Here is a 72,089-nt window from a genome sequence, read left to right on the forward strand (position 1 = left end):
GGCTCCTTTAGCCTTATGATGTGAAGAGGGGGAGGACGTTTAATATACTCAGTGAGGGCTTTGATGTCTAAGCCATACAGTTATACCTAGAGCATCTGAGATGCTCTGGCACACAAATCTGTAGCAAAATTTGTTATTAATTATTATCCCCTGCATGGAAGTGTGCTACGGATCTTATCTTTAAAGAAACTAGAAACCTTCTGGCCAGGGAAGCTGCTCAGAAGTTCTGCCCTCTTTCATAGTTTGGCTTGGCCAATCCCTGGTCAAGCTACTTAGCTATTCTGAGTGTTTTCTCCTTATTACAGAGCAGGAATAACGCTTTGCTTAGTGGAAGTTCACTGGATAGTTTTAGGTCAACTTGATTCAAGCAAGAGTCATCAAGTGGAAGGACCATCATTTGGGAAAATACCTCCATAAGATTGGCAGGTACGCAAGCCTGTAGGGCATTTTCTTAATTAGTGATTGATAGAAGAGGGTCCTGCCCACTGTGGGCGGGCCACCAGATATTTGGTTCTTTAAGAAAGCAGGCTGAGCAAGCCATGGGGAGCAAGCCAGTAAGCAACACCTCTGTGGTGTCTGCTTCGGAGGACTCCTATGGCTGAATTAGGGAAAGGGTGGAAGATGCTGAAGGGGAGGGGGACCCCATAGGAAGACCAGTAGTCTCAACTAACCTGGACCTCAGAGAGTTCCCAGACACTAAGCCACCAACCACACAGCATACATGGGCTGAACAGAGACTCCCAAGCACATATATAGCAGAGGACTGTCTGGTCTGGCCTCAGTGGGAGAAGATGCACCCTTGGGAGACTTGAGTCCCCAGGGAAGGAGGGATGGGATGAGAAACTGGGGGACAGAGAGCAATGGCTGGAATGTAAATAGATAAAATAATAATAAAAGAGGAGATATTGTGAAAGTTGATTGAAATGAATAGTAAAGGATAAATTAAACTCTTCATTTGGATGTTTTGAAGTAGATAGGTGAAAACAGAATTAGTGTGAAGAAGAGAGAGACCATAACAGAACGAGGACAGGACACACACTGTGGGTCCATTACAGACCTGGGAAAGGGCACACAGTGTGCATCACCTTGGGGTAGTGTGAGAACCAGAAGCCATGAGAGGCCTTTGAACGACATCATCAGTGGGAGCGTGAAAAGTGAGGTAGGCCTGAGCCACAGAGCATGGGCATTGAGGTCAGAAGGTGAGGGAGGTCAAACTCCTCAGGAACATCTCCAAGGGGATGCTCAAACGCCCAATCCTAATCAAACTCTCTCGGTGTACATTTCCAGAGGAATTTGATGTTATAAGTTCAAATGAGTTTCCCTGTGAGCTAATGCACTTTGGAAAGTAACTGTGTGGATGGGCAAAAGCTAGTGAAGTCTAAAGCTAAGAGCTGCATCGAAGCTGGGAGGGAGCCAGAGTCATCAGAGCCACCAGAGAGCATACCCCAACAGGATCACATTCTGGTAATTGGACAAGCATGACCTCATGTTTGTCCCATATCCATGACTAGAGCTATTATAACAGTAAACCGGATCCCTGTGCAGTTCTCCATCATTAAAGGCAGCTTTTTGACTGGGGCTGCCCTAGCTTGGAGCGTAGAACTGATGTAGGCGTGGTCACTTTGTGGAGTGTGGAGGTGACCAGGGGACCTGAAGAAAGGAACTGAGCACATGTTGCTTGCTTACTGGGCCACCGATGTGAGCCGGTGAATTTCTAGATCTGCCTGAGGATCAGGAAGGGGCTGTTCTTTGAAGGAAGGAGCTTGAGATGAACCTCTCTTTATCATCTAGACTCCCCACCCTGGCCTCTAAACACTTCCTCAAGGAAAAGCAAAACAAACAAACGAAAAGATACTGGAGTCAGAATCTGGGTATAGACAACCTGGCTTAGATTCCATCCCACATAGGACAACTGAAGAGAGAAATAAGGGTGGAACAGAGAGAAAAGGAATCTATTTGATGTGAAGATGTGCACCGCAATGTACAAGTTCAAGGTCCTGCCTGGAAGGTCCGGAAGGTCCAGGTTTAAACAGAAAGGAAAGAGTCCTGAACAGCTCAACAGTCCTGAAGGAGTGGTCCAGCTCATCATTGCTTAAATGTTTTGCAAGACAACCTGACAAGTTGTCGGAACAGTGTGAAATCTTTGCTGGGAGAAGAGCCCTCTTTGTAGCTGACTCCTGCCCTCTCAGACTTCCCTTCTCCCTGTAAGAGATTCCTGAGGAAAGTGTAATTTCTTGGGCCTGTTATTTCAATAGTCTGACAGCCACAGGGAGGGGCGCACGTGTCTCTTTAGAATATTTTCATTCCTATCAGAAGTACCACAGAATGAGTCAGAAAATGGGAGAGGCGTTTCCCACATCAGTTGCTCTGCGGCCTCTCAATTTGGAGCTGGGGCCTGGATGTAGGAAAGGAGGCTCAGCCCTTCTACTCTCTCCTCTTGGTGCGGATTGTAATGCTCTTAGAGACAGCTCAGACTTGGTGCTCTGTCGTGGACTGCACAGTTCAAGTTCCGAATCTCGGCTTACATCCTGGGTTTTCAGCTAAGCGCTCTGGGCCAAAATGAACTTCAATACTAAGAGCCGATTCTGGTTTCCACGTTGTCTTTCTACCACTTTCATCCAAAGGAGCAGGGCCCTCACACTCCTGACACAGCAGAGCCTTGAGAGTCATTTTGAGCCAGAAAACAATTTATGCTTTGGGATTCTGGGAAAGTACCAATTCAGGTTTTTTTCCGTAAAGGAATTTCCAGTTTCTGTCAGAGAGTGCATTATATCCAAGGGAACAATGGCCTCCAGAAAAAGGGGTTGATGTCCTGCAGCAAGGGCTGGAATCAAACATATGAAGGTCTCAATTAGTATAGATTGGTCTGCTCCTAAAGTATAAAATGTTCAAGGACTTTTGCAAGGCTGGGTAAACTTGGCATGCATATTATGCTAAATCAGTGATGCCACTAAGTATGGCCCTGTGATGGCTACTCGGTATCTAGCTGTTTATGGCTTCTGCAGTCTGCTCTTTCTGTCTCCTACCCCAGCTTAGCATCTCCTCACTGATGGGTTGACTCAGTCAACTCCAACTGCTAGGATGAGAAAGAGCTCTCCTTCCAGCAGGGAACAGGACCTAGGTCCCCTAACCTGATCCACCTTCTGTTTGGCTCAATGGAGCAGTACTTTAACGCTGAAGAGAGTTTGAGTTCCTGACTTCCTGTGGGTCAACGTGTTCTTTATTATCCAGTTTCTTTAGAACTTTCTCAAGATCCACTCCCATCATGCTCATCGCGGGCTGCAGAGACCCTACCTACTCAGGATTTAAAGTTCGTGTTTGAGGTTTTTATGCTTCCATTGTAGCTCCCAGTGTCTGGCTTGTTTTGAGTTTGAGTGTCCCTTTACAGTTTTTCTCCTCTGAAACCCCCATTATGTAGAGTTAATCTTTCTCTAATATCTTTTACTCTTTATACTCAAGTAGCTCTTAAAAGTTAAAATACAGAATTATTATTCAAGAAAACCCCCCATCCCAGGGGGAAGAGTTCTATTTCTAGCCAAAACAAGACAAAATATATATTTGGGGGAAAAATCAACTAATCATTTGTGATTTGCTTAGTGGTCAGTAGGACTATAGCCAGCTGTTATTTGATTATGAAATGGAAAGTTTGAACATTTATCTTAAAGAATTACCATGGACATCATCAGACAACTAAGATTTTAAGCTTCTCAGAGAAGTTCAAGTAGTGATCTAAGACAGAAAGCTTGTAGACACCCAGCCTGAGGCTCCAGCAGCACACAAGGCTCCTTGCAAAGCAAATTCCTTGTCTTTCTGCTCACCCCAGGCTTCGGGAAGTTGGGAGACATTCCTCTCTAGCCAGGACTGTTGCTAACTCAGAGTCCACAAAGACTTTGGGCAGAGCACGCATTGATGAATGTATAAATGGCGACCCAGGGTTTGAGGCTAATCTTGTCCTGAGAAAGCTTCACATTGGCAGGGAGGGGCTGAGGGTAAATGAAGGGTGGAGAGAATCTGAAAACCTCTTACTGAAAATGAACTGAAATGCAATCAGTGCTTCACTTTCCCCTGGGCAGCATCTTGCAGAATGGCATCTGAATTCTTGACTCTCCATGGCAACGTGAGCTGTGGTGTAATGACACAGGAACAGTCCTTCCCTCTTGGATGTCCAGCTCATGTGTCCTAACGGAGATAGGCTCTAAGCAGAACAAAGATGACTCTATGTTCGTGTTTGTATACTTCCAATAGAGGGTCATTCATGTGGAAGCTTTGCGACACCCGACGAACCAAAACATTGGAAACTATAAGAAGCAGCCAGGAGAAGGCACGGAGCAAGGCTCAGGCTGCCCTGTAAAGAAACAATCACCATGAAAAGAAGGATGTGGACTCCTGTGCTAGGTACCAAACATATACTTCAAACCAAGCTGTGTGATTCACTGAAAATCATCGGCATGCCTGCCCTCCTCAACCTGCATGAGCGAACCAGTCTGGGCTCATCTGACCAAAGGCCTGTCACAAAATAAGGCCTACTGGTGTGCCCCTGTGCCCTGTGTCTGATCAGCCCCCTTCTCTAAAAGCAGGAGGACAATATTCCTCTGTGTCCACCCAACACAGGAGGGAGTCAGTGGTGTGTCACCAGCTTTCTACATATCAGTTCCTAGTACATGTTCCACTGTCTCACAGGGAGTGCCACTCCATCATGTCCCCTCCCTTCATCATTGGTGGGTCTTGGACTCCATGTATCACCACCCCACCAAAGCTGGCAGCCATTATGTTAGCTCCACAACCATCAACACTAGCAGGAATCTATTGCCCTGACAGTTATCAGGGTTCCCTTCTTGTTTGACCTTATAAGGCCATTCCCCCCCCACCACCACACACACACATAACCTACAGCCCCTGAGTATGTAAGTAGAGTATCTTCCAACACCTTTGAATCTCTTGCCCCAAAGACTCTGGCCACCTCCTCAGGGACATAGATACTCTTCTGTGAATAAATGAGCCAGTTCCCAAAGCTGTTCCAGGGTGGGTTCTTTGCACACGGAGATCCTGAGCACAATGAGCCCAACTAGGCTACCCTCCCTCCAGCCCAGCCTGATGTGCAACAGGCCTGGCCACCCTAAGGGAGAAGCAGAAATGGACACTGGACAGCAATGGGACACTATAAACCACTCAGCCCCTGGAACCATAGGGTTCTCCTCCTGACTGCCCTGCTCCAGCCATATCTGCTTCAGCCATCACCAGGTTGACTCTTGACTGATCACCCTGCAACTCTTCTTAGTACCAATGGGAGGGGACATCTCCCCAGTGACTCAGCAGAAAGAGCTGTGATTGGTACTTAGGTGAGGCATATAATTGACAGAACTGGAGGCTTTACATTATAATCCATACACAGTGTATTATACCACCCATCAGACTCCCAAAGCACAATGTGCCACTCTCCCAGTTGGTTGAGGAGGCTTTCCTGTGTGTACGCATTGTGCTACAACACTGGACCCCAATAAAGACTTCTTACCAAAAGGTCTTTTGTCTACTTGTGGTATTTTCCAATGCACAGTGGGCTGAGCTGGCTGCACAAAAAAACAGACAAATACTTAGAGTTTCCAGTTCCAGAAACAGCAAGGAGGAGATAACTGAAGAGTTGAGAGTTACTGGGGGCTCAGAACTATCACACTGGGAAGCAGCTGAGAGTCCCAGGAGCCACCCAGGGCAGATACGGCAAAGCAGGTAAGGAGAGAAGTTAAGCAAGGGAAACCTAAGGCATAGAAGATGAGACAGGAGACAAGCCAAAGGTGGGACCGAGAGCTAGGAGGACTGTGAGCTTAGTCCCTGGAAAGGTTAGAGAAAGCTGCCAAGCACCACAGGGACAAAGGTCATGAACTTCAGGGTCGAGAGCTGTCGCTCTGGTCTATGGGTACCTGTGTTCTCAACCTGACCAGTGAGTCTCTGCCTTGAGCACTCAGAGAGGTGAGGCCCCCACTGTCTTAAAACACTAGAGCCTCCAGCTTCTACTTCTCAAAGCTTAGAGCTGTAAGCTTGTGGTGTGAAAGCCCAGCCTATGGGTTGCTGGAACTCAGGGTCAGCAACACGAAGGAAGCTGCCTCTTACCCATTCCAAGATCTCTGTCCAAGTAGAGCAAAGGAACACAGCCAGCTGCTTTCATATTTCTCCTCTCCAAGGGCACAGTAGGGGATGGAGACCACTCCCAGTGTAACAACCTCAGGAAGAAATCATCTTGTAGGAAAGCGCCCAGAACAGGGCATGAGAGCAAGTTGCAGACAAAGTGCATCCTTGGATCCTCACTTCTGTTCTGAAAGCCAGCACTTCTATTCCTGCTCCCACCCCCATATGAATGCCATTATCTGGCGATGTGCTCGTGTGTGCTTGTATAGTATTTACTTTGCTATGTTAGGCTTTAATGTTTGCCTGGAAATAAACAAGACACTCTTGCTTGCTTTTGATGGCAAATATATCACATTCCTTGTGATAACCATAGTTTTAATGACATGCGTAGATGTTTTTATAATTGATCTGAGATGAATTTATTACAGTGGATCTGTTAAACATTGGCAGGCTCACGTATTTCTGGACATGGAGTGACAGATGTTGATATAAAATTGCTTTCTTGCCTGTTACAAACATGAGTTCACAAATATGCACACACATTACAGAGAAAACACCCTCTCGGAACTTACTAGCTGACCCATGTAATTTAACAAGTGGGCCAGTTTTCTGTCTGGCACCTGTCTGAGGATAAAAATGGAATGTCCTGTCATTTTGAAAGACAGATAACATTAGTCAATGAGAAGGAAAGTATTGGTAAAACTTTTCCCCGGAGTACAGAATCCCAAACTCCTGGTGGAAGGGAAATGTATATCTTAGTTATTAAAACTAAAGGGTTAATGAGTGCATCACTTCTTTGGTGCCTAAAAATGTTATCCGAGGTTGACCAAAGGCCTATGGGTTATTTCCAAAATTCTTCTTCCACAGATAATCTGGGTATATGATGTACAGAACTCTTTCACAAACCAAATGTGATTTTCAATGATTTGAAAAGTTGAATAGGCCATTGTAATTCGTATTCTTCCTACAATTTCATGCATAAAAAGTTATGCAAAATTCTACTTGTTCCCCAGAGGATGTGGTAAGCTAGTGGACTGTACCAAAGTAAAATTTTACACACATATAGCATAAATGAGACACATACTCACATTTTCACAAGGATAAAGCACTGGCGAGCCTACATATATTGACAAGAACAAGGTGCAATCACAAATTATTTGTTCTTAATTATTATTCTATCTTCAGGAAGTAATAAAATGCCCTTACTGAAATGAGCTTCATCAACCATTCAGAACACTGAGGCGGGCTTTCATTTTTCAGTCTAGTTTTACACAAGCAAAGTTCATATTATAATTTAATCTTCTACAGCAACTATCTTGAAATAATAATTCCAAAGATAGTTTGCTCTTTACACAGTCCCTAAAAATCACCACTCCCTGCAATGGCAGTCAGTGACTCTACCCTTCTCCAGAGAGCTTTTAGGCAGAAATGGACATAGCTTACCCATATCTGTGTAGCGTCGTCTTTCTTGGCGTAGGTCAAAGACATCCAGGCCATGGACTCAGGGCATGGAGATAGCAGAGCCCTAGGATGGTGAGAGGAGCCTCTATTTTCAGGGCCCTTCTACCATAGGCACAGTGTTACCGTTTCCTTCACTTCAGGTTCTTAAGACGTAGACATTTTCTAAAAGAGGCTCCAAGGTAGTACTGTGCGTGTGTAGCTATTTAGCAGTGGCACAAGCCTGTGACAATGTGCTACCAATGCCCTACAGCAGGGTGCTAAGCACTGTTTAATGGTACGACCATGGTGGGCCACAAGGTGTGACACTGCAACCTCTTCAGGCACCCGTACAGCAGTGAGACACGCAGGCTGAAGCTCTCCATCGAGCATGTGCAAAGACTAACACTCTTGTGGAGTGACGTTCAAATTCATGGGTGTGAGACAAGAACCATTCAGGCAGCAGATCAACCTCTTTGTGTAATTAATCTTTAAAAGCATAAACTTGCATGGCAGAGAAAAATATGGTGTGATAGTTGAGATTGTCAATTTAGAGGGTTCAGAACCACCATGAAAACAGATCTCTTGAGATATACGTGATGGATCTTTCTAGATTAGGTTAATTGAATAGGAAAGACCCATGCTAAATGTGGGGTGCTGTGGCATGAGCTGGGGTTCCAGAAAACAAGAAAGCAAGCTGAGTACTAACATTAACTCCTCTGTTTTCTAACTGCAGGCACCATGTGACTGACTGTTCTCATAGCATTCTCCCCCCCCCCAGAGCTGAGGACCGAACCCAGGGCCTTGTGCTTGCTAGGCAAGCGCTCTACCACTGAGCTAAATCCCCAATCCCTTTCTCATAGCATTCTTTCCCAGCCTAGTAGGCTGCACTCCCTAGTTCAGTAAGCCCAGGGAACTTCTGCTTTATGTTGCTTCACCGTGTGTTTTGCTGCAACAACAAGGCAAATAACTAATATGGATGGTGGAAGGGGACAGGGAGGTCATTAGTCCAGTCTCTTGCTGGGTCTTCTTGTCTTGATGTGGTGAGGCTCAGTAGAGGTCAGAGCATAGGGACAAAGGGCCACTTATAAACTTAATATTGAAGCAACAGAGCATGGAAAGCAGTTCAACCTTACCTTCAGAGTGACCTCTACCTTTAGGTGACCCTACCTTTATGTGACCCCTACATCTAGATGTTTAGGTGACCCCTACTTTGAGAGTGATCCCAGCCTTTGCAACTTGGCCTAGTTATTGTTCCTCAATTGCCCTGGCAAAACCTGATTATAAAGGGAGAACATATTTCGTTCAGTGACATGTGAACAGCAGTGCCTGTAGACATCCACCACAGAAACATGTTAGCACATGTCAGGAGTAGCAATAAACTTACCAAATTCCATATGTCCCGCATCCAACGGCAGACGTGTCTGAGTTTCGGGCAACTCTCTGAGAGGGTCTGAAGAGGCCGCCACTTTACTTGTGCTTCCCAGGTGGAATGCAGAGAAACCCAATGCACGCCAGACCAGGCGCCATCTAATTAGCGGGGACTAGCTCAGACACCAACCTTGGCTCGAGCTTCTGGCATGGCAGCGAACCCAGCGCCACTGCACAGGGTCATGTAACACACACTCTGCTGACTAGGAGAACTCCGAAACCAGAGCCATAAAACAGAACGAGCTCATCGAAAGGAGATGACAAGCCACAGAAGGGATGTTTTACCCTTAGCTGCCACCCCGTCTGCCTTTGCTGAAGCTTAGGAACCAGGGACTCTGTTCGGTCTGCTACAGAGCATCCCTCCACCCTCCAGCCTTGTGTTTGTCTCCAGTGATAAAACGTGCTCTGCCCTTTTGTGTGAAGCATGCTAAAGCGCAAATGTGGGCGCATATAATATATTAGCTATGTATGTAAGGAGATCAAATCATCAGCTGCCTCTGCTTGGCTAGAACGAGAAAGGGCTTGTCATGCAGACAGGTTCAGCATCTTTCTGCCACCAGAGTAAAAGTGCTGGGTGTTGATATGATACTTGCTGAAGCTCACCCTTGCACTAATGGTAGGACACTAATTCTTTTTCACACCTGCCTCATAAAATAAGTCTTCCTGGGGAGCAGAAGCCCTCTGAGAGGAGCTCAAGACTGTCCTCTTAAGAGTTTCCCACTTTAACCAGTGGCTAGCCATCATCAGGGGGCTTGCGCCTGGTCATCATCCAAGCCTCCTGTCTCAAAGTCAAGGTTTAGTCTCAATGATGCCATTCCCGGATTCTCTGTGATGCTGATTCTGTAGTAGGAGTCTTTGAAGAGATCTTCCCCAGTGTCTTGCTCTATGCTTATTTGGGACTTGTAGTGGTCCTGTGGTGACCTTCTACATACAGAGCTACCTGTCATCTAGTGTTGCCACTGAACTTATCCAAGATGCTCGAAGCCTTGTGGAAAACTGTCTTCCCACTCCACCTGTCCTCTCCCAGCATCTCTTTTACCAGTCAATCACCCTGACCTGTCCCTTCGAAGGCGTTTCCTTTCTCCTCCACATGACAGCTAGTGTAAGCCTATGGAATACAATAATGATCATGTTTCCTATTCCTTTAGTCCTCCACAGTCTTCCTGTGACTCGGAGAGTGGAGGCTGTCCTCTGGGCGGCTTCATCTCACTTGCTTTTCTTGTAGCAGCCCCACAATTCTGTAATGCTCTGCTTATGGGGTATAGAAACCCCTACCCCTGAGCTCTCTGGACTTTCTTCTTTCCCTGTATCCTTGTATTGCCCATAGGGAGCTGTGGGAAGAGCCATGTGCTCCCCAAGGCTTTTGACTTTCTTCTTGGCTATGCTGGGGTAGTCTTCCTGCAGAAGGGGCCTGGAACTAGGAGTGCATGTCGGTGCTAGGATGCTATATACCCTAGGCCACTTGCTGTTTCCAGCCATAATCTATGCTAGCAGATATCCTATTCTCTTTCTACCTGAGAAAACACAGAAGAGCACAAAGGCCTCCAATAAGAGTGGAACCACACCTAGAGGGGACTTTGTGTCCCTACATGATGTCAGTGACTAAAAACTCTTTATCCATCCACCTACTGGATGGTGGTGAGTGAGAAGTTGACCCCAGTGGCTTTTGGCTGCTGAAATTTGGGTGTTGCGGTAAATATTAAAAAAAAAAAAGGTTAACCTTTTATCCCTCACTAGCACCAGCAACATAGGGCCATATAGCACTGTGGGATATCTTTATCTCAGCGGCTCCATGTTGCCCCCAAGTACTCTCAGACCCAGGCAGTCTGCAGGCCGTTCCAGTATGGCTCCTTGCCAGGCTGGTCCCTCGAGCTAGTTCTGGCACCAGAGGGCCATATGAATTAACCATAATTTGTCTCTGATTAATATCTCTCCCAGCAGCTCTCTACTAGGCATGAACTCTCTGGTAAAATCAGGGCTCTAGAAGTCCAGCAGCGGCTGGCCTATCACATCTCCCTGCCATGGATTCTGACCACACTCCCAGCAACCGCCTCCTGGTAGTTAAGGTATAAATTCCCAACTAGTCGGTAAAATCATGACTCAATAAACTGTAACTTAACAATCAGATTCATGTGTTAAATTCTCAATCTACAATACATCCACACAATCACAACCAAATGATAAAGATATGAACTGCCCACCTAGATAAGATAAATTGACCTACAGAAATCCATCCCTTAAGAAATGTACATAACTACCTAGGCCTTTTAAGACCACCTGGATCTGGGCCATCCTTCTCGGTCTCCGTCTTGATTCTCCCATTTTCCCTTTTCTCTCACCTTACAAAAACTTTGTCCCCACCTTACTTTTTTACTGTCCAATCATAGCCTTGACCTAACTTGTGCCAGCCCTCACCTGCATATAGACATGAACCTATATATCACCCTTTCTGTCTAATTAAAAAAAAAACTTCTCTCTCAAATGTAAGCTGAGCACAACTGCTATCATTTTGTAATTTATAAAATATATCTAACACCCAGTCCAACATTTTATCAGTTAAACAGAACATTTAGTTATCGATTCCAGCTTAAAAAAGGCTTAAAATCTGTGTTATGTCCCCGCTGGCTTGTATTCTATCTGGTAACTATTTAATTAACTATGTATTCTCTCAATGTTAAATAGCCTGGGTGAGCAATAAGACTATCACTATTTTCAACCCTGTCAGAAATCTGAGAATGACCAATATTATCTGAAAAAACAAAAAAGGAATCCTTACACAGCTTCTAGAACTAAGGCAGGTTGAAGAGATAACTGTCTGTCAGTACAGTCCCCTGTTAGTAACATAAAAGATCTCTAATCTTCAGTTTTTGGCTCAGGAATCTGACAGACCTTAGATGCTGCTGCCCCTGAGCTTAGAGGGGACTGTGTTTGATGGAAACCCAGGAGGAAGCAGGAAAAGGAAGTGTGGGGAAGCAGCTGGTGCTGGTGGCACAGAGGCAGGTCTGCCAGGGAGCAGCAGTGGAGGCCCTGACCTCTTCCAGGCACTGAGCAGGAGTGCTGACAGAGCAAGGTGTGCTCCATACCACAGCACTGAGAGCAGATGACCATTAGATCATCAAGATGGGAGATCTGGGTTCTCACAGCACCCCTGGAAACAGGTTCAGGGTACTCCCTGGATCCCCAGAAACAGGTCTAGGGGTGCCCACTACTTCCGTGGAGATAGATTCAGAACCCCACGACCTATGGTGTTTCCACCTTAAAAGCAGCTATCTATCTGTAGCCTGTTGAGATGTCCAGTCCTCCACACCACCACATCACCTTGTCCCCTAGAAACTTTACAGTACCGCAAGGCAGCCTCTGGCATTCACAATGCATGCATCAGAAGTCAGGAGCGACTGCTTTCCTATTCCCTACCTGGCTTCCATGTGATTTAGTATGTTCCTTGCAACAGGGGAGAGGCCTCCACCAGGGGAGATGGTGATCTCCAGGGCAACACTAGCATGGGTTGCCAAGCAGGTCTGGAAAGAGTAGTAAGTGTTTGGAGTGACATTAGCACATGATGCTAAGAGGCAATGAATGGTCAGCTGAGTTGTGAGGTCAGACACAACCTGGGCCTGGCTGTCTCTGCAATATGTGTAACTTCGACAGCACAGGACACACAGTTTCAAGGCTCCATGGGCGCATCCATTTTGTCCACAGGTAAAGGACTGAAATTGCACAGCAGAAGGGAGTTAGAGTGGAGCCAGCCATCGCCAGCAGCTGGCTGGGGACCAGTCCCGGCAGCTCTCAATCTCCAGTGTCTCAGGGAGAGCTGGAAAGACTCAAAAGGACTGGACTCACTTATAGGTGCCAGGTGTGGGCAGGGTCTCAGTGTCCTTATTCTTAGCTTGGAGAGGTTTCTGCTGGGTGATGTCCCAGTACTATTAAGTCTGCAAACGTGAAAACCTCCAGGCAGCATCCATCTACCCCAGGAACCATATGGAAGGATAAATCTGCAGGAGAGTCTGAGCTATGTACCCAAGGGTTCATTGTCTCCAGAGACCATTTGCATGCTACAAGGAATTTGCTAAGAAAACACATTTATTAGCTGGCATGAGAAAGGATGAGACCTGGGACCCAGAAAATATCCAGCATTCCTCTGACAATGAAACTGACTCTCTGTGAGTGCTCCTGGGAAATAAAGCTTTGCCCATGGAAGTGACCCATAGAGTTGACCCACAGCGCCATAGTTAAGACATTCACAAAATATGGAGAGGAGATAATTCCATGCTCCAGAAACACAATAGGGAGTGAGCAGAGATTAGGACGCAGTACAGAAGGCTGTCCCTGCTCAGCAGGACTGGCCTTTGCTTTAACAGACTTCTAGTAGAAATTAAATTAAAGCATTAGGGTAGAAGTAGAAGGAAGAAGGCAGACAGAACTGGCTGGAAAATCATGAATTCTGGGTGTGGTTTATTGTATGGTGACTGTGCCATTATTCAGGAGACTTAATGTTCATCAGGGTTTGGATTAAATAGGAGGAAGGGATGCTGGTAGCCTTCAGCTCAGTGTGCAGGTCTTCTGTAGTAAGGTAATGGCTATCAGCCTGCATTACGTTGAATGTTTCCTAAGTTTACTCTCAGGGAGTATCTGATGTGAGCACTACCACTTTCGGGATTGGATTGGGCCCACCTGAGTGTGCATGTGTGTGTTTGTACTTATGGATGTCTGCGTGTACATGCATGTATGTGCTGGAAGCCAGTGAGGTGTCTCTGCAAGTGTTCTCCTCCTCATTTTTTGAGACGGTCTCTCAATGAACCTCATGCTCAGTAATTGAGCTAGACAAGGTGGCCATCAAGTTCCAGTGAACATAATGGAACTCCACCCTGGGGCTGGGGTTACAGGTGTGTTAACATGCTCAGAATCACTGGGACACTCGCATCTGAACACAGGTCTTCATGCTCACATGGCAATACTTTACTGACTGAGCCGTCCACACAGGCCCCAGATGTTCTCCTTCTAGGCATCCAGATACCTGAAGAAGGCAGTGAGGGGGTATGGCATCAGTGATTGGGTTGGTGCTATAGCAGCCGATGCCACTCCCACCCATGGGTGATTTATGGGGTCAGCACTACTGACAGAACAAAACTTACCTAGGACTGGAAAGAAGGCCCTGTGAGAAAGAAAAGAATAGAGAGAAAGTCATGCATACACACACACACACACACACACACACACACACACACACACAAACACTGACTGAACACCAGTTTCATAAATTTCACAAGGGCTTATGCATACTTATATACATACACATATACCTACATACATACATACAGACAGACATGTATACACATTTGGTGGATACATCAGAGCCCAACAGCCATATTTTGTTTTTTCTGTCAGCTTCTTTTATGCCTTCTTAGACAGAAGTTCTTTATAAAATTACCTCATAGATAAAATGATACACAAGAGGAGAGTTACAGAGGATGTTGATAGTAAATTCAAAGCAATGTTTCATTCTATAAGCTCATTATAAGTTCAAAGCAACAGTTTCACATGGCCTTGCTTTATCATAGAGCCCTCCTGTGGACTCATCCTTGGACCTGACTGAGAATGAATGTTTCCCTTGATCACACATATGTCCCAAGCCAATTTATCTTGTTAGTGTAATTTATGAAAGCTTACTGTATTTCTTATTATGTAGCCTTTACTTACTATTCTATGAGGAGGGGACATATACTATTCTTGATTCTAACTTTGTTACATCTTTCTGGAAAAATAACTAAAACCATCTCTTTAAACTTTTTTTTCCTAAAATTATTTGAATCAAATCAGGAATTCTATAAAATCATTAATTCATTTGAACAGCATTAATTCATGAGAGTTCATCCTTATGGTGTTCTGCAGGAAATTTTCCCAATAGGGTGGGGTATCACTCAGGAAGTAACCACACCAGGCAATATGCATTGAGGGTCTCCCAGTGTCCACTCACACACCAAGCCACATAAATGAGGAGTATGGCTGTGACAAACATAAGAAAGCACAAAGGTAGCAAGAAGCAATCCTGGGAAGACGTCTCTAGGGCTGTGCCCCACTAGAGCTCACCCCTTACAGCTGAGCAAGATCTTACTTGCCCACTGCAGCTCTTCTTGAATGGCATCTGGCATAGTATGGGCCTTACCAAAGGGTCTTTAGGTTATTGGCACTGTTGTCTTGAAGAGAGAACCCTGAATTTTAGCAAGAACGAGCAATTATACATATATATATAAACAATCTATGGATTGTTTCCTACCTTCCTGATTTGAGGTGTGAACATTTCCTCCTGAACATGTCATCCACCAGGGGCTCTCACCAGAAACCAGAGAGTAAGCATAACTAACCTTGGGCTCTACTTCCAAAATGGAGGACTGAGTATTCCTCCTCCATTGTGACCATGTGCACCAGCCATTTCCTTACTTTTACACCAACCTTACATCTGAATTTGGTTGTTGTTTTGCTCAGTAGCTTACAGAACTTAACAGAGACCCAACCTCCTCCTCACCCACTGCGATCGGCCGTACAGCTGAGGCACTGGGCTGGGGGTGTCGCTCAGTTGGTAGAGGGCTTGCCCAGTATGCACAGAGCCCCGTGTTTAATACCCAGTACTGTGTAGGTGGCATGGTGGCACAGACATAGAATAACAGCACCTGAGAGGTGGAGGCAGGAGCATCAGAAGTTAAAGGTCATTATTAGAACATAGCAGCTCGGTATGACACAGCACATATGAACCTATGACGTGGCACATATGAAATCATTGCTGTTTCAACAGGACATGAAACCATTAAATCTCCTCACTAATAATATACACCATTTTAATGGAGATATATAAAACATAATCTCTGATAAGTCAACCAGAGTCCAGTGGAAGACTACACATTCAAGAATATTTCCACACCGCAAAGGTAGAAAAGAAAGCAATTTGGGTAGGTGTGTAAAAGGTGTGGACCTAGGAAGAGTTGGGGTGGATATGATTGAAACACTTTGTACAAAACTCTCAAAAAAAACCAATAAAATATTTTTAAAACGAGTGACATAAAGCCATCCAGTATTTGGCCTTAAATAAAAACTACTTCTTTATCCAGAGTGGAGAAATGTTTTTAAAGGTTGCAGACATGGTATTAAAAACAAATGGCAAGATGAGATTTCAGGAGATTATAAACTAATTTAAGCTTTTAAAATATAAAGTACAGACCTGGGCCCCAAAGTATAATTTGGCCAGACAAAATTGCTGGGAGTTTGCCTTCTCTTAACTCATTTTGCAACAAAACACTAGCCTCTCTTTCCACTTCCCCTATGCTCCCTTTCCTGGGCTGCTCCTCAGAGAGGGCTGCCACGTTGTCTCTGCCCGGGGCTGACTTAGCCAGGGGAGAATGTGCCTGGCTCTTTCTGTCAGAGGCCTCCAAGCACAGCCTTCATGAGCCCTGGAAAATGATGCCCCATCCTAGTAGAGAACTCAAAAGGTTTGCCGCTTGGAGATTTCATAGCATAACCATTGTCAAAGGTTCCTTTTCCAAATGACTCTTGGCAAGAAAATTTTCCAGGACTTGTCTATTCAAATTCATCAGAAACCAAAAACCTAAGCTAAAATGAGACTTCTAAGTTTTTGATGCCTTCTGCCTCCATCCCGTTAATGTGAAAAGTGTCATGGCTGTCCCTGTCTCTCCTACTCCATCCCCACTACCTTCTGTGAACCCCAAGTCCCCATTCCCCAGAAACAATGGCTCCCATAGCAGTGCTCTCAATCCTCTATGGTTGCTATGGGGCCATGGAGCCATCTAGAAGCTGATAGAGGAGAAGGCCCAGGTGATGGCCCCCAGCTGAATATCGAGGTGTTCTAAACATTTCCACACTGGTTAAAATGTGAAAGAAGCTGATTTTACTTTCTCCTTTGTGATAAAAGCAGTGGACATATTTTGTGCCTTCTTCCCATCACTTGCTGGGGGAGTACCCTAGTTTATCTGCCTGCCTCTCCCTCTCCCTCTTCCCTTCCCCTCCCCCTCCCCATCTTCCTCCCCCTTTTCCTCTCCACTCTTCCCCTCCCTGTCTCCTCTCCCTTCCCATCCTCTCCCCCTCCTCCTCCCTCTCCCTCTTTCCTGCACTGGAAGCATCTTTCCTCATGGACATTTGCTGAAGGTGAACCTTGTCCTCCATTTCCTTCCTTTGCTAGAGGGGCACCATCTTTTTCTTTGTTTTCTTTCTACCCTCACACTTCCCTTCCAGCCTTTTCAACCTTCATTGTGCTGCCATCTGCCATTGCAGATGTCCTAGCCTGGCCTTTGGATTCATCTATATCATGTCACATCAAATGCTTTGATAACTGCTTAGAGCTTTAACCCTCACATGCTCAGGAGCCTGGAAGAATACAGATGAGAGAATGTGGTTTATTCAAATTTAACACAAGAATTATGAGACAAATGGAGACTATAGTTAGTCCAGGTGTTAAAAGTAGCTACTCATGGTATTTAGAACATGTAGAGTGGGGGATATTGGACATCAAGAGAGAAGAGAATTTCCCTAAAAAGATGAGCACATCAGCGGGGATAGAGCTTCCAGGAGAAATGACGGATAGACAATAAACTGCTGCTAAGGAAAGAGAAATGGAGTGCTTTTAACCCTCAGGTTGTTCCTCAGCAGGGCAGGACGTCTTGTCCTTCACAGAGAGTCCCCTGCATCACAGGGGAAAGATGGGTCATCCAGAAGTTTAGCAACTATCTGGACTCAGTGGTTAGTCCTAAAATGAAGACCTAGTCAATGACTGTACTTGGAAACTAAGTCCTCAGAGGTAAGGACACCCGTATGATGACTTAAGAGGTCATAAACTTAGAGGATCTATGTCTCTAAGAAGAGGATGAGGCCACCAAGTGTCATAAAGAGGGAAGAGAATGTGAGAATGCTTCTAGAAGGAGGTAGTCTGGAAGCTGGGAAAGGGAGCCAGTCAGTTGTCCCTGACTTTGGTCCCAGCCTCCAGAGCTGTGAAAAGGAGCCATGTTCCATGTGCACTGCTCAACTCTAGAACTTAGTGTAATGGACATGCTTCCCTTTGGTCATACATCCTGAGCCTGTCCCTCTGACCACACTGTGAGAAAGAAGTAAAAAAGCACCCAAACTCTAGTTCCATAAACTTTAGGGACCCGAGGGTGTGTCTCTCAATAGTCCAGACATGGTCCTCAGTGTTCTAATGCACCCCAGGGCTGGCTTCTGAAAATATGGTCCTCTTGTTTATAAAACCTAGAGGACAGAAGTCCTTGCTGGTTCACTTGTGAGAATGGGATGAGGTGACAGAGGGAAGAGAATCTGCTGGGAGCTTGTGCCACTGCAGGTGTCATGGTCTGAGGGTCTACCCTCGCGGGATCTGACAGTATCTAGGTGCCACAACCTAGGTGCCAGTCCTCCCACAGCAGGCGAATGGCTCTATTGTGCTGAGACACTAGTGCCTGGGTCCTTCTTTCCGGGATCCTCTTAGGAATAGAGTCCTTATTAGGTCTTGCCTACTCCATGGCTACTTGTCTGAGAACCAGTCTATAGGAAGACCTAGTTAATGGGACTGGGCGTGTCCGTTTGTACTTTGTTTTGCCATGAAAGATTCTTTCAACTTTGCCTGCCTCTGTTTTATATGGCCAGCCTGTTCTGGTCCTTTAAGTCAGAAACAGAGCTGTGGTGGTAGTCATTATATGGTGGTCATTATAGATGAGACCTTACAAAATTCTACTTGGCCGAGACACAAGAAGACATCACTTCTAAAGCAGGAAACACTGAAGGAAAAATGCAGCACTGACCACCAGTGTCACAGTTTTCTTATAAACCACAGGGGCCTTCATGGAGTTCGGTGATGTAAGTTAGTGTGGCTAGGAATTTCCTGGAGGAAAACTTAATGCTAACCTCTGAGTAACTTCCAAACTTTGAAAAGAAGACTCAACATTGATTCCCAGGACCCATCGTGGACATTCACAGTGTTTCTGTCCTTGAGATATACACCGGATCCTATGCTGCCTATGGCTGATGGAATGAACACTTCTCTGAGGAGGACAGCCATCTGTCTGAAGATTCCAGATGTCTAGCAATGAATTGGCAGGGATGGTTTTGTTAGGTGCAGTGCTTCTGTGACACATCAGTCCTGATGGCCTCAGAGGCCCCTTTTAGTTACAGCCTGAAACCCCTAGAAGCGCATGGTAAACACAGAAGCCTTAGTACTATCATGGCTTATGAATGAAAATCTGAAATACTTCCTTTTAAATACAATATTGCAGAAAGGTCTCCATCCCAGGACCTGCTACTCGTTAGGTCCCAGGTTGTCCTTAGGCAGAAAGGTTATCGGCATGACCACTGAGGGTTCACAATGGGTCGGCCCGGTTCATTCGGAATCATTACCCTTCAGATTGGTTTTTAATTCCTCCATCTCCTAGGTCTCCTTCTCATTACTGCTCCTCCCCACCACGAGATCTCTAACACTGTTCTGCCCACCTTAGTGGATACCTGCTTCCTGTACTTGGAGGCACTCAGATAGGTGCTGCGGGCCCTCAGAGTCTGGATCGCAGCTGTCGTGTTGCAGTTCTAAGTGGACACTTGCTCCCTGTGTTTGAGGTCTGGTTTTTGCACTCAGCTAGCTGCTGCCTGACCTCGGAGCCTGGCTTCCAGCTGCCACGCTGTAGTTGTCAGTAAGGCCTGGTCCCTGCTCTCAGAGCCTGGTCTCTGCTTGCCACGTAGCACTTCTGGCAGGGGAAGGTTGAAACCCCGTGCACTGGCGCTGCTCCCGGAGCAGCAGGAAATCTCTCAATGTTTGTCTTTGCTCTTAACAGTCAAAATTCTTTGACTCCAAAATGATTTCCAGGAATTACAGTATGAGAAATTAATATGTGTGCTTTTATTTTCTCCTTCAAAAAATAAAATAAAATAAAAATTGAAACCAAGGCAGAGGTCATAAGCGGGTGTCTGCGTGCTAGCATGTTCCGCTTCGGAGTTGGCGCACATTTGCCCATGGTCTGCTCAGACGGGCATTTTCAGTTTAATAGCTTTGCTTCTGGAAGCAGTTCAAGCAGAGAGAATAATGCTGGGATAGGAGGAGCAGGAAGGACTTGGGAGATGGCCCTGATTCTTCCTTGTCTTAGAACTCTCAGCCAAATAGTCTGGAGTTCCTCAGTGCTTGGTGTCAACTTTCTCTACTTTCCCACGTCAGAGTTACTGCAGAGAAAGGTCTCCAGCCTTAACGACCATTTCATGGTGGCTGCTGAGTGGCCAAGAAGGCCGAGGAGTGTCTTGATATGAGGACTCAGGATGAGGCAAGCTTGCCAAGGTGTCCTTGGGGAAACCATGTGGCTATTTTCCTCTCTTTCTTGGTTTTATAAAAGTGACACTTTCCAGGGGACCTGCCTTCTGCTGCCATCCACCCCAGCCTCTCTTTGTCCTTTCTCCTTTATCGACTGCAGCTCTTCTTGGTTACTAAGTTATTCATCTCCTTTTCTCTCCAATAAAAATGTCTCTACGAGGAAGATATTCATGTTCTCACCTGAATTTGCATTCAAAGACCTTGTCATATAAAGGTTTCCCGTGAAGATTTGTGAATAAACCGGTCCAGATCCGGAGTGGCAGGCAGTCTGGGGTTCTGCAGTAGGGCACAGATGAATGACTGTCATCAGAGAAAAGAAGTATCTGTGATCTCAACCTGCAGGTCTCAGAGAATGCCCCACACCTCTGCCCTGAGCTGAAAACTGCCCACATTTTTATTTCATTCAGAAGTCCTGAAACAAAGCAGCGGGAAAACAGAACAGCCTAAAAGGGAAAAGGCTCTGGACAGACATTTTCTCAGAGACGAAATTCAGTGATCTGTGAGTTGATGGAAGGCAGTTAACCCGGCCAACCCTTAGAGAAATCCAAACTGCATCTATTCATAAGAACACTGAAAATCTAAATGAGGCAGGATGGCATTGCCAACGATCTCATCCATGAAGGAGGAAGAGGAGGAGGGTGAGGGAGGGGATGGCGATGAGAATGGTAGGCGCTGCAATCACACACTGACGTAACACAAGATACCCTGTGGTGGATAAGTGTTGAAAAGCGGCCACTGTCAGTAAAGCTATTCTCCAGCCACAAAGATAAGAAGAATCATTTTCAGGCAAACATTTAAGAGATTCTTTTTTTTTTTTTTTTTTTTTGCATCAGCCCCCATGTCATTGTTCAGCTCAGAATGTTCAGAGGCAGAAGGAAAACGGCCATTAAAGCTCAGGTAGTCTGGAGCCCAAGGTAGACCAGGGTCAGCTTCTGCTTCTGCTGATGGGGATCAATTCAGTTCTGATGGTCCTCAAGACGAGCAGCATCAAACATGTTCGAAAACCAAGAGGAGGGTTGTCACGTCATGTTCACGTGTCATGAGGTCCTGGCAACCGTAATAGCCTATGCTAATCAGAATTGAATTCAGAATGTATGCCTTATTCTTTGGACTATGCTTTAAAAGAACAGCAAAGACTGATAATAAAATTAGCACAGTTGATTAATGTAGAAATAATGAAAGTAGTAAAGGGAAAGTGATTGAGAGAGAACAAAGGAAAACAGGATGAGAGAGTTTAAGTCCAGATACAGTGGAGATGACTCTATGCCAATCCATAAAAATGTTGTTGGACTGTACAAAACAGCAAAAAAAAAAAAAAAAAAAAAAAGAATTATGCAGAGGTCAAAGGTAAGGAAGGATATTTATTACAGAAAGGGAAGACATTCCTAGTATTACTAGATAAGGAAGATGTTTTATGATAAATATATTGTTTTTAGAATTGTCCTTAGCAGATATACTGCTTCTCAATATAAATAAAATTTAGGTTTTAATCTAATAAAAGTCTATTTAGAACAACCAAATGTGGTTTCACATTACACGCAACAAGGACGAATGCAATATAAGGATCCATAACCACATGAGAGCAACACATTACTGTAACTGAGGAAACAGGCCAAGGGAGATGGCAGTGAAATCCAGCGACAGCCTCCATCTGGCAGACCCTGGCTCTCAGGCTGTTGGAGCCATCAGAAGCCACTAGACTGAGCGGATCAGAGGAGAGAGTTGCTTCCTGGTTCTGGAGGTAGCCAGAGAGGTGACCTAAAATCAGAGGTCCTCATGGTGTTCTGCTGAGTGAACTCCCCCCACCCCCTTCTTGGACAATGGCATTTTCTGTCCTAGCACCACCATCTCACTGTGGTTCACATAATAAGAGGACCAGGGGTCCTGAGAGCATCCACTCTATGACCTCACTACCCACTAAACTACCACATCAGTAGTAAGAAGTTCACCATCTGAACTTGAGAGGGCATGGGCATGTGTCCACAGCACCCAGCATGTATAGACAAACATGGCAGGTTATGCACCCCCGTTGAAGTACACAGAAGATTTCCCCAAACTAACTATGCTGAAACCCAGAGTGTCCAGCACAGGAGCAAACCCCTCTCCACCCTCCCAGGATTCTTCATTTCCTCCAGGATATACTAGCTCCATGTCTTTTGCCCATCCATATCCACCACTGCTTCTTGCCCTTTCTGAAGTGACTCAGCAAACCATAACTCTCCTTTATGATGCTGTTGTTGGTTGGTTCTGTTATTCAGTCAACTCCTTGGTTTACTTCAGCTTTGCTTCTCTTGGTTCACTTCCTCTCCCCTGGCATCTGGAAAGGAAGCTACCATGTGTCAGACCCCGTAGAACCTCTGTGCCTCCCACATCTGCTCTGAACTCCTGCTAGGTCAGCATCCACATCGCACTCACCATAGTGATCAGACACGCGGCGCCGACCTTGAAGACCTCAGCATCATCTTCACTGGCATCTAGTCAATGTCAGCTCACTCCGTCGCCATCCTGCAGCAGTGTGGCTTACTCTGTGTGTAGTGCTCTCGCACACTGTTTCTGTATCAATCCCCTGACCCACTAGGCCTGTTCCTGTCCGTGCATGTCCTCTACCCTAGTAGAAGCCTTCAACTTATATCACCACTCTCCGGTTTGAGTAGGTATGGCCCTCCGTAGACTTGTGTTTGAATGCTTGCCCACAGAGAGTACCGTTAGGAGGTTTGGGCTTCTTGGAGTAGGTGGGGCCTGTTGGAGGAAATGTGTCACCATGGAGATGGGCTTTGAAGTTCTATGTGCTCAAGCTATGCCCAGTGTAACACAGTATTCTTCTGCTGCTCTCGGAATAAGACGTACGACTCTTCTTCAGCATAATGTCTGTCTTGACACTGCCGTGCTTTCCACCATGATGATAACAAAGTCAACCTCTGGGAAACAGTCAGCCAGCCCCAATCACGTATTTTCCTTTATAAGAGTTGGCATGTTCATGGTGTCCCTTCACAGTGATGGAAACCCTCATTAAGACAATTTCTCCTGGAGCACTTCCTGGGCTCCTGAACTGGTCCTGCTGCTGATTCTCCCTCCTCCCTGTCCTCCCACATTCTTCTTGCTCCTTTCTCTCTCCGCATTTTTCTATCTTTCCCCATCTCTTCTCATCTGGAAAAGTCCATTTCTCCATCTCCTTTCTCTTCCCCAGCTTCTCAGCTCTAAACCATGATGTCCACCCTAGTCTGCATGTAAAGGTGTGACCCTCCATAGTTGACCCAAAGCACACTGCAGTCACAGTAAGTTAGAAAAACAACTCTCTGGACATCACAATTTTGAAGACTTAGTACCTGTTTGACACTAGTCAGATGAAACAGTCTACTCTCAGTCCCACAGTTCATCTTTAGCAGGTTCGATTTCCAGGGATCCAGGAGTGCCTGGTTTTGAGGTTATCACTCTGAACTTGTACATCTGCTTCAATCCCATCAGGGTACTAATTCCTACTCACGTTTATTGTGTTAAGTGCACTTGTCCATCTTTATCCAAATAAAAATCCTCCCGAAGCATGAGTTCCCTTGCAGTTTTTTTCACGATGAAGACTTTATTTGATCCTTTTAATAATTCCCACTTTCTAGTAAGGAGTCTTACCTTTATGTTAACTTCAGTGGTGTTTAATCTTGCTGGATGAGGCATGATTACAACAGCTGCTGTACACTTGGCTGGATGCGTCTCGTGTCTGCCATTTCTGCATGACAATTGCTGACCATCCTTTCTGGGTTGTTTTGTTTTTTGTTTTTAGACTCCTCTGTAGGAAACATTTTGGTGTCTCATTTAAGCAGCAGCCAACCCATCCACTGCCTTTGCTGCTGTACTCATGCCCTGAGTCTTCTGCCCCCTCATGGTTTCTCCTTGTCCTCCGGGCCTTTCTCTTTACACAGTCACGTACTTGATTGATTGTCTCTTGTCCCACCACAGTGGCCCTTTTCCAGAGCTTGCCCACTTCGTTTTAGGGATAACTATATCACAAAATAATTTTGTGCAGTGTTCTTCAAAACACTGTTAGCTTTACTATGGCAACCCAGATAAGGAGATACAGCAGAAATAATAGGGGTCACATAGCTTAAGAACATCATCCCATCTGGGTGGCCCAGATGGTTGTCATGGCATTCATGATGTGTCTATGAATTCTGAACGACACACAGATACATTTGTATGTATATTTTGTGGACATAGAGGTTGATATAAATTCTGTCTTTCTTCTCAGAAGGCAAAGGCATTTCTGCATCTTTAATGTTATGAGTACATGACTATTCACAGCTAATATTGCTTAAGTCCTGGCACTCCAAGAGACAGGGGCAGCCTGACATGACTTGCTACTACGCCCTGTAATGCCAATTTAAATTTTGGGTTTGTTTTCTCGGCTCATGTTAATATAATATTGCTTCACACTGTGTAAGATCTTGCTAGGGGAAAATATATTAGTTTAGCACTAAGATACTAAGAAATGAGTAAAAGATGTTCAAAGCTCATAAAATTCCTTTTAACTTAGAACACATGTATAGACAATGACAAGAGTATGTGTTGATTTATAGAGACAGTTTGGGAATGTGATAGCTATGAAAATATTTTCATTGGGCTGTTTGGCTGCATTTCTGAAATGTATATGCAGATGCTTTTGAAATATTACAGGTGACAGATGTTCCAAAGTGTGAGTCCAACTCAGTTTTCCATAGGACCCTTCCAGCAGTTTCCCTGTGTGAGTTTCCTAGTCTTCCCTACTGGTTGTTTTGAATATGGCTCTCCACTGGGGGTAGGTAATTTCTCTGTCTGGAAAATGCTTTTCTCTGAGCATGCAGCTTCTGGAAGGAGGCCTGTACAATGGAAAGCAAACGGCAGATACTATTTAATTTGTCAAAACGGTCCAAGTGAAGTCTATGACCAAGAAAAAGTTAGAGTCTGGCCCTCTGGCAGGTGTAGCCTCCTCTTCCTGGAGAGCCTTTGCTTCTAGTTGTCCATTGTTTATATCTACCAGCCAATATGGGTTCATCCCACTCTGTACCAACAGAGTGTCCTCACATTCTATGTTTTCATGGACAGTAGTGCCCTACACATGCTGGAGATGGCTCTGGGCATCATGCGGGTCAGGCAAGCATTTCACTGTAGACCTACCCAGCCCAAAATTGGCCTTTAACAGTCACTTCCTATCCATTTCTTCTTTCTCTTGCTGCACTTGGTAAACTGGTAAACTCGGGATATCACCGCCACCACGAGGTCAGTTAAGCTTCCTTGGATGTACTCCCTGTAAGAGCTACATCACATAGGTCTACATATTTTAAATTCATAAGCTCCCCACATTCTACGAATGTGTTGCATTTTTAATTAACAAGAGCTACTTCACACCAGAGTATTTATAAGTGAGTCACTTCTGCACTGAAAGAATGCTGATGTGGGCTTGGTGGACTCTTTGCCAAAACTTGGTGTTTTCCCTCAAACTGATTCTATAGAAGCAACATGTGAGTTAGTGAGTGGAGTTGGTGGTGATTTGAAGATATGGCTGTGAGGACTCCAGCTCAGGGCCGCCCCATTTGGCCACACTGTATGATGAGAGTGGCTAATTGCCCAGCCTGTTTCTGCATGACTTGTATCATGTATCACAAACAATACTATATATTAATAATATATAGTATATATTATTATGTATAAAAACATAATATGTATTATTATTTATAATGAAAATATTGTTTCAAAAGTATATATGCATTACTGTTTAAACTAAAGTTACTTAATGTTTTATTCAGGGATACTTGTCTCCAATTATACATTATAATTGTTTTTTAATTTAATTTTTTACTTATTCACTTTACATCCCTCTCCCTGCCACCCTCTCAGTCACCCCCTCCCATAATCTTTCCCCTCTTTCTCTTTCCCTTCTCCTCTGAGCAGGTGGGGGCCCCCTGGGTAGCCCCCACCCTGGTACTTCAAGTCTCTGCAAGGCTAGGCACTTCCTCTCCCAATGACTTTGGTGGGTACAGGCTGTTAACTAAATCTGTAATTATCAATGTCTGGCATTGAGCCAATTGTCAACTGTACAGGCACCCTGGTCATGGGTGGCCAGCATACTGATGGGCTACTGGCCACACCCTGCCAGTTGGAATGACATCATTCACCACGCAATGCAATGAAGATAAGTAACATAGAAACTATTGGACCACACTGTTGTTACACAAATGATTCAAAATGATTGCAGTGTTAGAAAGAACACAGATAAGACTTTGCCTCCAGTGGAGATAAAAGAGAAGATACACTGTGGGTAGAAAGGACTGGGAGTTTTCCTAGAGTTAGGCTTGAAGCAGGAACCATGGGAGAGGGGTGTTTTCAAGGAGGGAGGTGTTGGAAAGAGTTTTGCTAAACTGACCACACTGTCTGTCTCATTTGTCCTGACCTGCATTAAAATGGTAAGATGGATATTCCAGACAAGCATACTTCATTTTCTGTCAATATTACATCAATATGCTTGCTAAAAGTACAATAAGACATACTCTGCAGAGTTGATAACTATCTGTGGAAATAGTTGCAGCTGTTGGGGAAATGAAAGAATGAGGGTCTCACACATCATCTATAACAAAGTGATATTGGTAACAACAGATTCTTATCTTCATGAAGACAAAGTTGAAGACTTCATTGACAATGTTACTTTTTTTTCTTTTATTGGATATTTTCTTTCTTTACATTTCAAATGTTAGCCCCTTTCCCAGTTTCCCTCTGGAATTCCCCCATCCCATCCCTACACACCCTGCCTCCATGAGGGTGCTCCTCCACCCACCCACCTACTCCCTCCACCTCACCACCCTGGTATTCCCTACACTGGGACATCCAGCCCTCACAAGACCAAGGGCCTCTCCTTCCAATGATGCTCGAAAAGGCTCATCCTCTGCTACATATGCGGCTGGAGCTGTGGGTTGCTCCATATGTATTTTTGGTTGGTGGTTTAGTTTCTGGGACCCCTGGGGTGTCTGGTTGGTTGATATTGTTCTTCCTATGAGGTTGCAAACTCCCTCAGTTAACTCTTCTTTCTCTAATTTCTCCATTGGGGACTCTGTTCTCAGTGCAATAGATGGCTTCAAGCATCCACTTCTGTATTTGTCAAGCTCCAGCAGAGCCTTTCAGGAGACAGCTATACCAGGCACCTGTCAGCATGCACCTCTTGGCATCTCCAATAGTGACTGGATTTGGTGACTGCATATAGAATGGATCTGCATGTGTGGCAATGTCTGGATGGCCTTTCCTTCCATCTCTGCTCCACACTTTGTCCCTGTATTTCCTCCTGTGAATATTTTGTTCCCCCTTCAAAGAAGTCCTGAAGCATCCACACTCTTGTCTTTCTTCTTCTTAAGCATCATGTGGTCTATAAATTGTATCTTGGGTATTAAGAGCTTTTGGGCTAATATCCACTAATCAGTAAGTACATATCATGTGTGTTCTTTTGTGACTGGGTTACCTCACACAGTATGCTATTTTCTAGTTCCAATCTATTTGCATAAGCATTTCATGAAGTCATTGTTTTTAATAGCTGAGTAGTACTCCATTGTGTAAATGTACCACATTTTCTGTATCCATTCCTCTGTTGAGGGACATCTGTGTTCCAGCTTCTGGCTATTATAAATAAGGCTGCTCTGGACATAGTAGAGAATGTGTCCTTGTTATATATTGGAGCATCTTTTGGGTATGTACCTAGGAGTGCTAGCTAGGTCCTCAGGTAGTACCATGTCCAATTTTCTGAGGAACCAATAGACTGACTCCCAAAGTGGTTGTACCAGCTTGCATTCCCATCAACAATAGAGGAGTGTTCCTCTTTCTCCACATCCTCCCCACTCTCTGTTGTCACCTGAGTTTTTGATCTTAGCCATTCTGACTGGTGTGAGGTGTAATCTCAGGGTTGTTTTGATTTGCATTTCCCTGATGACTAAGGATGTTGAACATTTCTTTAGGTACTTCTCAGTCATTCAGTATTCCTCAGTTGAGAATTCTTTGTTTAGCTCTGTACCCCACTTTTTAATAAGGGCATTTGATTCTCTGAAGTTAGACTTGATATATATTGGATACTAGCCCCTTATCAGATGGAGGATTTGTAAAGATCTTTTCCCAATGTGTTGGTTGCCATTTTGTCTTATTGACAGTGTCTTTTACCTGACAGAAGCTTTGCAATTTCACGAGGTCCAATTTGTTGATTCTTGATCTTAGAGCATAAGCCATTGGTGTTCTGTTCAGGAAAATTTCCCCTGTCCCCCTGTGTTTGAGGCACTTTCCAAATTTCCTTTCTATTAGATTCAGTGTATCTGGTTTTATGTGGAGGTCCTTGATCCACTTGGACTTGAGCTTTGTACAAGGCAATAAGAATGGATCAATTTGTATTCTTCTACATACTGACCTCCAGTTGAACCAGCACCATTTGTTGAAAATGCTATCTTTTTCCCACTGGACGCTCTTAGCTCCTTTGTCAAAGATCAAGTGACCATAAGTGTGTGGGTTCATGTCTGGGTTTTCAATTTTATTCCACTGATCTACCTTCTTGTCTCTGTACCAATATCATAAAGTTTTTATCACTATTGCTCTCTAATACAGCTGGAGGTAAGTGATGGTGATTTCCCCAGAAGTTCTTTTATGGTTAAGAATAGTTTTTGCTGTCCTAGATTTTTTTGTTATTCCAAATGAATTTGCAAATTGTTCATTCTATCTCTATGCAGAATTGAGTTGAAGGTTTGATCAGGATTGCATTGAATCTGTAGGTAGCTTTCCGCAAGATGACCATTTTTACTATATTAATCCTACCAATCCATGAACATGGGAGATCTTTCTATCTTCTGAGATCTCCAAATTTGTTCTTCTGAGACTTGAAGTTCTTGTCATACAGATCTTTCACTTGCTTGGTTAGAGTCACAAGGATATTTTATATTATTTATGACTATTGTGAAGGGTGTCATTTCCCTAATTTCTTTCTCAGCCTATTTATCCTTGGAGTAAAGAGGAAGGTCAATTTGTTTAAGTTGATTTTATATCCAGCCACATTGTTGAAGTTGTTTATCAGTTGTAGGAGTTCTCTGATGGAATTTTTGGGGTAACTTATGTATACTATCATATCATCTGCAAATAATGATATTTTGACTTTTTCCTTTCCAATTTGTATTCCTTTGACATCTATTTGTTTCCTAGGCTAGGACTCAGGCTAGGACTTTGAGTACTATATTGAATAAGTAGGGAGAGAGTGGACAGCCTTGTCTAGCCCCTGATTTTAGTGGGATTGCTTCGTTTCTCTCCATTTAGTTGGATGTTTGCTACTGGTTTGCTGTATATTGCTTTTACTACATTTAGGAATGGGCCTTTAATTCCTGATCTTTCCAAGACTTTTACCATGAAAGGGTGTTGAATTTTGTCAAATGCATTCTTATCATCTAATGAGATGATCAAGTGGTTGTTTTTTTCTTTGAGTTTGTTTATATAATGGATTATGTTGATGGATTTCCATATATGGAACCATCCTGGCATCCTTGCAATGAAGCCTACTTGATCACAGTGAATGATTGTTTTGATGTGTTCTTGGATTTGTTTTGTGAGAATTTTATTGAGTCTTTTTGCATTGATATTCATAAAGAAAATTGGTCTGACGTTCTCTTTATTTTGTTGGGTCTTTGTGTGGTTTAGATATAAGCATAATCGTGGCTTCATAGAAGGAATTGGGTAATGTTCTTTCTGTTTCTATTTTGTGGAATAGTTTGGACAGTATTGGTATGAGGTCTTCTATGAAGGTCTGATAGAATTCTACACTAAACCCATCTGGTACTTGGCCTTTTTGGTTGAGAGTCTTTTATTAACTGCTTTTATTTCTTTAGGAGTTATGGAACTGTTTAGATGGTTTTCTGATCTTGATTCAACTTTGGTGCCTGGTATCTGTCTAGAAAATTGTCCATTTCATCCAGATTTTCCAGTTTTGTTGGGCATAGGCTTTTGTAGTAGGATCTGATGATGACCTTTTGAATTTTCTCAGATTCTGTTGCTATGTCTCCCTTTTCATTCCTGACTGTTAATTTGGATACACTCTCTGTGTCCTCTTGTTAGTCTGGCTAAGGGTTTATCTGTTTTGTTGATTTTCTCAAAGAAACAGCTCCTGGTTTTATTGATTCTTTTATAGTCCGTTTTGTTTCTACTTGGTTGATTTCAGCTCTGATTTTGATCCTTTCCTGCAGTCTACTCCTCTTGGGTGTATTTGCTTCTTTTTGTTCTAGTGCTTTTAGGTGTTCTGTGAAGCTGCTAGTGTATGCTCTCTCCAGTTTCTTCATGGAGGCCCTCAGAGCTATGAATTTTCCTCTTAGCACTGTTTTCTTTGTGTCTCATAAGTTTGGGTATGTTGGGCCTTCGTTGTCATTAAATTCGAAAAAGTCTTTAATTGCTATTTTTATTTAATCCTTGACCGAGCTTTCATTGAGTAAAGCATGTTCAGCTTCCATGTATATGTGGGCTTTGTGTCCTTTTTTTGTTTTAATTGAAGACAAGTCTTAGTCTGTGGTGATCTGATAGGATACTAGGTATTATGTCAATCTTCTTATATCTGTTGAGGCCTGTTTTGTGACTGATTATATGGTCAGTTTTGGAAAATGCACCATGAGGTGCTGAGAAGAAGGTATTTTCTTTTGTTTTAAGATGAAATGTTCTATAGATACCTGTTAAATCCATTTGGTTCATAACTTCTGTTAGTTTCACTGTGTCTCTGTTTAGCTTCTGTTTCCATGATCTGTCCATTGATGAGAGTTGAGTATTGAACTCTCCCACTATTATTGTGTGAGGTGCTATGTGTGCTTTGAACTTTAATAAAGTTTCTTTTATGAATGTGAGTACCTTTGCATTTGGAGCACAGATGTACAGAATTGAAAGTTCATCTTAGCAGATTTTTTCTTTGATGAGTATAAAGTGTCTTTTCTTGCCCTTTTTTTTTGATATCTTTTGGTTGAAAGTCAGTTTTATTCAATATCAAAATGGCTACTCCAGCTTGCTTTTTGGACCCTTTGCTTGGTAAAATTTTTTCCATTCTTTTACTCTAAGGTAGTGTCTGTCTTTGTCACTGAGGTGTATTTCCTGTATACTGCAAAATGTGGGTCCTGTTTACATATCCAGTGAGTTAGTCTATGTCTTTTTATTGGATAATTGAATCCATTGATGTTATGAGATATTAAGGAAAAGTGACTTGCTTTCTGTTATTTTTGTTGTTAGAGGTGGAATTACGTTTGTGTGGCTATCTTATTTTGGACTTATTGAAAGAAGATTACTTTCTTGCTTTTTGTATGGTGTAGTTTCTTTCCTTGTGTTGGAGTTTTCCATCTATTATCATTTGTAGGGCTGGATTTGTGTGAAGATATTACATAAATTTGGTTTTGTTGTGGAATATCTTGGTTTTTCCATGTATATTAATTGAGAATTTTTGCTGGGTATAGTAGACTGGGCTAGCCTTTGTATTCTCTTAGTGTCTGTATGATGTCTACCGAGAATCATCTGGCTTTCACAGTCTCTGCAGAGAAGTCTTGTACAAAAGAATATAACTTCTCAGCAGCTCATGGTACCGTCTCCAAAACTGACCATATAATTGGTCACAAAACAGGCCTCAATAGATTGAAATAATCCCTTGCATCCTATCAGATCACCATGGACTAAGGCTAGTCTTCAATAACAACAAAAGCAACAGAAAATCCACATATACATGGAAGCTGAACAATGCTGTACTCAATGACAACTTGGTCAATGAAGAAATAAAGAAAGAATTTAAAGACTTTTTAGAATTTAATGAAAATGAAGGTCCAAATACCCAAACTTATGGTATACAATGAAAGCAGTGCTAAGAGTAATACAATGGTACATGATGCTCATGTGAACAAGACCTGAGGGCCACACTTTATCCCAAGAAGCAGATGGAGAGTGAGTGGCTGCAGACACTCTAAACAATAGTTGATAAGTGGGGTCGTAACTCCTAGCACTGTTGCAGTGTTATAGTCACAGTCTTCAGGAATCAGGGTGAAGCCATAGGGCTAGAGTAGTTCACATCTTGAGAACAACTATGCCACAACACAATCTGCAGCACAGCATAGAACAACTCACAACTAAACACACCCCACATCACAATACATCTCACCTCACAATATAACCTACAGCACAACCCACATCACAACACAACCTATAACGATCCACGTCACAATACAACCCATGTTACAACACAACCTACAACACAATCTATATCACAATACAACCCAAATCATAACACAACTTATATCACAACATAACCTACAATACAACCCACAACACAACCCATACCATGACACAACCCACAACACAACCCATAACACAGCACAACTCACACCATGGAAAAACCCACAGCAGAACACAACTCACATCACAATACAATGCACGTAACAACATAAGCTATAATGCAATCTACAATACAACCCACATTACAACACAACCCACAATGCAATACAACCCACACAACTACACAACCCACAACATGGCACGATCTACAACAACAGAGCCCACATCACAACACAACCCACATCATGGCACATTCCACAACATAACACAACCCACACTGTAATACAATGCATGTAACAACACAACCTACAACACAACCCACATTTAAATCCAAACCACAATATCACACAACTCATACAATGGCACAACCTACACAATTATACAACCCACACCACGGCACAATCCACACAACCATGGGGCATCAGAGGTTAAAACATGAAGTATCTGTGGGGCTTTGGCCCTGGGATTTTTTGTGAAAAATTACAGCAGCAGACAAAAGAACCCCATGAGCAGCCTGGTTCTCTCACACGCTCTTGGGCTGTGGCTGGAGAAACACTCCATCCATGAACTTCTTCGCCAAGGCAGGCCTGTCCGCGTTGGAACGGCGGGCCGTGAAGCCCCTGTCATTCCATGCCCAGGGCCCTGCTCTGTGCAGCTCTTCTGTAGAAGCCCCGTTTGCTCAGCCATAACCCTGGCACGAATCTGGCATCGTATTGATCTCCTCCATCCTGCTCAACAGTCCGGCCCTGCGAACCCTCCAGGAACACCAGGCCTCCACGGTTTTTATTTTTATTTCTTGGAATGATGGTCGCATTAATAGTTATCACATGTGCTTTCAAATTATTTTTATCTTGGAAAGGAAAATTTTGACCAAGAAATCATTACATATTTATTTTAACATTCTGTGAGTAGAAACACATTTTCTTTGCTTTATTTTGCCCCTCAGCATTTTGGAAAAGTTGAGAGGAAAAGGGATTTGGAAGACATGAAAAGGAGGGATTTTTTTTTCTTTTTGGCTTTAAATATGTTGGGAGTATTAAACTCTCAACTCTTTTGGAATCTTATCAGAAATATCTTCCTGAAGCTTCAACCCGGTTATTGTCACCGTGGTGGAGCTCAGCTTCCCCTGTGATGAATTGTGTACTTGTATTCCTGAGGAATTCCTGCCTGTGCCGCCATAAATTACAGAATCAACCCACCCTCTGGGATTTTTGTGAAAAATTGCAACAGCAGACAAAGAACCCCATGAGCAGCCTGGTTCTCTCTCACCGATCACCTGTCCTCTGGTGCGTTTACTCACTTGCCCACTTGGGAAAAAATTAGTATCCTAAAAATGTAGTGAGACCTCAACACTCCATCCCATGAACTTCTTCGGTGGTGAGAAGCAAGTGACAGATGTGCGGGACAAAATCAGCAAGCATGGGTCTGATCTGCACCCGTGACTAATAGGAGTTGTGTGAAGGAAAACGGATTCTGTCCGCGATGCCTGTGGAACGGCGGGCCGTGAAGCCATGAAGGACACAGGGCCAAACACCAATTGAACCCCCTTCATAGAAAATCTCTCCGATCGTTCCCACGGAAAGAGTCAGTTTCTCTTTGGCATGGGCGGGGATCTGCAAACTCCCTCCCGTCAAAGTTCTCTGTACACAGTAGAAGCCCCGTTTTGACACTCGGCTTGACCCCTTCCGCTGTGTCTCGCGTGCATAACGATGTATGAGGGAGCAGCCGTGGCACAGTGTGACAACAGTGGCTGTGGCGCCTGGGACAATCTTTCCTGTGTCCAGTCTCCTTCCAGCTTCATTTCCTGCTCAACAGTCCTTCCTCATTCCACCACATCCTTACTTAGCTCTAAAAAGACTTCAAACCTGTTTTCATTTCAGGACTTGTAAGTCTAACTCCCACGTATTAGGGCAGTAACTGGACCCAGGTGCCGATTTTTATTTCCTCGCACTGTACACAAAGCTTCTTTACTTTGGAATTCAGTAGAGGGATTTCCTTTATTTTTATTTCTTGGAGCCACAGGGTGTAGTAGGAGAAGTTGAACAGAAAAAGAATGCGTATCCATCGCCTTTTGTTAATGAGGATTAAAATAGTGGCTAATGCATAATTTGATTTTGAACAGCATAAATGTTCATTAAAAAATGAACACGTCAAGATAGATACTGAACTTAATATAAGGAATTATATTCTGCAGCAATGGCTGTTTTTAGTAGGTCAGGGGAGGCTCCTCAGAGCAGGAAGATCGGAAGAGGCTGAGGCCTCAGTTGTGTGCAAGACCCAGGTGACTCTCGGGAAGCATGTGGCCACCCTCCAAATGCTGTTTCTCTGAGAGAGTCAAACTGGCTTCATCCCACCTACCTCCCGTGCTTTCCTGTGAGCTCGGCCTTGAGTTAAGCATCAAGACTTAAGGGCAGGAGGGCAACCGTGCTCTCCTGTCCACAGCCTGATGGCTGAGCCAGTGTTCAACAACTTTAGACATTTGTTGGTGGCACAAGAGGCCTCCCAGTGCGGGGAATAGTGTGATACCCACCGCCTTGGAGGAAGCAGAGACACTGGACTCGGAGAGGAATAGCAAAGGGAGTGAGGGGGATGGACATCTGAGCCGAGGAGAATTGGGAAGTCAGGGAAATGATACCTCATTCTTCAGTGTTTGAGGGAACAAGATATTTCCAATGTTTAGAAGATGAAAAGAAAAATCTGTTTATCCCCATGAAATAACCTTTGAGCCCTGGGTTCTAATAGGGTATTTATGAGGTCACGCAGTCTATGCCTGGTGGTTGGGTCCAGTGAAGTCTCAGTGTTGAAGGATGAAGGGAGGAAAATGTGAGCCTGGCATGTTGGTTGGGAGTATCCATACTTACCTCAGTACTGTCAACCTCCGTAGAGGGGTTTTGAGGCAGCTTTAGAACGCTTTGGAATTAGAGGAGTCACTGAAATGTCCCTATAACCAGCACAGCTGACTTTTGAATGTCACCTTGCTCAACACTGCCAGGCCTCAGAGTTCCTTCTGTTCTTCCTGTGACCATGAACCACGGGAGATGGCTTTCGTCTTCCCTCTCGATCCCGGGGAAGTGGAGATCTGCCTGAAGGCTGGTCCACAGTAGACTCACAGAACAGCCAGTCTCCGAGCATTTGTAATCCCTGGATTTTGTTGTCTTGCTCCAGGGACAACAACTTCTGGGATAGTGTGATGACTCCTACTATTTTATTGAGCAATTTCTTGAATTTATTCTTGCAGCGAAACAAATACAGCCCAAAAAATAATTTTGTAGCTGATGAGATATATTTTTTAAAAAAAACTTATTATTTGTATTACGACATTTTCAGAATGCTGCAATGCTGTGAAGCAAAATAAGGGTCAAAACCTTACACACACACACACACACACACACACACACACACACACACACACACACACACACACACACGTGAATCCTCATTTCTTGATGATCCATTACAAACAAAAACCAAAAGTGTCTCTCACAATTCCTTCAAGAGCAGAATCAATATCCATCCTTCTAAATGTGTTTTTAATAAGTTCTCCAGGGCCCTGGAAGCTACGGAAGATACAAAGTTCCTCACACTGCCATTGTTCTGTACGGGAGCCAGGCCCAGTCAGAGGAGCTCAGAGGAAGGGTGGCGGGTACTTATGTTTACACAGCAACCCCACCAAAAAATGCGGGTTTGGAAGGATCGTGAGCACCAGCTTCACGGTGGAAATTCTTGCTCCATGCTCTTTATTAGGGACAACAGGAAGGATCATTTGAATTCCGTGTGTTTCCCATTTCCTATAAAGTTCCTCTCCTTTGTTTGTTTTGAGTGGAATGTTCCTTTTTCAAGGTGCTGTGGGAGGAAGAGAGGAATTCAGAGCAGACTCTGGTGGGGTTCGAGAGCAGGGGCACAGGCTGGTTTTGAAGCTTTTCGATCTGCCTTCCTTCCAGTCAATAATGAGACATAGCTGCGACTTTCCTCTCTGCTCTCTGTCCGTCCATCGCACCATTGGTTCCTCCTCCTGACATTCTAATATTTGATGGATTTATTTATCACTCAAGAAACTTAAAGGAGACTGTTTCTGCTCTTTGTAGATTCCTTGAGGTATCTACTTTTGTGTGTGTGTGTGTGTGTGTGTGTGTGTGTGTGTGTGTGTGTGTCTAAAGAAAAACATTTTCAGCACAGAAGCGCAGAAGGCAATTGTAGTGAGTCTTATCAAAAAGTATGCTGTTTCCAGTTCTTCAATATCCAGGGCTCCTGTATCAGCTGACTCGGTATGATGTGCCATGCAGAGAAACTATTTTAGCATGTTCCCGAAATGTTGGGAAGACTTTAGAATCAGGTGGATGTTGCTGTGTGATAAGTTGGCAGTTTCATGAGTACTGTGTTCACGTCCGGATGGTGTGGAATTGAACATATTAGTAGCTTCTTAGATGATGTTGTCTTCATAAGACGTCTTTCTTCAGCCTTTATTGCAGAGCTCACAAGGTTGAAAACTGGTTATAATGGACGCACATATTTCCAAATATTTAAATTGCTTCAAAAAGCCACGGGACATCTACCCAAGTGAGATATCCGAACATCTATGAAAAGGCTAGGAAACTAGCCAATGCTTTGTGAGTCTTGTTGTGACCTCTAGTCTTCTGGATGGATGCAAGAGACCACATCTACACCGTGTGGGTTAGTGTGTTGGGCCTTAGTGATTTGTAGCCTGTCCTTACAGCTTACTGAGAGAAAGGAAGGCAGGTGGATTTCTTGTTCCAAATGACCGGGGACTGGGAGAATTAATGGATGGAGAGGTTGAGTGTGTTTTGTTTGTAAAGTACTGTCTCCATATACATATGAGAGGAGGTTGGCATGTAATACTGACTGTTCCTAGGGTTCCTAGGCTAAGAGCCTGGGCCCTGTTAACACTAAAGAGTCAGGTTCAGCAGAGTCTTCAATGGGCCAAGGCTGAAAACTGCTAAAGAAACAATACTGAAAAGCAGAGAGAGAAAGTTTACTCAATGTGGCTGCACTGGGAAGAGGGACAAAGGTCTAGGGGGCAATCCTACACAAGTTCACTTTCATTTCTGAGGTCCTGAGGTGAGGTTCAGGTTTAAATAGAAGGGCAGAGCCTTGCATACCTGAGCAGCTTTGGTCAGCTGTAGTCAGCCCTACTCACCACTACTGTCTCCACTTCAAGGTGGTCTGACAAGCTGTCTGACAGCACAGGATCCCTGATCTCTTTCCTTCATCTCATATAAGCTTTGTCTTTTCTTTCTCCCAACATAACATTCCAGGGAAATTTATATATATATATATATATATATATATATATATATATATATATATATATTCCCCCCTAAATCTCTCTCACCAGAAGAGGGCATTAGATCCCATTACAGATTCCCATTACAGATGGTTGTGAGCCATCATGTGGTTGCTGGGAATTGAACTCAGGACCTTTGGGAGGGCAGTCAGTGCTCTTAACCATTGAACCATCTCTCCAGCCCAAAACTGCACCTTTTTTTTTTTTTTTTTTTTTTTTTTTTTTGAGAAAGGACTCCATGTCATCTTCCTTTCTGCTGTATGGTCACATGATCTTTCACAGACAAGTGCTTAAGGACATGTGCCCTGTACCAGATGGTGTCAGAACAGAAATGATCATCAGATAATAAACTGACAGTATAAAACACAGAGGCCTCTTTCTTTCTCCTAGAAATTCTAGTTGCTTCTCCCTCGCCATTCCTATTGGATAAAAAGGTTGTCCAGTCCTTTTTGGGGTGATTTTAGTGGAAAGATCTAACCTGGCTGTCACTGCAGAGTCAGGGCATGACTCTTCTCAGAGGGTGGCAAGTATCCATGCTTCTTTTAACGTCCCACTTAATCCATCTTCTGACCTGTGGTCTGGCCTTGGCACCTGTGGAGAGATTATAGCTAGACATTGCCTCAGTTCTCGTCAGAGTTTTAACAGTAGGGATGAAACAGCCAAGAACTTGCTTCCTTCCGATGTGATAAACACCAGAAACCAAATGGTTAATCTGATGACCACGTATGTCATGTCTGTGGGGAGCAGAACGAACCTAAAACGTATGAAACATTAACACAGAACAAACTTTACCGGCCCAAATTTACTGTATTTGGAGAGGTTAGGGCTCTCACCAAAGTAACCTTAGCTCCTGCTTCCAGCGTAAAGAGAAGTTCAGTTTCTAGACACAAGCGCTACCTTCCAATCCAGGGTTCAGGAAAGCAGGAGGGAGAGGGCTGAGGCTGGGGATGAGGTACAATCAGCCTGCTACAGAGTTACATGACAGACACCCGAGAGAGCAGCACCGGAGACAAAGCACAGGGCATGGGACACCTGGGCCTGTCCTTGCAGCTGGAGCGGCAGAACACAGGAGGCTGACAGAGTGATATCAGAAGCCAGGGTGCTGGCGGCTTATCTGGGAGAGAGTGCTTTGGGTATTGGTCACATTTGACAAAGTCCCACAAACAAACAAACAAACAAACAAAAACAGCAAACCATGAGGCAAGTAATCAGCTTGATGTCAAGGTAAAAAGGGACCAGGGACAGAGTCCCAGGACCTGAAGACCTTTAAGAGTCAAACAATAAAAGCACCATGGTTCACAGTATCTTTGGGAATCAGAACAAGTGAAATCAGCACTTGGGCCTCACTCAACATGAACACCTGTTGTAGCAAATATTAAAAAATGCCTGACTTTTTATCCCATGCTAGCACCGGCACCCGTGGGGCCACATGGCACTTGGTTCCCACACTAGCCCCATTATCTGTGGGTCAGCATGGCACTTCAGGGTGTCCTTATCTCCGAGGCTCCATGCTAACCCCAAGTGCTCTCTGACCCAGACGGTCCTCGGGCCGTTCCAGCATGGCATCTTGCCACGCTGGTCTCTAGTGTTAGTTCCGGCACCCATGGGGCCAAATAGAACCATAATTTATCTCTGAATAGTATCTCTCCTGACGGCTCTCTGCTAGTTGCAAACTCTGGTTCCAGCTACCCTGTAAAATCGGGGCTCTAGAAGTCCAGCAGGGGCTGGCCTATTGCAGCTCCCTGCCATGGACTCTGCTCATACTCCCAAGAACCCAGTGAAATCATGACTCAACAAACTGCAACCCAACAATCAGATTTATATGTTAAATTCTCAATCCACAAAACATCCACGTAGTAAATTACAACCAATTGATACGAATATAAACTGCCCACGTAAATAAGATAAATTTACCTACAGAAATACATCCCTTGAGAAATATACATAACTACCTTGGCATTTCAACACCACCCAGATCTAGGTCATCCTTCTCCATCTCCATCTTGATTCTCCTTCTCCTTCCCCTTCTCTCCTGCCTTACAAAAGCTTTGTTCCTGCCTTATTTTTTAATTGTCCAATCATGGCCTTGTCCTAACTTGTGCAAGCCCTCACCTGCATACTGACATCAACCTACAAACACCTGCTACAGAGCCCGGAGTAATCGCTCCGACATTGTGTTGTGGGGCTGAGGCTCTGGAGGAGGAGAGCAATGGCATTGGTCTAGCCCAGAGGCTGACAAGGAAAAGAGGGGCTTCTCTATGTGCGCCTCCTTGTGTGCACCTCCCAAGTCCTACACTCAGCAGATATAGGCACGGCTGTCTGAATTACTGCTGTGTGAGAGCCTCTACTTGTTAAAAGTTATGAATTTCTTTTTTACAAATAGATTTTTAATTGAAATAGAGTTACATCACCACCTCCCTTTTGTTCTGCATCTCCATCCTCCCCCAGCAAGCCTCCTTTTAACCCCTCTGATGTTCCTCCTTTCAAATTGACAGTTTCTTTTTCTTCATTACTGTTACATATTTATATGTGTGTTTATGTATGCACAAATACATATATGTATATGCATACTTACATATGCATATAGGCATGTATACATATATATCTGTATTTGTACATTTTATATAATACATATATGTATTTGTACATATATATATATATACATATATATATGTATGCATATACCTGCACACACATACACAACCTGCTGAATAAGTTTCTTGTTGTTTATTTATATATGGTTTCAGGATAACCACTTTGTATTGGACAACCAGCAAGGGGGCTCATCCCTGAGAGAGGCTAATTGTCCTCCTTGCAATTCTACAAAATGGTTTGTAAGAACACCAAGTACCTGCCTCTTAAAGAAATGGTTTATGTGTAGGCTTTCTTTTCAAAAGTTTGATTTGTTTATATGTGTGTGCACCTGCATGGGGATATGTGCACACGAGTGCAGTTACCTGTGGAGGTTGGAAGAGGGGAGCAGGTCCTCTGGGCAGTGAACAAGGATCTGGCAGAAGAGGAAGGAGCCATCTCTCCAACGCCCAAGTGTAGTTTTCAAATGCCACAAGCTCAGGTGCACGACAAGAAAAGAAATGTAAGAATCTGATACAAAGAGAGTTTCCCAAATTTTCTAATTTATTTTTCTTGGATATAATACCTGAATATTAATACATGCTTTTTTCTAGTGTCTAATTTAATGTAACACAACAAACATTTACAAAGAATACAGATAGTATTTCAATTCACCCTCAGATGTTTTAGGGAAGGCAAAGGAAGGACAGAAAAGACCTTTTTTTTTCTTTTCTTTTTTTCGGAGCTGGGGACTGAACTCAGGGCTTTGCGCTTGCTAGGCAAGTGCTCTACCACTGAGCTAAATCCCCAACCCCCAGAAAAAACCTTTTAAGAAGGGATTAACATTTAATTTTTATATAAGCTGTAATGATTAATATTGCCAATTTTATGTCTGGACAGGATCTAGAGTCAAACCTCTGTACATTTAGGGAAAGCCCCATCTCATGGGCTAAGATCCTACACAGAATATATATATATATATATATATATATATATATATATATATATATATATATATATATATATATATGCAATCTTGGAATCAGAACTCAACTACCTGCTACTTAATTGCAAAGATGTCCAAATTCCCTACATAGTCTGGTTATGAACTGTCTCCCAGTCCTGCCTAGCTTCCCTAGACTCATTGCTAGCATCTAACTGGAAAAGCCTGGTTGGTAGACCCTTTACCCTCCATCCTCTTCCTGTTCTCTTCTGTCACCTATGACTCCACACAAGGTCATTCATTGCTTCAGCCTTCACTGTTTCAGCATGTCCAACTTCAGATATCCTCCCCTGTCTCTTGGCAAACCCCTATACACCTTGCTGTAGAATCAACGAGAAGCTCCTCAATCCACCATCCGACTACTCAAGTCACCCTCCGTTACCTCTCTATGCTTCTCATCTAGAGCGTACCCATGACCCTTGCCCTCTCTGTAGGCTGGGTCCGCATGCCTCTCATGCTTCAGTTCCCAGCATGCTCCACTCCTGTCAATCACTGCAGGGGTGCTGACACAGCATCCTGCTGACAGGGCAGAATCACACTGCTCAGCAAATGGACCACTCTATTGCCTCTCTGCTGATGTTCCAGTCTAGTTCCTCTTGAAAATGAAAGAGTATGTTCAGCTCAGCCATGGCTCCCAGCTGCTGTGTAGGCAGTGTCTTTGTGTGAGCTGTGAAGGCTTTCTGTTTGCCTGTGAGTGTTGCCAGTGAGAGGAAAACAAGCAGGCCATGTGTGGTGACTTTAGGACAACCCCCCACCCCCCACCCCAATGTTAACATGTCACAGCTGAGGAGTGAATCTGTAACTCATCTATCCTTGACTGGGACGTTGGCCACATGCTAAAAACAAAACCAAGATGCGTTTCCATGGTCATCCAAAACAGCAGTCCCTCTTCCTGCCTCAGGCAAATGCCATCAATCTTAAGTGTCTGAGTGGTTGAGTGAAGCCTATAGCTTTAGTAGATAGGTCTAATTTCTCTGATTGCTCATACGGGCACTGATATAGTTGGATAGATTGAATAGGAAGTTCTTTGAAAACAAAGACTTTGCCGAAGGGATAGGTAATGGTTTTCAGGGACCATGTAACTGCTCTATTTAATTGCTCCTAGCTAACATGTCGCCACAGATAACGAATCTTCACTAATCTTTGAATATGCTCCGATCTTCCACAGTGATCTTATATAGAAATTTCCTTGCCTGATTTCCAAGACTGTAATCCAAGTGGGGTGGAAGCAATTACCTTGACTCATCCCCGAATATTCGGAGCATAGGGTAGCCCTTGGCTTGCTCTCAAGTTGCCCAATATGTCTTGTTTATTTTTCCTGACTATATCGAGGCCAACTTTCCCCAAAGAAGGAATGCTACATCTACACAGTTTATTTATGACTTCTCCAAGTGACTGGGTCTGAAGTCACAGGAGTTAGCAGTGCCAGTGGATATCTAAGAGGACATCCTTGCTTGACACCGCTTATTCAGGACCGGTCACAGTCAACCCTCAAAATATGCATGAGGCCATGCCCCTTGTAGGCAGGGGACTTCATTTTCTTTTTCTGTGATGGGTATTTTGCCTGCATATATGTCTGTGCACATGTGTGTGCTTAGCGCCTGAGGAGTCCAGAGAGGGCATTAGACTCACCAGGGACTGGAGTTACAGTGGTTGTGACTTGCCATGTATGTGCTGGGTCCTCTGGGAAGAGTAGCCAGTGCTTTTAACCACAGAGCTGTCTCTCCAACTCTGAGGACCGTAATTTTGCTTGTGAAGTGTGCAAAATGCCCGGTAGGAAAGTGGTGTGAGGCTATGTAAGGGAGGCATACATGGTAATTAGCTACAGGGTATATTCCAGCATGCTGGTCTCCATTGCTCCCACAGACTGTATTCCACAGTGCATGGTCTATAGAACTCATTTCATTGATCTCTTTATTCCATTCTTAAAAATCTACTTTACTGTATTTCCTTAGTAAAAGCTGTGCTTTCTACAAATGGCTTCCCCAATGCATTCAGAAATTCAGTAAATTCCCTCAGGTGACCAAGACTGGGAGATCAGTGGTCTGAAAGGAAGAGGGACTGTCTCCTGTACTTCACCGTTAGCAATTGCTGAATTCTTCCCAGCCTATCTGCGGCAGGGCACGTCGTGGTTATCTGAGTTTACAATACAATCATTATTTAGGACAAAGCTGCAGAATGAAGGAAGAGAGACAGCTGGGGTGTTTTGGCTGATGCCCAAATATTTTTATAATCCGTATACATTTATTACGGTCCAGGGTAATGGTCAAAATTCCTGGTAGGGGTTGGGAGAACTCCACTTGACCCCACTCCCATGCTGCTCTGTCTGCTCAGCTGCAGCGTCACAGGACTAGGCCATTAACTAGGACGTGGGAGCCAGACCCACGTCTGCCTCTTTGAGCTACAGGCCACCCAGAGCTGTCAAGGAAGCTGGTGTGGGAACGCCAGCCTTTGCCGGCACGGTACGGCATTAAAGGAAATACAAGCAGCTTCTTCAACAGACATCCTCGGGCTCCAAGCTTATTTTGGAAAGTGAATCCATCCCTAGTCCAAGATTTTATCCTGAACATTTTGGTTATTTTAAATTGCTCTGCAAACACACGTTTTAACACAAATAAATGTTAGTCCTCTTTGTTAATCCTCGTGCACAAGGCCAAGGCACTTCAAAATGTGTGCTTCGGCAGCGGTAAGTTTGGGGCAGCTCAACTAGGGCTATCCTGCTGTGCGTGTGTGTGTGTGTGTGTGTGTGTGTGTGTGTGTGTGTGTGTGTGTGTGTGTGTGTTGGCAGGGGGTGGGGAGGTGCACAGGTGTGAGCATCTACAGATGCCATGGTTCCTTCGTACCTTCAATCCAGTTAGATCTGTTTTCTAGTAACCTCCACAAAGCTTGAGACAACTCTTACAACCTCTGGCCTTTCTCTTCAAATCTTGGATTCCTTCCTTATCTTTTTTTTTTTTTTTTCTGGAACCAAAGACTCCTCTGGACTCGAGAGAGAAAAATCACAGTTATTCAAAGGCACACTCACAGATTTCTGGTGGTGAGCAACCTTATTTATATACAATACAGCTCTTTTTTTTTAAAAAAAAAACTTTTTAAAAATCAAGATTTATTTTTTGAGTAATTTTATTTTGACCAAATCCCCCTTTACATCTCACCTCCAGCTTCTCCTTGATCTCTTCCCCCACATCTCACTCCCAACTTCCTGTCCTTATTTAAATATATGTCTATACCCCACCAAGACTGATTAGTGCTGCCTATACAGGCTTGTGTATGTTGTCCTCCAGTAGAGCACAGTAATCCTACTATCTGCACCCCTGCCAGGGACACTGACTTTCTTTCCTCCAGCAGCCATCAATGGCCATTAGCTCCTCCACAAACTCCCAGTGAGACCCTTGCCACCCAGCTGGAATACTGACTAGACTGAGCTTAGACAGATCCTGGGTAGCCCCCCACAGTGTCTAGCACCTACAAGCACAGCACTCCACAGGCGTTTTCTGTGCACTTTGATCATTTGTGGTTCTCTGTTAGTATCTTTAGTTTTTAGAGGGGCAAGGAGCTCCCAAGGTGAGGGGTCAGAGCTACCCTATCTTAAAGGTAAAAGGATAAGTTTTTAGGAAGTTGGATAAGTTAATTAGTTTAGCAGAATTATAGCAACAGGCTCTCTCTTAGGGTCCATGACTTCCTTGGCCATGGGTTCTTGATTAGGCAGGAGTTCTTATCTATTACGTGAGTCTTAAACCCAACGAGACAACTGTTGATTACCCTTAAATTATCTGTGCTGCCATGACACCAATGGGCATAGCTAGCTGGTCAAGTCATTACCATGGTTCATCGGTTTCACACCTAGATAACATGGTAGATAACTGTTCTCTCTTCGCGGTCTGCGTAGCATCTTCTGGCGTGATGAAAGCTATTCACTAGGAGGACACTTCCAGTTCAGTACCAGCTTGATTCTTCCAGATTCTGTGACCAAGGTTTGTAGTGATTCAGCCATAGGGTCTTACCATCAAGTTCTAGTGGGCAACAAAGAACAATGGCAATGGCCTGTATGCTTTTGATTGTCTCTCAGATACTCCTGACTAACAACTCAAAGGAAGACATTCAATGTCTGGTACTAGTCTTTTTTTTCTTTTTCTTTTTGATGGTCTATAGCATCATGGTATATCCTCTCCTGTTTGCAGAGAGATTATTGGAACATGACTAGTCCTTAGCTCAGTCATTGTTGTGGACGGGTAGGATATTTCTGGACACACATTCGTTATTTTTGTTTCCTTGATAGTTATATGTACTGTTTACCAGCACTTGATTGTTTTTCCATTGCGTTGTACTCCTCTTTTGCATAAATGTGCTATACTTTATTTATTCATTTTCCTATCAGCTGACACTGGGTTCTTTTACAGTATGGGGTTCCAGTTGAAATAAACAGTGTAATGTTTCTTTTGATGAATATGTATGAGTTTCTTTTGGATTGCATTAATTTCTTTCAGCTTGAGTAGCAAATGACTACATTTTGTGGATGACTTACAACCACACCTACTAGTTAACTCCAAGTTTCTGCAAATCAGGTATTGGGCTCGACTGGACTGTGTCATTTGCTTGGGACCTTAGGAGGTCACAGATCAAATGCCAGCAGTTCAGCTACTTTATGGAGTTAGGGTTGCCAGTAGTTTCCTTAAAGCTGTGGACTGAGATGCCTAGAGCCACGTGAAGTTCCCTGCCCAGCATAGCAGTGAATGTCACATCAGGATGCTTACTCAAATCAGTGCACACCCTCTTCAAGCAGCTTCCTCGAAGCCCCTGGAGTGCAGTTTAGAGATAAGAGCCAAGTCTTTCTTATGTGACAGGGTTTGAAGCCAGTCACCAGGCCCATGGCACTCAAGGCAAAACATTACATTAGGGACAGGAGGTACAGAATTGTCCTCATGCCTATTGGTCACTATGAGAAAAGTGACTAACGTGTGACCCTTGGGTTGGAATCGTGAAGTTGTTATGTTGACCTGCAGCAAGTTTCAGGGGACCTTATCCACTGACTTCCAAATTGCCTGTGGTCATCTGCCTGTCTAGCAGCAGTACCCTATGGACAATCCCGCATCTTTTGCTCCACAGTTGATAGCGTTCATTATAAATATCTCTTTGGGACACATGGGGCTCTTGACCTAGGAGCTCAGGGCATATAGCCACATACTTTTAGGATGTTTCCCATCTTGCTCTCTAGAACCATGTTTCCCAAATGATAGGACCCTGTGATTAAAACAGAAGCAATGCGAGGACAAATTCTTAGACTCTAAGTAAAATTAATGTGACCAAACCACAGACTAAACTGCATTTCACATGCCATCAGTCACACAAATGAAACCAAGACTGGAGTTCCAATGATTATGGAATCTAGGATACCATACAGTTTACCGTATGTGCCAGCTGTACCACTCCTTGACATTGTCCCCAAGGACTGGACATCTGACTCCACAGATACTTGTTCAGTTGTTGTCTGTTAACAATATATAGAACATGGAAACAACCTAAACATCCTTCACCTCACAAACTGGTAATGAAAGTGTGGTACGTCTACACTAGGGGACACTGTGCACCTATAAAAATGAAATCATGAACTTTGCAGATAGATGAATAGAACTGGAATTTATTGTATTGAGTGAGGTAGCCCAGATCCAAGTAGAAAAAGTCACATTTTCTCTCATGTGAGACATTTAATCCCAATTCTTCATATACTAATACATATACTGGAGTAACTGCAGGAGACAGGAATGAAAAGAGAGACCAGAGCTGGGGTAAGGAAGCAAAAGAAGGGGAATATTAGGGTACAGGTGATCTGATTGAGTTATTGGAAAATAGAAAGCTCTAATTAGAGAAAGAGGGGAGATAGATACAGAAGGAGGAGGGAGGAAGATAAAGTAACAATAAGGATGTCTGAAAAGGTCAAAAGGAATTAAAATATTATCTACCTAAACCACATATAATACACATAAGTCTGTACATAGAAATCCATACACACACACACACACACACACACACACACACACACACACACACACACACACACATATATATATATATATATTAAATGAAAATGTCCCATCTGGGCTGACAATGCTTCCTCTGAGAGCTAAAACCCTAACCCCTTATATTATCAAAACCCCAACACCAGTCACAGAGAGCTCTCTTTTAGTTGTTGGTCAGAGTGTCTAAGAGATTCACTAAACATTAAAGGCATTGGTACTAACCTTGGTCACCCCTATGAATCCTAGCAATGAATAGCATGGTACAGTAGTCCTAAGGATGCAGTAGTGGCACACGTACCTTGGTAGTAACCAACAGCTCTCTAATTGGACTTAAGACCTACCCAACAAGAGGAAAATCATGTCTGGTCCTGGAAACTTAGCCAATTACCCAGGGCTAGTGAAGTCATGGATCTTAGAGGGGAACCTATAATCACTACTTAATTAAACCGGCACAATCCCTAAGTGCATTTAAAATATTTGTCTTTTAGCCACAGATGAGTGTCATTCTACCTCAAGAGAACATCCCTTTTCAACAGTCAGAGACCATGACAGGAAACTACATGTAATGAAGATGCAGTGTTGTGGAGACCAGTCCTGATGTATACATCTACAGCACACTCCTGTACCAACAAGGTCCAGGGATCATTGCGGAGGGAGGCAGAGGAACAGTAAGTGGGCTGCGTATAATGTCTCCTGGGAAGTTCAGAACCCATAACGTCTTACCAACATGACTGCCGAACCATGAACTGAACAGGGACAACAACCAACAGGCTAATGAGGATTGGGATAAAGGGGGTCAACTCCACACAAAGATTACAGAAAGCTAAGGAATGCTGAGAGTGGGAGAATTAGTTTTCCCTAGGGAAGAGCATGCCACTTGGTTATCCAATACCAAATACTCAGCCCTGAAAACAGGTAGCTTTATACAGACTGAAAAGGACATATATGTCTGTGTGTAAACATGTGTATGCATATATAACACATATGTATATGTATGTAATACAGTTAATTAAAGAGACGCCATAAATTTAATAGGAAGCAAGTAGAGATATATAGGAGGGTTTGAATGGAGGAAGGCAAAGGAGAAATGATGGAATTATATTATACTCTTAAAAATAAAAGACATTTTAAAAAGTATAATTAAAGTAAAAAAATTTAATAAGAAAACACCAAGTAAAAAGTGGTAAACACACAATATCGGAGACACAAAATGACAAAGTGTGGAGGCTGTACAATGTTCATGGATTAAACTACAGATTTAGCACAATGATTCTCAATAATACAATCAATTTTCATTCTCTGTTCAAGTGGATAAAGTAATTCTAAGCTGCATATGGAAGGTCAGAGATGGTCTGGCTATGGTGATCTTGGACAGGCAAGGGAACAACAAAACCTGCTCTTCTCGTGACCACCAAGAGCTTCTGTGCAGAGGCAGTTAGGGCTCAGGTGACAACAAAAGGGAAGACGGGTAAGTGGTGAAATAGGCAAAGGCAGGTGGATTCGAACATGGGCTATGGAAGCAGCAAAACTCTGGTCATGTGTCTACACAAGGGAAATTTGAAAGGACTTGTTCTTCAAATCATATCCTAAGCACAACTTCAGATTATATGTCTGCTAGAGACCGAAAGCAGAACATTAGGCACAGTGGCAATGTCACTTTGAATGAAATTGCCCATGTTACCCAGATGATGTCACCAATCTTTGGCCAGAGAACCTTCTAGAATGGTTGAAGAGATCCTGGGTACTGCAGTCTGAATGGCGGCCACTCTCATGGCATCACAGATGACATCAGCAATGCTGCAGTGTGATACCATCTGCTTAAGAAGCAACAAGAGAAAATGTTTCAATATAGGATCATCTGACAGCAAAATTATATTAATTTTTTATTTCATATGTATGGATGTTTTGCCTTCAGGTATACCTATGTACCACATGAATGTCGGGTTTCTTCAAGTAAACAAATCAAAAGTCAAAAAAGAAGATATAGAAAAAAACCTTTAGAAGACAAAACTTCATTTTCATTAACTACGATAGGCAAATCCTCCTTTACGCAGAAATACAGTCTCGATTCTAAGTATAAGGAAGCAGCAAGAGGATGATCTCAAAATGATTCTGAATTGAGGTCATTTAATTTTATGTGATATAAGTATACTTGACACACACACGTATGTATGTATGATAGATGGGACCAGACCACATTCTAACATACATGATCTCACGTCACACCTACCCATCATGGAAGTGCCATCTCAATGACAGAAGACACGGAGCCACAGGTCAGAGGTGGAGTTGATGGAAACTACGCACTGTGCTAAGTTTGGTACTGCTGTACCTAAAAACTGTTGTAACTCAAGATTCAAAAATGAGTGTAACCCCATCTTTAGACTTTACGTCAAGGACCTGTCCTTACCATCTCAAGTAATTCATGAAAATAAAGTGTTTGGAAGAGAATCTGTCAGTGAGTGACAATGACAGGATAAAGCAGAGGCCAAAGCAGTTGAAGCTGGTGCTTCAGGGGATGTCACATAAGCCCGGAAGGAGTCTTCCCTCGCTATAGTCTATGCCTCTCTGCCTCGGAATGCCTTCTGCTGAAGTGTGTCTCTCCAGAACTTAGCAGCAAACAGACTGGAAATGAGTGTTCTAAAATAAGCTAGTGTTAGGTGGAGTAGAGTGTGCCTAGCGGGAGCCTGGGGTCGTTGTGAGTTTAGGTGTATGATTGTCTGGAGGTCAGCATCAGGTTAGATGCACTGTGTCTAGCAGGATGCTCCCACAAAGGAAAGAAAGGCAGAGGGAGTTTCTGTGAAATTAACCTCTAGCCTGATAGGGAACAGAGATGAGAGGCCAGGTGTCCCAGGCCGTAGGGCTTTGGAGGTACCTTTAGAATGTCATCCGTTCTGGTAAGAACAAGAACGCACACAAGTCCTTTTTATGGGACTTGTGGTCAACTGTGGCGGTGCAGATGGAGTTTGGAGAGGCATAGTTCAATTCTCCTACACTGCTCTTTGCTACCTTAAACATCAAAACATGACCACATCTCCGTTCCTGCTCGACATGTGGGCTTGTTCATGGTGATTTTATCTGTTATACGTCTAGACTGAGAACAAATTGAACTTAAATCATCTTTTGTATGGGTCAGTAAGTTAGGGTGTCTTTTTAATTCTATGTTGCCTAACGGAAGAGCCATGTGAGGCTTGGATGCATTCCATAAGCATCAAGTTGAATGTAGAAGGGACCAGGTGCCATGCGACACTCACATCCACAGTTTAAGGCACACAGATGAGAGACACACATCCTTTCTAGATAAAGGGGAGGAAGTTGTGATTAGATGGGTGATGGGTAATATTGGAGTGTGGATAGCTCTGTTTCCAATTACCACCTACAGATCTTCAAAGGGTGAGCTCCTCATGAAAGATAGTTCATGTGTGAGTTCATGTTGCAACATTTGATACTGCTGTCTCTTAGCGTGGGATCAGAAACCCAAGTAGGCACAGTTTTTATATATTAAAATCTATTACTCAATATTTGGAGCTCCCAAAAATGAGACCCTTAACTTTTCCATCATGGTTGTTAATACATTGTGTTGTAAGTCTCAGAAGTAACTAAGAGCCTATGCTCTTAGGGGACAGATACTCTGGGGTCTCACTGCCTTGTGTTGGTGGGCTCTTTATTTCCACCATGTTGCCAAGCAAGTCATAGAGTGTTGTGCAATGTCTCATTTGAGAATGGAGGCAGTGGGTGTTGACATCATGTCTTGCAGAGTGGTGCCTGAGTCTGGATTTGTGGTCTCCTCGGATCAAATTCCTTTTCTCAGGATGGGTTGCCTAGCTTGTTCCTGACAGACCTTATCTGTGTTTCATGGAATGTAATGGAAGATGTGTGGCTACACCAAGTCAAAAAACTGGTGTCAGCCCCAGCTCTCTTCTGCTGCCCCAGCCACCACATCCTAACCACAGGGGGCTGTAAAACATGATAGTAAGAGGGGTTTGGGCTCTGCTGGTAATCAGGTTGACTCACCATTCACATCTCACCACACAGTGACCTCAGCCTGACTCACAGCAGGCCCAAATGCTCTCCAAATTCCTCCAGGGCTGTCCAGGGCCCTATGCATTTGAACCTTGCAAGTAGGCCCTTCTCCACTCGCAGAGGCAAGCGCCCAGGACTCGTTTCTTTTAAGGTACTCCAGTTTGGCAGATGCTAACCCTCAGAGAAATTGCTCAGAACATGACCCGAGTTCTCCACTTCTTTCTCCCAGAAAACACGTGTGCATCTGACATTTGGTTTTTATTATACTGAGAGTACAAGGAGCATCAGAGTTTTATCCAAGGCACATGACATGATTGGATGTATATATCTTGTTAGGCACACACAGCAGTCAGTGTTGCTAAGCATGTCATGGAATAACACTGTGCATGAGGTGGGAATGAATGTGTTTGAGTGTATGTGTTACATCTGTTGTGTCTGTTTTATGTGTGGTATATGAGTGTTATGAGTGTGTGTGTGTGTGTGTGTGTGTTTGCATGTGTGTGTCTGTATGTATGTGCATGTATGTGTGTGCATGTGGTGTGTATGTGGAGTATGTACATTGATTTTGTGTGTAGTTATGTGTATTGTGTGAAGTGTGTACATGAGGAGAGTATATGTATTATATTGTGTATGCTGTAGTGTGTTGTGTTTTTGCATTGTGTAAAATATATGTGGTATGTATGCAGGGTGTATATCTTTTGTGCAGTTTGTGTGGTACATGTGTGTAATGTGTGATATGTGTGGTGCTTGTATATTGTGCATAGGGACTGTGTGCATGTGATGTTTACAGGGTATTATGCATGGACAGTATCTGTAATGTGTGCATAATGTGTTGTGTGTGTGGACGCATCTGTGTGTATATATAACTTAAATTTACTTTTACACAAGTTTGCAGTGTAGTGCTAAGGACTGGCAGTATGGGAGCTGGGTTAAAACATCTTGAACCTCAGTTACTTATAGTCCAAGGACCCAGTACACAAAATAGGGACACCATGTTTGTTCTGGGACTTACTGAGACAGTAGTAACTACTCAGAAAGCCCTGGATGGATGACACTGGTCTTGTTCCTGTAGCAATGTCCCTTTCTCAACCTCAAAGAAGCCAAGACAAGAATAGACAGTCTTGGCCTCTGTATTTTGGCTAGACTTGGCAGAAATGCCCTTTAATGAGAAGGCTTCAATCTATTGGATGAGGCAAAGGCACAAATTATTTTAAAAATAATAGAGAAGTAATTTTAGTGATCTTAATAATAACTATAGAGGCTCTCTGCTCCTCCCTGTTCCAGAGACAGCCGCATCTTCTTGTGCAGTGCCAGCCTCGTCTCATAGACAAGATGGTGAAGGTTGGTGTGAACGGATTTGGCCGTATTGGGCGCCTGGTTACCAGGGCTGCCTTCTCTTGTGACAAAGTGGACATTGTTGCCATCAACGACCCCTTCATTGACCTCAACTACATGGTCTACATGTTCCAGTATGACTCTACCCACGGCAAGTTCAACGGCACAGTGAAGGCTGAGAATGGGAAGCTTGTCATCAACGGGAAGGCCATCACCATCTTCCAGGAGCGAGATCCCGCTAACATCAAATGGGGTGACGCTGGTGCTGAGTATGTTGTGGAGTCTACTGGCGTCTTCACCACCATGGAGAAGGCTGGGGCTCACCTGAAGGGTGGGGCCAAAAGGGTCATCATCTCCGCCCCTTCCGCTGATGCCCCCATGTTTGTGATGGGTGTGAACCACGAGAAATATGACAACTCCCTCAAGATTGTCAGCAATGCATCCTGCACCACCAACTGCTTAGCCCCCCTGGCCAAGGTCATCCATGACAACTTTGGCATCGTGGAAGGGCTCATGACCACAGTCCATGCCATCACTGCCTCTCAGATGACTGTGGATGGCCCCTCTGGAAAGCTGTGGCGTGATGGCCGTGGGGCAGCCCAGAACATCATCCCTGCATCCACTGGTGCTGCCAAGGCTGTGGGCAAGGTCATCCCAGAGCTGAACGGGAAGCTCACTGGCATGGCCTTCCGTGTTCCTACCCCCAATGTATCCGTTGTGGATCTGACCTGCCGCCTGGAGAAACCTGCCAACTATGATGACATCAAGAAGGTGGTGAAGCAGGCGGCCGAGGGCCCACTAAAGGGCATCCTGGGCTACACTGAGGACCAGGTTGTCTCCTGCGACTTCAACAGCAACTCCCACTCTTCCACCTTTGATGCTGGGGCTGGCATTGCTCTTAACGACAACTTTGTGAAGCTCATCTCCTGGTATGACAATGAATATGGCTACAGCAACAGGGTGGTGGACCTCATGGCCTACATGGCCTCCAAGGAGTAAGAAACCCTGGACCACCCAGCCCAGCAAGGACACTGAGAGCAAGAGAGAGGCCCTCAGTTGCTGAGGAGTCCCCATCCCAACTCAGCCCCCAACACTGAGCATCTCCCTCACAATTCCATCCCAGACCCCATAACAGGAGGGGCCTAGGGAGCCCTCCCTTCTCTCTTGAATACCATCAAAAAAGTACGCTGCACCCTCAAAAAAAAATAATAACTATAGAAAGCATTGGTCTTTCTAAGGAGTGGTGAATCAGAATGTTTTAATGGATTTGTAGAATGATAGGAGTGCTGCTGGGGAGAAATCCCACAGGTATACCTCATGACTCAAAAGAAAGGAAAGAAAGCAAGATAAACAAGGCAAGGTGTTTGGTGGGAATTCAACCTGGATCTCACTGAAGTGAGGAGACACTCCATCCCAACACTCATGTGCAGATAGTCGATGAAATTAACTGATCAGCTTTCATGGTAGACACACACGGCAACACGAGCGTATTTGGTTAAACTGCTCATTAGGAGATCTGAATGTAGAAGAAAGTTCTATTGAGTGTAACTGAGTCATGTGAACTAGCTTCCTTGTTTAGATGAGCCATGCCGTAGCAGCCCTGAGCTTTATCTTTTCTTCAGTGGCATTTAAATGGGCAAGACACAAAAACACAAGAGATAATACCAATCGATTTCATAGGTGCCTGCAATTGAATGAAGTTTTCGAAACAGTAGACATGGTGATCAAACAAACCTTGTTACAAATATCACCTGCCCTTCCCCTTATGCACTCCAGACTCAGATAGCACAGCCGTAAACCTGTCCCTTCACATACCAGTACCAGTTCTCAGGGATACCCAACTGCATGGCTTGCTCATACATGCTGTTACCATAAAAACCATGCTACTGACCCTGAAAGTAAAAACCACAATTATCCAGGGGGGCGGAAGAGACAACTATGACCTTTGTGTGAAGTTGGAAACCAGATTTCTATGGGGGAGTAGAAAGCTACTGAGGACATGTCTGGGAGAAACTGCAGTGGAATACAGAGATATGGCGCTGACAGAGCCTGGAAGGACATAGGTACCTGAGGAGGAGTGTTTTACACAAGTAAGTCTTTACATAGATGAACATCGTCTAACTTGAATAACAGAGCTACAAACGTAAAAAACTATGAGGTGAGGAGTGGACACGCTTGAAAACAAGGTTTGGAAAAGCTAACTAGAAACCTACTTTGGAAGAGTGCGGTAAGGGGGCTAAAGTTTATGTGGCAAAATACTCCACAAAAGCAGAATCATGGATGCAAAAGTCTGACTTCTTAAGATTGTGTGCTCAGCCAAGACTAAAGATGCCTATAAACGAAATAAAACTCAGTCCCGAAATATACGAGTTTTCTCTCCCAAAACCATGATCAAATATTCTTTGAAGTCGACATAAAAACTCAGAAACAGCCTTAAACAATGTGAGTCACTTCATAGTATTCATCTTAAACAATAGGGAAATTCTTACAGCTGAAGTGTTAGGATGGGGAAATCAAGACGTTGCTATAGAAACCGGGTTCCTAAGAACGCATGGCAGCCATCACAACAAAGGAGGCAACGAGAGAGAGGGCACTACAGAGACTTTCCTATCAATATTTGAACAGTGTAATTCAAGTCCAACCCATAATAAAACCAGGCTTGTTCTTTCTTCGCTAATGTTTTCTTTTCCTGCAACTGTTTTAATCTTATTTTGTGTTTCTAAGGAGACCCCAAGTCCTCTGTGTCTTGCCTTTCTGCTATTCTATGTGTAGATGCTACAAATCATGAACAGTACTTCTAGCAATTAAGTGATAACCTTGGATTATTTAACAGGGTTTAATTGGTTAATTAAAGTGACTGACCTAAGAGTTGTATCAATATCATGTAGAAGAGCTTAAAATAAAAATAAAATAAAATAAAATAAAATAAAATAAAAATAAACCCTGGTAAAATAATGGGATTTGTCTTAGAAAAACATACATTTATATAAGCTGTGTGTGTGTGTGTGTGTTTGTGTGTTTGTGTGTGTGTGTGTGTGTGTGTGTGTGTGTGTCTTCTTTATGTGACCTAGTTGGAATTCAGCAATGCAAAACTATATGACCATGAGACAGTGAGGAAAGGCAGGGGACCTCCTAGCAAAGGGCACAGGTAAGGTCCTGTGGAAAGATCTGGAAAAGGCAAGGTAGAGTTGGGTGATTGGTGGCCGGAAAGACCAATGGAACTCTTGACAGTTGTGTGGCGAGGTGGGGGGGGGCTGGCGCATGTGCAGTCTGGGTGATATGGAAGGAAGCTGCTGGGCAGGCTGACGTCCTCATCCAGGCTGCATTTTGTATCTGCCTCTGAAACAACCCCTTGAGTACCCCAGGCTCAGTCTCCAAGTCAAATTGATTCACTCCTTTCCTGAAGACCCAGCACACTTGCAATTGTGGCTTCCACTCCCAGACATCTCACAGACATGGCGGATCAGAAAGGGTCAAGTGTTGCGGAGGTGACTGCAAGCCCAGGGCCTGAGAGGCATAGGGTCCGAGTGTCATGGGGTCTCTGGCATCTGTGACAGCCAGAACTGAGAGGCATGGAGCCTGAGAGGCAAGGAGTCTGAGAGGCCTGGGGCCTGAGAGGCATGGGGTCTCCGGCATCTGTGTCTGCATGGAAACTTTTCCTTTCACTGTACACCAAGTTACAAACTCTAGGATTGCTGTTTTGTTCATTTCCTGTGCCAGAATTTGAGTTCCAGTGAAGAGAGAATTACTTTAACATTAGCTCTTCAATACATTAAAGGAATATAAACTCTTAGAAAAATGAGTGTCTTGATTATGCTCAGATTTCTCATTATTCCTCAGGCATCTGAAATTTACATCCAGGCACCACCTACCGAGCCCTAATCTAGTCCATATGGAGTGTCTTAATCCTGATAAATAACATCCTGGGTGAGCCAGCATCCTCTCATTCCTAGGGAAACATGCTGCCCTTCCAACTCCCAGAAAGAGAGTCAGTCTGGAAACTGCTGCTTAGCCTGGTCTGTCTAAATGGTGTGGTGAATGTGTAAATCTGTGTATTGGTGTGTGTGTGTGTGAGTGTGTGTGTGTGTGTGTGTGTGTGTGTGTGATGGTGTATATGTGCAGTATGCATATGTGGTGTATGTTTGTAGTATGTGTGTGTGTGATGTGTTAAGGGCCATGAGCATGTATGTATATGTATATAGTATGCATATGTGGTGTGTTCATAGTTTGAGATGTGTCTAAGTGTGGTGAGTATGTAAGTATATATATGTATGTGTGTGTATGTGTGTGTGTGTGTGAGCATGTATGGTGTGTGTTGTAATGCATGTGTGGAATGTTTGTACACTCTCATGTGTGTGCTTGGCTGTCTTGCATTTGCTTGGTAAGCTCTGTAGCTCTTAGCCTCACCAGATCCTCCTGGTTCCTCTACATTTAGGGAAAAACAATGAGCTGGGAATTTCCCTCCACTTTTCACAAACTGACTCTCCATCTTTGTTATGCAGCTATGCTAATGAAACTACTGTCGGGTTTCAAAGGGAAATAGCTTAAATACTTAGTGGTAGGTTAGGGGAAAATAAAACATTTTTAAAACTATCCCCACATTTCCACATTAAAGAAAATTTCACAGACAAAGCATCTAGTTAAGAATTCAATTCAGTTTTTCCATAAACTCTTCTTTTTCCCCATCTTTTTTTTTATTGGAAATTTGCCCAGGAAGCAGTCTGGCTGCTAAGAGGTAACGTCGAGATGGATACAATGTATCCTGGGCCACTAAGCTTTCAGGTTCTTATAGCAACAGCCCCAGGAGGGTTATCACTTTGAAAGCACAAGTACTAAGACTTTTTTTCCATGGTAGAAGTAGAACAGTGTCAAAGAATTGCAGACTGACTGTTAAAATAGAAAAGACTTTTGGGGAAGTGGGAGCTGGGGCAATCAGCTTCCTTCAGGCATTGCGGGAGAAGTAAGTCTCCCTCCCTCCCAGACCACTGTGAAATCTGCAGAGCTGAGGTGTCTGCACATGGCTGAGGGCAGAAACGAAGGAGGAGGAGGAAGAGGCATAGCTATCGGATGGGGCACCACAGTGAGAAAGAAAGAATACACACAGAGATTTAAAATTTCTCAATAAAATATTTGCAAACCCTAATCGCAACCACCTAAAAATGATCAACTACTGGGATCAAATTGGTTTCATCCCAGAGATGCAGGAGTGGTTCAATAAACATAAATCAATAAACCTAATCCACTACATAGACGTACTGCAAGACAAACACCAACCAACCAACCAAAACTAACAACAACCAAAACAAAACAAACAAACAAACAAACAAACAAAAAACCCCACCATTTCATTAGATGTAAAAATGACCTTCAATGAAATAGAACGCCCTTTCAGGATAAAAAGTCCTGGAGAGACTAAGGATATTTGGTACATATGTCAACATAATAAAGACAATTTATAGCAGGCTCAAGCTATCCCCAGCACACCTCATCATAAATGGAGAGAAACTCAGGGCATTACCACCAAAATTAGGAACAAGACAAGGATTTCTACTCTCTCCATATCTATTCCACATTATACTTGAAATCTTTGTAGCAATAAGACAATTGAAAGAGATCAAGGGGATACAAATAGAAAAGGAAGAAGTCAAAGTAGCTTTGTTTGTAGGGGACAGAATCTTACGCATCAATGAGCCTAAAGACTCCACCAGGTAACTTCTACACTTCAGCAAAGTAGCAGGGTACACGATTAACACAAAGTCCATAGCCTTTGTAAAAACAAGTGACAGCGTGTTAATAAAGAAATCAAGATAACAGTACCTTTCACAATAGCTTCAAATAATGCCTTGAGATAGCTCCAACCAAGCAACTGACAGACTTGTAGAATAATGTTTTTGAGACATTAAAGAAAAAAATATCAAAGAGGACACCAGGAGAAGAAGCGATCTCCCATGACCGCGGGTGATTAACATTAATGTGAAAATTAGCCATCTTACCAAAAGCGATCTACGTATCCATCGAAACTCCCATTAAAATTTGAACATAATTCTTTACAGAAATTTAAAGAAAAGCGATTTTCAGTTTCATATGGGAATACCAAAAAACAAGCAACCAAACAACAACATAGCTGGCATAACTAAAGCCTATAATAAATAACGAAAGACCCACTGGAGAGCTCGCTATCCCTGGTTTCAAGTTGTACTACTAAGCTGTAGTAATAAAAACAACATGGCACTAACAAAGCAGATGCATTGGGAATGGAGTAGCATTGAAGACCCAGACATGATTCCACCTACTATGGACATCTGATTTTTGTCAAAGCCAAAACACACACTGGAGGAAAGTCAACATCTTTAACAAATGGTTCTGGTTAAACAAGAGCAAAATGGGGGGGGGACGACACACAATGAAAATAGATCCATATCTATCACCATGCACAAAATTCACTTCATAGGGATCAAGGACCTCAACATAAAACCAGTTACCTTGAATCAATAAAGTAGTGAGTAGGTTTGAACTCATTGCACAGAAATGGACTTTCTGACTGGGGCATTATTAGAACAGACACTAGGCCAACCTAGTGAGACCTCGTGAGGCTAAAAAGCTTCTGTACAGCAAAAGACACCATCATTTGAGCAAAATGGTAGCCTACATAATGGGAAAAATCTTTACCAGCTGTACATCTGATAGGGGTGGGTATCTAGAATATATATATATACATATATATATATATGTATATATATATATTGTGTGCGTGTGTATGTGTGTGTGTGTATACACACAAAAGCAAGACAAAAACTAAAACATCAAGCAAACAAATAACCCAATTAAAACCTGGATGTAGAACTAAATAAATGTTCTCAAAAGACGAAACACATGTGGATGAGAAGTGCTTAAAGAAGCTCAAAACCCTTAGCCATTAGGAAAAAGCAATTTAAAGCTACTTTGAGAATTCATCTTACCCTAGTCAAAATGGTCAAGATAAGTAAAACAGACTGGCGAGAATGTGGGGACAGGGGAATACTTATTCATTGTGGCTGGGAGTACAAATTGGTACAGTCACCATAGAAATCAGCGTGGAGGTTCCTCAAAAAGCTGAAAAACAATCTAATGTAAAACACAGCTATCCAACCCTTGGACTCAACACCTTACTACAGACACACACTTGCCCGTTCATGCTCTAGTCATAATAGCTAGAGGTTGGAAACAGTTGGATAATTAAAATGTGGCATGTTTAGACAATAGCACGTTATTTAGCTGTTAAGAAAAATCAAATTATGAAAATTTTGGGTGATGTAGCTAGAAATAATCATCCTGAGTCAGGTATCCCAGACACATAAAAGACAAATACTGCTTATTTGTGGATGCTCGATTTAAGCTTTAAACGTGTGTGTTTATATCTGAGTAACCACAGAAGTTAGGCTGCTATTAAGGGACTAGGGGAGAAAGGGACCTTTCAAAGAAGGGGAAATAGGATATAGTGATATAAAAAGATAAAGGAAAACTAGATAGGAAGAATAAAAAGGGAAGAGATGGACAGGAAGAGCCAAGGAGGAAACGTGGGGAAGGACAATTAACACTACAGGCTACTTGAAAAGCACTATGGAAACCTACCACTGTAGAAGCTTTGTAAAATATACACATGTGTGAAAGGAATCTAAATGGAGTCGCCATATATATATGCTCCCCAAAAGCAGAAAAACGAAAATTCAATTGCATGAAGTTCAAACCTAAAACCAAGACCTAACCAATAAAATAAAATAAAATAAAATAAAATAAAATAAAATAAAATAAAATAAAATAAAATAAAAACGAGTAAAGACCTTCTGGATATGTGGCAGACAAGAAACACACATCTTTGTAGCATGAGGTTGGCAGACATTGCCTTAGGAATTAGACCCATAGCTCTTCTGTGGGGTTCTATTGTGTGGAACAACGTTAAACTTTGCAACTACTTTGTGTGTTAACTTTAGAGATACATTCAAACACTGTATGGTTTGTTGATCATCTCCCTCCACCCTCTCCCGGATTACTGCCTCTTCTGCTGGTCCTTCTCCACTTGGTAGCCTTTTCTCTCTTTTCATGCTCTACATTCTGATACACCCTTCCCTCTCTTCTCTTCCCCTACTCTTCCTTAAGACCTCTTTTCCTGTCCTGTGTCTCCATACCTACTTTCATGACCTGCACCCACACATATACACTCAATATAAAAAGGAAAATCTAGGATCCATATATTAGAGAACACATGGTATTTGTCTTTCAGAGTCTGGACCACTTTGCTTAATATAATTTTTTTCCAGTTCTATTAACTTTCCTGAAACTGCCATGATCTCAATTTTCTTTATAGCTGAATGAATTCCATTTTGTGTGAGTATCACATTTCCTTAGCCACTCCTGTTGATGGACAACCAGACTGGTTTGACATCTTGGCTATTGTGAATAATCCATAATTACAATTTAAGCTTTTATAAAAGTATCGTATTTTCAAAGTAAATACGTTGAACATACCATGTGATTTCTATGGATATTACCCTACAAGATACATGATTCATATACGATATGCCTGTTATATTCGCAGTGGTTACTACTGAATAGTGTGATTATGAGAACTGTAACATTTGTAATCTGTAGTTTAGAGTGTTAGGGATCCAAGCACTTCCCCCACAGACCATCATACCCTGACACAGTACATATAAATGTTTTAAGTAAATATGCTGCATTTATAATGAAATGTAATATGAAATTTAACCAGAGGCTAGGACATTCCAAATTGTCATACCTGCTAAACCAGAGCTCTATGATATATTGCCCAAAGACAGTGAGAAAGTCTCCCAAATTCTAGACAAGGGGCATTTCTGTTTTACCTGTGATGTCTACCTTTTACAGTCCTCTTATATATGATACATTGATCAACATACTTCACACTTCACAGGACAGGAGTAGTCTAAAGGAAGGGCCATCTCTCATTCTGCAGAGAAACGTTTCTCCTGGCAGGTATTGCTTTGAAGAAAACAAAAGAATTTCTCTTCCCTGTTACTTTGTTTTTCTTTTGGTCCAGTTACCTTCACGACTACAAAGTCCTCCTCTATGTTTCTCTTTAGTGACATTTAATGCATTCTCTCAACTTCTACCCCCAGCTTGCTCTCCTTTGGGATGAATAGAAAAGCTGGTCTCACAACCTCGGGTCTCCTTCTCCACCGTATGAATCCTGTCTCAGCATCTGTCACTACAGACAATATGCTCTCACCAGAACTGCAGGGGCACACGCCATGAGACAGAAACCACCACCTCAAACCCTCTAAGGTCTCAGTCTCTAACATTCCTGAACACTTAGCAGTTACCCTTGTATTTTTTGTGTTGTATATATTCAGGTGTCCTATGTGTAATCACCACTACAGACTGACGGACAGCCATAGTTCCACATCGTAACTGTTGCATATAAAACTCTCCTCCCAGCAAATAGCCAGGCTACAATGTGTTACTTTCTTCTGTAGCTCACTGGCTGGACCTTGGTCTCTAGACTGACCCAGGCTCATCCATGCAATGTGACTCTGACTTGCACTCTTGGTCCCCATCCGAGAGTCTCCTTAATTGCTGCTCTGACATCGTTCCTATGTTCACTTCTTTGGCACACAAGAGTAATGGTTAGCGGTATAGGACCACCGCTCCTGCCTCTGCCTATACCATGCTCACTTTTGGCTGGCCCAGCTCCTTTCTCCTCAGCAGCTCTTATAGATCTTACTGGAGATCTGCTGAGAGTTACTGTGATCACAGATGTCATAGCATGCAGCCTTATGGTTTATGCATATCTTGAGGGTGAAGCTTAAAACATGGCTCCCGTGTAACCATGGTGCTAGACATCATTTTAGTACATAGTAACTGCCTGGTGGGGTCTTTGAAATTAGATTAAGCTAAAGAGAACAGACTCAGTTTCTGCCAGACAACTGACACTCGAATTTAGATGATACATTCAAATCAATACATGTGTGAGCTGGCGAAGTCCCTGGGGAGTCTGTAGAGCCAGGAGGCCGGCACCGAGGACACCCAGTCTTCCGAAGCTGTTGTGGTCTTGGTCATCCCCACACAGGTGGGATTCCTCCTGGGGTTGCCTCCCCAATTCTAGAGATGCTGGGTTGGGCAAACCCCTCCAGAGTGACACAGGGTCAACTGATCACGTGGGATCAGCAGATCCACACAGGAGCTCTATTCACATCCGAACCACATTCTAAGACACGGGTAGTTATGTAAGAAAGGAATTCGGGCTTCTATTCTGGTTCTAGAGAATTTATGATTATGTTCAGGAGTTTGGGGTTATGAAAAGCAGCTGGGTAAATGTATCCTCACATGAACCAGAGACAGGAGCTGATGTGGATAATGTTTAATTTGGGAAGTCATAACTTGGTGTTCAACTTATGCAATCCCATTGTTCCCTTCTCCCCAAGAAAGGAAAGCTGAATAAAATACAGATTACAAACCAACATATTTTTCTAGCATCATTATAAAAAACACATTCGTAAGCTGTTCTATTATCTAGAAGTGTGGATAATTTTAATGTAATGTAGCTCGTTCCTTAAAAAACTTAAATTAGGAAAATTAGTTTTCCCGTAACTAATGGAGACATCAAGTAGACCTTTGCACGTCTGCAGTTAAGTTTTTTGTTGGACACAGTTGTGCAAAGCCCTTTTTCAGTTTGAGCCGAAGTCTCTGTAAAGCAGAGTTAAGCTCAATGCTAGCTCTACAGCATAGCCAACACCCAGAGCTGTAGGGCCAGGGAACAAAGGCTAAAGCCCGGGAAATGCAAGGCCGACGTTGTACACCCTATACCATCAACATCACTGCTGAGGGCCCCAAACCCCGGAAACCAAATGAAAGTTTATGGGTTCAGAAAATGGAGCTCTCTGCACCCAAACTTCATCAAGCTTGCTTCTCTGCTGTGCACCACAGGCTGGCCGACCTACAGAGGGCAGTGGCTGCTCATGTGATTGACAGTGGAGACAGATTGCCACCATTGAGAGACAGACAGCTTCAGGGTTAGATCACGGTTTAACAAAGGCCCCGTTCAGTTAAGTTTTCTGTGAACTTGCAACACAGCATGTCACTCCTCACTGAGAGGCCGAGGCTGTGGGGAAAGAACTCAAGAGCTGTGCCCAGGGGTCCCACAGATGCATCCGGTGTCTTTGCCAAGGAGCTGGGTTCCAAGGACCTCCAAGCTTATGAGTCTCTGCTGGACAAGGGGCAGACAAGAGTAGATCCATCTCCTCGGCACCCCTTAGCCTCTCTAGTGTTTTCATTTTTCAGGCTTTTGTTTTTCTTTCTGTTGAAAAATTCTTGAACCAGCTCTTATGAAAGCAAGCGGAATCCTAGTTGCATTCCGGAGTCGGGAAGCCTGCGGTGCTCTACCTTCCTAAGTGGGAGTGCCCTTAGCTGCTTCGATCTTGTGCCACCGGAAGCAGGTTTTCATGCGGCTGTTTACAAAGTCTGAAGTAGAACTCAAGTCCAGGATCCTTGCCTGCTTAAATACACCAGAAAAGCAAGTGGGCTCGGGGTGGGGAGGTGGGGGTGTGTGTAAGGCGCCATCTTCCTTACCTGAGAACTATAGTCTTTTTATCTCTCTCTCTAGGTTGCTGTGAGCTCTGAAATGCAAGTCACTGTATGTGATGATGTGCATTTGGCAAGCTTAAGCTGACGTACTATAATCCTATGCTGAGCTGTCCACATAACACTTGGTAAAGCCATGTTAGATGCTCTGACACATTGTGTGTCTAAAGACTTGGCTATGAGGCTCATCTGGGGAAACTAAGGGAAACTGTTGGCTCCAGGTTCATCTGGGAAGTTAAGGGAACCCCTAGCTTTCAGCATCGTGGATTCCTTGAAGAGGTAATGAAAGTCCCTTAGAATGACTTCCAGATCAACCCTGCCCCAAAACCAGGCCCAGAAGGGTGAGTCCCTGCACTCAGACCTCAGGTGCAGCAGACTTCCCACCCTTTTAGGGTATCTTCACACTCCATCTCCCTACCTTGCTTCCCAGGACCAGGTTTTATTGTCTCTTGCCTGCAGCCCCTGTGACCTTCGCTCATGTCACTCTTACTTGCCAAAAACCTGTTCCCTATCTCTGATCTGAGAGGCACTATGTCTAAGTCTTAGCCTCTGGGCCCTGAGGACATGACCTTCACAGATGAAGTATGTCTGACAGAGTGAATAAGACGTGCTCACTAGGGGACCCCGCACTAGCTAGCATTTGGGGAGGTAGGCACAGGGGTAAGGCAGATCCTGAAGGAGGCCCTCAGGTGGTGACCCTCTGAGGATGGATGAAGGGATGAGGTGGCATGTGGGCATTCCAGCTACCATCAAGGACCACGGGCACATGGAAGTTGAGAGGCTCTGAGATATCAAGAGAGTTCTTTTGCTTCCAGTCACCTACGTGTGATTAGTCAAGGTGGCTGGAGACAGAGCATCTGTCCAGACAATGCATCATCCCCTCATAATCCAACCAGTTCTTCTGCCCTTTGCTTCCGTATACATATTCTTTGTGCTTCTTCCTCAGTGACCACCACTCTCCCGTGTCCTGTGAAGTGATGTTTGGTGGAGGAGTGGGTGCTTATGGATGTAGAAGTTGGAGGCTGCTTTCTACCACATACATATTCATTGTCATAGCCCTGTGGCATTCGGTCTACTATGACTTTTAGTGAGGCAGGACCCAGGAAACCCTTAGAGGTGCACGGAATTTAGTTAAAGGTAAAGTCGAAGTGGTAGACAGATAGTCCATGATCAGGCAGTTTTATCATGATCACCCTGCTATCATGCGAGACTGCAGACCGATTTAAACACCAATATCTGTGGCCTTGTCCGTTTTTGTCTTCGCTCGTTTGCCAGAGGCCCTTGTTAGAGCACTAATCTGGAATTATACCTTGCAGAGGAGAGGGCACCACTCAGATAGAGGGCACCACTCACAAGGCCTAACCAAGTCTGCCTACTGTCTCCTGCCCCTGGGCTTACTAACCTTTGGCAACAGGGCATGTCTCAAACCAGAGTGACTCTCGGATCTTTTGAACTTCCCAATGAGCTCTGAACTTGATCTCTCCCAGTGACGCCTGAATCCACTGTCTGGGCAGCAGGGGGAAAAAGCACGGTCAGTCCTGAGGAGAGCAAAGGCAGCTCGTCTCTGGTGATTGGAACGGTTGGTTGTTGTTCCTATGCTGTGTTACACACTACTGACTTATTTCATATCCTCACCCCCTTTTCTCTGCAATAGTTTGCAGAGAAACAATGTCATCATACTTCATTATTATGTGGCCTTTTCTTCCTCAAAATTCAGGTGACTCGCTCTGCTGGAAATGTGTGGAACAGAAAAACAGCCGCTGAGCCCAGGGCTCAGGGACGAGTTTCAGGGCCAGCTCCAAGTCTGCCACCGTCATGTGCTCATGGCTTCAGTTCGTCTCTCTGTGTCTCCACTTTCTTTATCATCGATTAAAACTTCTTTTAAAAATAAAGACACAAGCAAAAAAAAAATAATACAGTGAAATGAACCAGACCCCAAGTCTACATCTCTCAACAGCCTTCCAGTTACCATTCAGAAGCTGCAGGATACCACGTTGGATTTCATCCTTTCACTATAGTTTCTTGGTTTTGTCTCTCAGGACATGCAAACAATCCCGACAAGGCTGATGGTGGGCAGCAAAGGGGACTGCACCTACCAAGAGCTCAGCTCCAAACCCTGTGCCTTGTGTGGGGCTAACTAATGTCTACCCCTCTGTGTTTAGATTACATGTTGAGGTTTGCTTGGGGATGGAAACTTTTTGCAAGTGGCTTGAGTTACAAATAAGCTGGCATCTCCGTAGATTCAAATACTGGGGGATTTATGGGACTATTTAAGATCTAAGCATTTCTTTTTGGATGCATAAGCTCCTAACGCTACTTCCCAGAAAACGCTTTCCAATCAGGGCGTTCTTTCCTGCAGCTGGGCTGTCAATACTCCAAAGATGTGTTTGCTAAACAAAAATTCGTACAGGAGATCTAGAAAAGGCAAACTTAAAGGCATGCTTTAAAACATCTACCATAATAAAATAATCACCTTTTGTTACGTCTCTTTTCACGCTTTCTAATCCCTGTGAGTTCCGTGTCTTTGTTTTTTTAGGATAAATTTATTTACTGCATTCTTAAAAATGGGAGACAAGTGTGTCTTCCGATTTACTCACACCTGTTTGGCTGCTTTCTTACGAGATCAATTTGCTTACAAAATGGCACTTGTTTTAATCTATATGCCCAAATTTCTCATCTTAGTTGAGCTGAATCTTAGAGGAAGGAGCTCTGGGCTTCAGCATCAGTTCTTACCATGGATGCGGGAGTGTGGTTATAATAGATGTTCTGAAAACCAGGGGAGCAAGAGCCTTGGAGAGATGTTCAGTGGGTCCTAATTTGGGGGTGGGGGTTACCTTATAAGATAAAAAGCAGTACTGTTGAAACACAACAAAGAGGGTTCTGTGATAGTACCTGGGTGTTGGGAGCGGTGGGCATGCGTGTGCAGTCTTTCTATGTGGATGCAGGTGTGTCCGGCTGCCTCAGCCCTGAGAAGTCAGAGTCACAGCAGCAGTGCGTGTATGGGGGAGGGGCACGGTATTGCCTCTGGTTTTCCATACATCAGGAAGAAACAACGTGTACATTAGAATTGTTTTCTGAGTCATTGTTTTACAGGCAAGGCAGTTGGCTAGATCCCCCTGACATTATTATTTTTAATCTCCAACTTAATTACAATTTTCCTGTGTCATCGTGAACCACTACCAAAATTACTAAAAATTCTTTAAATTAGAAATAAATCTGACTTGGTTGTTATTGAAATCATTATTTTTTTAATACTTAAATATGGTTTAAAGGGCCTGGAAAGATGGCTTGCTGGTTAAGAGTACTGATTGCTCTTCTAGAAGTCCTGAGTTCAATTTCCAGCAGCCACATGGTGACCACATGGTAACTCGAAATTATCTGTGATGGGATCTGATGTCTGTCATGTACATAGGAAGATAGAACACTCCTGTACATAAAAATATATAAAACAAAAAAAAATTCTATGGCAGTTTACACAAAGGCGAAAATTACCTCAAAATAAGTCAAGAGGAAGCTGGTTTACTGTATTTGTATTAAGTCCAGTTCATATTGTTCACAGGGGGCAGGGGTGGAAGCAAGAAAGCCCTTCCCGCTGAAACTCAGAAGCCAGACATGCCTGTGGTACTTGGGAAAGTCTGCCTGGCATTTCCAGTAATTCAGCTGTGGGCACACACTCAAACCTGCCAGCCCATAGGCTCTGTTTTCTCCTGATTCCATCTGCAGTCACAGTTGACCTGAGGGAGGAACCAAACCAGAGAAAATGAGAAGCTTCAACGTAAAGGCAATGGGATCCAGATTGACTTCTGTAGGCAGAGTCAGCAGCAGTGGTGGGCCCTCTGCTAGCTGGGAGCTTTCCTGTCAGGATTGGCTTCTCCTCGAGGGCCAGGCAAGGGGACTTGGCTGCATTTCTGCTCAGGCTGCACTTTCTCCTGGGCTTCATCTGTCTGTGTTCCAAGTCTTCAAACATTCACTCCTTATCCTTCCTGATAACGTGATAATAAGAGGCCAAAGAATTCCTCCTATCCTAACCCCCTTTCCTATGTGCGCTCAGGGTAAGTTGTCGGTCCTTACGTAAGGATGCTGGGAGATCTAGTGCCAAGCCCAATAGAGGGTCTTAAGGAAATACAGGCAGCAGCATCGGAGTGGAATATGGCCCGTGCATACACGGAGGTAACAACTCTTCCTGCCACACAGCAGGGCCTCATATGCACACCCCAGGAGCACGGTGAGTGGCTCTCTTCATACATTTGACAATGATTAGCTCTTTTTTTAAAAAACGTTCTTCGTTTTTGTGTGTAAGAGGAGCTGAGCACTGCGGGGCTGGGTATGCTCTCCCCTCATTTTGAATCTCTATGTGGCAAATACTTCTCAGAACCCAACTTGGCTTTCTACTTTCCCCTCCCTGATTGTGCCCAGCCTTCTGGCAGCCCCTAGGGTCCTCTTGGTCCTTGGGTTTCGTCTTAGTTGACGTGAGTGTGTCTATTTTGCTGGTTTTTTAACCTACTCAGATTTCTGATAAGTTCTGATTTTTTTTGCCTTCGAACCTCTTCTCCATTTCAGAAATTTCCCCCATTGTCATCTCTTCTACTGGGCCAGCTGCCTCCCAAGGAGCATCTTCAGTCTGGCCCCTGAACCGTACGCTCTGTGGGTTCCAGCTGGATCCCAAAGTCCTGCCTGCTGTGTGGGGCTCCAGGTCCCGGCTGAGCTGGGCTAAGGCTGCTTCCTCCTCCCTGTGCTTCTTTCCTTTTCAATTTCCCTCCAGTTTCTAAGCTGATTTTTGACTACTCAGCACTCCTGGGAGCGTGTTAAGTAAAAGCTTTAAACATTCAAGCCTGATTTCTCTTTTATCATCTTTGTATCAGTCTTGGCCTCTCCATCAACAGGGGCTGTGGGTTCCTCCTGTATCATCCCATGAGCAGTCGGATGCCTGCCGCCTTCACTGTCCTGTGCTGTGTGGCTCCAGTGATGTCTTGTACCCAGTGGAGCCACCACTTGTGCAGCTCCAGCCCCTGGAATGGCCTGTGCTGGCTCTGGCTGCTGCTTCCTCCCGAGATGACCTGCAAACGCCTGGAGCTGTTCATGATGCAAATGGCCGCCTCACAGATCTCATACTTGACTAAACTTCTTTACAAATTCTTCCCACATTTAAAGAAATCGATGTCCCTGTCTTCATTGCTCTGAGAAGTCTGTCTTCCTCAAACCAGTTCATAGCAGTCCTTAATTTTCTAAAGAATATCCGTCTAGGCTACCGTTGGCCTGAAATTCAGCATCAGTGTTCTGTTGATCGACTCCTCTAGCTTCTCAGACTGACAAATTCACGAGAGAGGCTCTATTTGTCTGGAAAGCAACATTTTAAAAAAAAATGGAGCAAGCAAATCAATAAACAAACGATGCCAGTAAGTTCACCTGTCTGTGCAAACCACATCAAATCGATCGGAGAAATCCACAAATAGCAGAGACATTTATTACCATCTTAATTAGACAACCAGGTTTATGGTCCAGGCCTGTAGAGTTGGGGCCTCTACTGTTCAGAGCCATGTAGACAAAGGTTAATATAAAACACTATAGTTAATATTTTTAAAATAAAAATATGGAGACACGGGAGCTGGAGACACGAGGACTGGGGACATGGAGACACTGACTGTTCTAGGGGACACACGCAAGGTGACGCCGAACCTAGTAATTACAGTCCCAGGGGATCCATGCACCTCCTGGCCTCTGCAGGTACTGAGGGCTTCAGAACTCCCCCTCGTTCCCTGTCACTTCCTACCACTAACTCTGACTTTAAGTAGGATCTGCGCTGCCCTCACTCGTGGGGGCTCCTGTGTCTGTCAGCGAGAATGGGCTGCGATGTGCCCCTTTGATGGTCTCAGGGATAACTTGGCTCCTTTTGAAGACACTTGGCTCTGTGAAAGGAACACTATGCTGTCTTTCCTCCTGCCCTGCATTGACTGTCAGACAAGGGGACTCAGGTTGCTGTGGCATTCTTGGGGATCAGAGGGGAAGCCAAAAGGAGAAGAAGAGATATCTGAGCTGCTCCTACACCCACTAAGCCTTCAGGATCCATTTGCTGCAAGTGTGGCTAATGTCATTAAGCCTATGGCCTAGGCCCGCTGAAGTTTCCTGAGAGTCATTAGAAGAGAAACAAGAGCATAACTGGAGACTGCGGCATTTCGTAGGAAGTAGGCTTCGTTCTTAGTTCCACCCTTTCGTTGTCACAGTTCTCTCCTCTTCTCTGGACACAGCACCTGCCCAGCCACTGTCTGGCAAACACCTGCCTTCACCTCGACCTGTCTCTGACACACTACTTGGGTGAGGAGGCTCCTTACCTGCCCTCAGCATTCCGTGCATGCGCTTCTCCCGTTTGACTTCTGCATTCATGGAGGATTCATGGGAATCAAGTCTGAATCAAGATTGTGAGCCAGCTGTACCTGAAGTGGCTACTGTCAGAGAAGAGGTGGGCCAGAGAACAGCCCGGAAGAGACACCCTCACCTGCATGGACTGGTCTCAGCATCCTCTATGAGCTCAGGCCCAAGGCAGATCTGTTCTACTCATTGCCACTCACCTCTGACCCCAAATGAAACCCCACTTTCTAATGGGCTTCAAAGTGCATGCTTGGAGGACTGTGCAGAGGACTTGGACCAGCTGAGAGGAGTGTTGTGAGGAACGTTGTGCTTCCTGATGACCAAAGCCGAGACAGGATCGATTCTGAATCACTCATTTTAATAGCTCTGGCACTAACAGCTCCGAAAGCATACGAAGCTAAGGGCTCACATATTATTAAAAGCAGCAGTTGTGGGCCGCTACACGTGCGCCTAATAAGAACCGTTTCCACCGTGTTGTGTGAGGACCTTGTTGAACACTGTTTTGGACGGACCAGGTCCACCTACGCACTGGCTACTTGCTACTGCTGCTGTGGAACAGGATCAACTCAAAATCTCAAAACGGATGACTGTTGACACTGATACAGAACATTAGTTAGAAGAAAGCCTGGAAAATGGGCTTAGATAACCAAGCCAACATCCTGACTTTTCCACTAGGATGTCAGTTTTTATATTCATAGCCCTCAAAAGAGGCCAGGAGTCCTGAAAGCTTAGAGAACCCTGGATCATTCACATAAAAGCCCCCAAGCATAGTATCTGAGAAGCCATTAATGTAGGTAAAGGGGACCAGGGAGATGTCTCAGTGAGCAAAGAGCTTGCCTGAACTCCAACGGAAGAATTAATGTGAGCAAACACCCGGACATGGTAGAATATAATTATAATCCCAATGTGGGGTGATAGGGCCAGAAGGACCCTGAGACTCAGTACTGGCCACGCTATGCCAGCTGGTGAGACCCACAGCAGTGAAAGAGCCATGGGCAGCACAGTTCACGACCATCAGCAATAGAGTGGCTTTGCCTTCTGCACATATGAATGGTCCACCCTTGAACTCAAGGGGAATGATCCTGTCCTGGCCATCGTATGTCCGTTCACTTCTAAAGCTCCTACTGCTTAAAATGTTCTGTAAAACAGAAATCTTAAAGTTATTGTCTGCACTGAAGTTGATAAAAAGAGATTTGATGCTGCTGGGTTCTGGCAAAACAA

At 43.9% G+C, this 72,089-nt stretch overlaps 1 protein-coding gene across 1 annotated transcript; it reads left to right on the forward strand.

The window, feature by feature from the left end:
- Window positions 1-52,919: 52,919 nt before the first annotated feature.
- On the forward strand, window positions 52,920-53,930 carry LOC116884019 (glyceraldehyde-3-phosphate dehydrogenase; the record flags this gene model as incomplete). The annotated part of the gene is made up of 1 exon (XM_032885257.1): window positions 52,920-53,930. A coding segment is annotated over one exon (987 nt), but the record flags the coding sequence as incomplete, so codon positions are not given.
- Between the last annotated feature and the right edge of the window lie 18,159 nt (window positions 53,931-72,089).

The sequence above is a fragment of the Rattus rattus genome, chromosome 14, assembly GCF_011064425.1.
Source record: "Rattus rattus isolate New Zealand chromosome 14, Rrattus_CSIRO_v1, whole genome shotgun sequence".
Classification (NCBI taxonomy): domain Eukaryota; kingdom Metazoa; phylum Chordata; class Mammalia; order Rodentia; family Muridae; genus Rattus; species Rattus rattus.